Here is a 72,089-nt window from a genome sequence, read left to right as displayed (position 1 = left end):
TCTTCATCAGCCTCCTGTTGCCTATTAGGGGTTGACATCGTATCTATACAAACACAAAAAAGACAAAACAATATTAAATTAACAATAAATACGTGTAAGCTAGAGAAAAAGAGAATTGAGTAGATACATCATTACTCATCATCGTAATCTAATTCAAATTATTCATCAACACTTGAACTGTTATTGAGAGATAATTATTCTTTATCATCATCGTTTATGAAGTCATGATCGCCATGTACAATAATTGGTCTTTCCACAACTATAGGATCAATGTCAACTCTGCATAAAGTAACCTCCTCAATGGTTTCATCCACTCGGACGCCACCAACAATTTCTAGTAAATATAGTTGTGTGTTTTCAACATCATCCACTTCTGGTACATCCCATATTCGTTTATTTTGGACTACTTGAACAACTTTCCAATTGCTATCATATTTGATGTCATCAATGTAAAAGACTTGTTGTGCTTGGATAACAAAGATGAAAGGCTTATCGACATACCAAAAGTGTGATGTATTGATCGATTTGTATCCTAAATCCACACGTGTCCTATTACTTTTGTTGTTATCTGTGTCAAACCATCTACACTTCAACAAGAAAACGCGTCTTCTGTTCACATATTGGAAATCTAATACTTCGTCTACAACATCGTAGAAATTGTTATCCACACTTGCGTTCTTACTGATCTTCCAAGCCACTAGGACTCCACTTTGGTTTCATATGGTAGATGAACTGCAAAGTGTACCATTATATTGAAAAGGGCAAGTGGGAATATTCTCTCCAATTTACAAAGTATGACTATGATGTCTGCTTGTAGTCTGTTCAAACCACTTACACATATTGTCTTTGCACATAAGTCGTAAAAGAATGTACACAACTCAACAATAGCAGTGGATACGTTCTTCGGTAGGTATGCTCGAATACCAATAGGGAGTAGTCTGTGAAGCAACACATGACAGTCGTGTGTTTTTAGCCCCGATATTTTTCCATCTTTGTCATTCACACATCGTGATATGTTAGATACGAATCCATCAGGGAATTTCACTGATTTCAAATACTTACAAAACGAAATCCGTTCACCATTTGTTAATGTGTATGCTGCCGTGGTTTTACAAATCTGTTATCGACCTGTATCAAGTGTAGGTCCTTTCTTATCTTCAAATCTTGTAAGTCTAATCAAGCGTTCGTTGTATCATTTGTCTTTCCTTCAATATTTAACAATGTACCCACCAAATTGTCACATATATTTTTTTCAATATGCATTACATCCAATTTATGTCGTAAAAATAGTCTAGACCAATATGGAAGTTGGAAAAAAAATACTTTTTTTAGTCCAGTTTAGAATTCTCTTTCTTTTTTTATTTTGCTTCGATAGATGTTTGCTAAGCACAGAAAAGTTTAGCATATTTCTTTGTTGTAATATCTCTTCTCCATTCATTACGACTGGTGGAGGTCTACGTTCAACTTTTCCAGATAACGTCGATGTCCCATAAATGATAATTTTCTCTCTTATCCCGAAGGACGAGTTATCTTCCTTGCATATTAGACATACTTGATAACCTTTTGTACTCCACCCAGATAAGTCACCATACGTAGGGAAGTCATTAATCGTCCATAATAAAGTAGCATATAGTTAAAAAAAAACTCACCAGCAACATAATCATAAGTTCGCACACCAATTGTCCACAACTCTTTTAATTCCTCAATCAACGGTTGCAAGTAAACTTTCCTTTCTAGGAGATTTTGGACCAGGTATGAGCAAAGACATGAAGAAGTTTGTTTCCTTCATGCATTTCCAATGGGGCAAATTATAAGGAATTATCACCACAAGCCACATACTATAAGAAGTACTCATATTTCCAAACGGATTGAAGCCATTTGAAGCTAATCCCAAACGAACATTTCGAGGATCTAAAGCAAAATGAGGGAATTCACGATCAAAATGTTTCCACCCCTCTACATCAACTGGATGTCGCAATACATCCTCCGTTTCAACTTACTTATCTTTATGTCATCTTAAGTCATAGTACCACTGATCCCTCTAATGAACATAAGTCATAGTCCTACTATGACTGAGTCTTCTCTTCCAAAAAGAAGCTATGATCACTATGTTCAAGCCCCGGAATCAGCTCTTAAAGGAGTAATCTCTCTACTTATCCCTACTTCAGAAAAGAAGTGAATTCCATCTTGTGTAACTGAGTTCCCAGCTCTCAGATTAGACAAGTCCCCAAAAAGGTAGGCATGTTGAGTTGGCAATCTGGCCACTCTCACCCATACCTGTCTCTTATACACATCTAGATGTGTATAAGAGACAGATATATATATATATATATATATATTAAATTATATGTTATATCAAATATAACATATAACCTATAGTTTTAATATTGTATCACATACAGTATAATCCAATTCACATAATAATATTTCAATCATATTCAAATATTTATTTCCTCTCACTAAAGCTATAATGTATCAAATACATTATAATAAGTATATCACAAATAATTGAAATAACTTAATTATATCATATATAATTAAATCCCTTTATTATTTTGGACAATTCAAATTAATCCAAAAACTGATTCTCATTTAATTTTATTGAGCTAGCAAAGGGATCTCATGGATCTGTAGCTTGAAACTCCAACCGTACATGAATAATTAATCAAATTCTTTAATTAAATTATTCACCATCCGTTAACTGTAGGGCACTCTACTAAAGACCGATAACTGCACTATTCACACTACAGATATATTTTTGTGTTCATTGGATATAACTAATCAATAGTATTTACCCAAAATTGAGCATCTACAAATCATTCCAAATAGTTGGATTTCGACATCGACAACGGCAAAAACTGAGATGCGCGATGGAAAAGGTGATCGGCGGCGACAGAAACGCGCAATCGGTGGTGCGACCTCATGGACGATGATTCGACTAGGACGAAGCACGGTCGGAGACGAGTTTCAACGGTGCAAGCAGTCAGCCAAGATCACGGCTAAAGACCTGGTGGGCTGCGATTGGAACCCAACGCGAACTGGAGATCCGGCGGGCGAGCAGCGTTGGGTCACGTCTTACAATTGACAAAGACCAACGCGATGGTGTCACTCGAACGAGTCAGACACGACGGTGAAGGGGGCGGCACGCGGATGAGTTCTGATCAGCAGGCAACGAATGACGCTTGGTTGCTGTGGCGGCAAAACGGAAGAAGCTGAAAAAAAGAGGGGGTTGTGCGTGAGGAAGAAGAAGGGGGGGGGGGGGGGGTGTTAACGCATGCTTCCCTAGGGTTCTTTAATCAACCAATAATATATATATATATATTCTATTCTTTTTCCTTTCCTTAATAAATATATCATATCAAACTCAAATCTTTTACCTCTTCTCCAATTAATTAAATAAACCTTAAAATAAATTCACCAACTTTACATCACTTTGTTCCAAAAAATCCTAAATCTCAAAATTACATTCAAACTTTCTAAATTAACGTAAATCCAAATTTACAAATCTTTTTAGATACTTGATTTAATAAATTTCAAATAAACCAATTACCTTCTTCTAATTCTTTAATTAAATTTTGGATCCCAACTCCAAAATTAACGAGGGTAAAATTTTAAAACCACAGTTTCCCCTTTTTTCTTTTAAATTTTAGTTCCTTAAAAAACTCCAAATTCTACAAATATCAAAATTTATTATCCAAATAATTCAATTATCCCTTCCAATTAATTTAAATCTCTATTAAAAAAAAAATCTGCCTTAACCAATAAAACTTCTTCAACTATAACAATTTGATTCTAAATTAAAACTCAATAATTTGCGTTAATTAACTTAAAACTTCCTACAACTCAGGATATTACATGTAGTTAATTAAGTTTGGGCTTCCCCAATTAATTAGTCATACAATAGAAACCTAGGGCTTAATGCAAGTGTAAATCGATTTTATATGACTGCTTAAGATTCAGTATGATTGATTGCATTTAGATTAATTAGAGCTTTGTTTGAAGTTTTAATTATTAATCAGGTTGCTTGCATAGTTTGGTCTTAGCTAGTTATCCGTTGTTGTAGAGACTAGTTAGGTCGAGTCAAGCATATTGTTTTGCAAAGCATGATTGAATATGAGTTTAATCAATATAGTTCAATGATAGGAAATTGTATAGGAACCCAATTTACTCCCAAGATTGAAATTTCTAATCCTTAATTATATTTACCCACTTTATTTTACTTTACGCAATTTTAAATTCATTTCTTATCCACATAAATCCCCCACATGTATCGCTATAACTATAAAATCGACTTAACAAAACAAATATCGCGCCACTATGTGGATCGATCCGAACTTACCACTATTGCTACGTCTTTGTAGTAATAGGTATAGGATCAGTTTAATAAAATTTCTTTGATTAGTGGTCTTCTGGGAATGACACAGAAAGCCCACTATCAGTTGCTAGCGCATGTGCCCTCCACTTGCTACCTTATGCATGCGCCTAATGCCTCATGCCCATCAACGCACATTTGTCACATGCCAACACACGTTAGTGCGCGCATCTACACCTGTCTATCGCCTACCTGTCGTGCCAACATGCCTAACCCTTCATTTACTGCCCATTGAGTGCCAAACACCTAGTTTGGCATCAATTTGAGTTAGTGAATAAAGTTTAAGGCCAATAAGGTATTTTAAGAATATTTTAGCCCTAAATAGAATAATTTTTAGATTCTAAGCTAAATTTGGAATGATTCAGGACATAAGGGAAGTAAGAGGAATTAAGGACTAGAGAGGAGACTGAAGAAGCTTGGAGGTAGAAGAAATCCTTGTGGGGGCACTATGAGTGGTATATTTTCAAATGTTTTGGTTAATATACTATTATATGGTATTATAGTATGGATGGTTTCAAAACCTAGCATGGTCTATTCTATAAGGCTTTATGCTAGTTTGAACTCTAGATTTAGATAAAAATATTTTATCCATGAAAGCATGTTTTTTGTCGGATTTTATTTACTATTTCAACATGTTTTTTTTTTTTGTGGAAAATGATTGGTTGATTTGGAATCGTTGGATTTGCTTGGATTTGAAACTCGTATTTATGGTGGTTTTGATGGAAATGGATTTCAAACCACTGGATTGCCAAAATGTACTTTGTACCTTGGATGGATTAAGGATTCCCTATACTCGAGGATAGAAGGTATATGAGAAATCTAGGATTTTCGATATTCAAGGATGGAAGACGGTATCTAGAAAATCCAGAAGGTCTTTGGGATCCATCTTGACACACACATAGGCTTTGGGTCTTGTGCAAGGGTGCTTAGCCCTTTGGGGGCATGATTGTGTGCATGTAGGTCAAGATATTGACGTTGGTGTAATGGGTTTATTCTACATTAGCTAAGTTTTTTTATGTTTGGTGTATTAAGCTTGCTCTACCTCAACTAAGGTTTTTGGTATAGAGTTTGGTATGGGTTTTGGAACTTGGAAGTGGTTTATGTGGATTTTTTCTTGGACATGTTTAGAAAATTTATGATCATGTCATTTACTGAATTGATATGTTTTATCTGTCGATGCTCATATTTTGGAGTTTATTTAGATATCTTAATACTCTGATGCCGACTTACATTTAAAATAGTTTTATAAATGTTTTCTGCAGGTAGTAGGAAGAGTTTCGGATGCCACACAAAGTCAAGATTTATCACACTACAGGACTGATTCTGGGCTAAGGTTATTTAATGGATTTTAAGGATTGGGTTGCATGTATTTGATTCAAAGTTCGAAAGTATAAGTTGTATGAACTATTAAGTTTTGGTTGCAATAAAATAATTAATTTTGAGTTAAGTTGTTTACTTGGTTTTAGAAGTTGTTGGATAAAACAGGTCAATACAGACTATAAGTGTCACAAAAGGGTGGTATTTGCTATCTTCACGTCTTCTTCTAGGTGAAAGAGATAAATGAGGGGTATGACAATTATACATTGGATGTATTGTTTCTAGTTGAGGTGTAATAAGTTTGATAGTATATTTAGTTCATATATATCATTTTCCAATAAGAGGGGCAGAGGAAATAATGAAGACAAATCAAATGTTCTGTGACCTAAGCAAAAGGTAAATTTTTTATTATTCTAAAAGAACTCATAGGGTAATCTATACAAAAATTTCCTAAATATTTGGGGATTTTTATACGGATGGCCTCATTTGGGAGGCCTAAATGAAAAATGGCTCCTGTAGGGAAAGTAATAGAAAATGGTCTTTTGCTTACGTCATAAGCATGTGATTTTACCGATTCACCCCTAAGATACACTCCTCATGCTTGTCAATACGAATTTACTCGATCCTCGATGGCTCGTCACACATTCCTCAATGCATGGTCACTCGATATCCAGGTTCATGGTCACTCGATATCCAGGTTCATGGTCACTCAATATGGTTATAATCGACACGTGTATACTCAATCATATCAACGTCATACTCGATGCTCGATTACTTTATACTCGATTATTTTGAATTCATAACCCGTTTGAAGGTCACTTGATACCCAGCTTCATGGTCACTCGATAAGGCTGCAATCGATACGTGTATACTCGATCATATCAACGTCATACTTGATGCTCGATTATTTTGTACTCGATTATTTTGAATTTAAAACTCGTTTGAAGGTCACTCGATACCTAACTTCATGGTCATTCGATACGGCTGCAATCGACACGTATATATTCGATCATATCAACGTTATACTCAAGGCTCAATTACTTTATACTCGATTATTTTGAATTCAAAACTCGTTTGAAGGTCACTCGATACGGCTGCAACCGACACGTGTATATACTCGATCATATCAACGTTATACTCGATGTTCGATTACTTTATACTCAATTATTTTGAATTCAAAACCCATTTGAAGGTGTTTTTTTTCCTCGAATATTTATTGTTTTTTAAATTTGCTTAAACAAGGACGATTTTAAGACAAAAATATATGTAATTCGTTATTAATATAATAATATAACATTTAAAGAAGAGCATAGAATTAAAAGTTATGAAGATCAGTATTGTATACTCGATCCTCGATTACGATTATTTTGCCCTAGCCGTGACTATTTTTCCTTTCCCTCTCATTTCTCTCGCACGTCTCCTTCTCTGAGCATTGGCCTGGGCGGAGTTTGTAGCTAGCTATGGTGGAAGTCGAAGATGAGCTACTTCAAACTCTTCCTCTCTCAATCACGGCGGAACCTTAACCTCATTCACGGTGCTGCAACATTGATCGTGCTCCATCTCCATCCCGTCCGGTACAATTTCACCTCTCCTCAACTTTCAGATACTGATTAAACTCATTAACGGGGAATTCTTTCAATCAAAATGGTTTCCAAGACTGTAGCCTCCGCCATTTTCCCCTCTCTTTCGCCAGCTCCTTCGAAAGGCAAGCTCTCATCTCTGTTTACGCACCCACAAAGGGTTGCATCTTCAAATCCCCAAAATCCATTTCCTATTCCTGCCAAATCCCCGCCTGTCCTCTCTAAACTGTTCAAATCGACTGTATCACCGGAAATTTCGCCGGAAAAGTCAACTTCAGAGATCTCGTTTCAAGAACGGCTTCGGACGTTCCTTCACAATTGCAAGACAGGTAATTTTACCGCATCAGAAGGACTACAATTCTTTGACCTAATGATGAGTGCAAATCCTACCCCTGCCATGGCTTCATTCAATCTTTTACTTGGTGGACTTGCTAAGATTAAGCACTACTCTGAGGTTTTTCAGGTGTATTACAGAATGAGCTTAGCCGGACTTTTGCCTAATTACATCACGTTTAATATCTTGCTTAATTGCCTTTGCAATGTGAATCGGGTTAGTGAAGGTCTAGCAGCCATGGCAGGGATTATAAGGAGAGGTTATACTCCCAATATAGTGACATATACGTCTTTGATTAAGGGCTTGTGTATGGAGCATAGGATTAGTGAAGCTACACGGTTGTTTATGAGAATGCAAAAGTTGGGTTGTAGGCCAAATGTGATAACTTATGGGACTTTAATCAAGGGTCTTTGTCAAACAGGTAATACTAACATTGCTCTTAAGTTGCATGAAGAAATGCTCAACGGGACTGGTCATTATGGCATTAATTGCAAGCCTAATGTTATTTGTTATAGTACCATTATTGATGGGCTCTGTAAAGATGGACAGGAAGACAAGGCGAGGAAACTTTTTGAGGAAATGAAAGCTCAGAGAATGCTTCCAGATGTGGTTTCTTACAGCTCTTTGATTCATGGATTTTGCCATAGTGGAAGGTGGGAGGAGGCTAAATGTCTGCTCAATGAGATGGTGGATCAAGGTATTCAACCAAATGCAGTTACATTTAATGTGTTGATGGGTATGCTTTGCAAGGTAGGGCAGGTTATCGAGGCTAAGAAGTTGCTAGAGGTGATGATTCAAAGAGGTAATATTCCTGATTTGTTTACGTATAATACATTGATGGATGGGTTCTGTTTGGTTGGTGATCTACATAGTGCTAGAGAACTATTTGATAGTATACCAAGTAAGGGGTGTGAACCTAATGTGATTAGTTACAATGTGCTAATCAATGGGTATTGCAAAAATTGGAAGGTGGAAGAAGCAATGAAGATTTACAATGAAATGCTTCAAATGGGCATTAAGCCATCTGTGATAACATATAATGCCTTGCTAATGGGTCTTTTTCAGGCAAGGAAGGTTAATGATGCAAAGAAAATATTTGGGGTCATTCAAGCTCGTGGTCTAGTGCCGAGTTCATGTACGTTTAGTATCTTTTTAGATGGGTTGTGTAAGAATGATTGTTTGTTAGAAGCAATGGAATTCTATAATGAGCTGTCGTACAACTTGAAATTAAACATCGATATCTTTAATTGTCTTATCAATGGCCTATGTAAAGCAAGAAAACTTGAAACTGCTTGGGAGCTTTTCGACAAATTTTCCCATGAAGGGCTTCTACCAAATGTTGTGACTTATTCCATTTTGATCCATGGGTGTTGTAAAGAAGGACAACTAGAAAAGGCAAATGATTTATTTCGAAAGATGGAAGAAAATGGTTGTACTCCTAATGTAATTACCTACAATACACTTCTATGTGGTTTCTACGGAAGTAATAAACGAGAGGAAGTGATTGAGCTTCTTCATAGGATGGTTCAAAAAAATGTGTTGCCAGATGCTTCCACCTGCACCATAGTAGTAAACATGCTTTCTGAAGATGAAAAGTTTCGGGGATATCTGAACTTGCTTCCAACATTTCCTATTCAAGAGTGTCGAGGTCAATGGCAATTCAAAGATCTATATACTAATAAGGGACTATGCCTTGAAAATTGACTTTGAAGCTCATGATGAAAATTTTGAGTTCTCATGATGAAATTTGCTTTGACTACTGCCTCACTTTTATATGGTTGTCAGCAAGATTCATTATTCTTTTAGATGAGATAGTAGACTGAAGGCATGGTGACCTTGAGGTTTTTGATCATCACATAATGAAGATGTCCAATATCTCATAAGTTTGTTAGACTGCTAAATTTGTAAGGTCAAGTGGTAATGTTGATGTCAGGCTCATTGCACGTGGAGAAGGTGGAGGACTTCTAATAGTTTTTCTCTTATAAATGAACTTTGGGCGAGGTAGCAAGTTGGTGACACTGTTAAAGTAAGATTAGCCATGGCTCTCAATATGATACATATCAGGGTTCAAGCTACTTCTCGAGGATACCTCGATGGTGCTCAAATTAGTAGCAACTGCTTTGGAGCTTGCTCGAAGAAGAAGCAGGCTGCTCTACAACTTTAGTTCTCAAAGGGAACTTGGAGTTAGGGGCACCCAGTTAAAAAAGGTTTCAATTATTCAACAATCACACAAGAAAAGGATACAAGGCAAAGCTTCAAAACACTGAGACTGAGCCAGCTCGTTACCTCGGTGATAAGGGTGACGAGTTCTCATTAATCTTGCTGATGCTTGTGATATAAGCAAATTAATGTGATGTCACTGGTGGTTGCAGACATGTTGCCGGGCTTATAGCAGGGGCAGGAGAAGATGTCTAAAAGTGATCCATCATCCTCTATATTTATGGAAGACGATGAGGTAAGGCATTATATAGGGGAAATTAAGAATACCATGTGAGGAGGAAATTGGGGTGATGGTGCAGTATGGTTAGCGTTCAGGTCGCATAGTTTTATAATTAAGAATTCCATGTGAGGAGGGGAATTAAATTGCATCTATTATTTTCATGTTTGTGTTTAGTTTTAGGTTGTCTTGACTGAAGTGTTCGATTCTCGGGCTAGCTTGTGAATCTGTTGTCTAACTCGTTCATCTGGCTATATTAGGCGGAAGGGAATTTAAAGATAAAGAAAGCATTTTGTCTTGGTTCATGGAGTTCACTGTGGAATGAAATGCAGATCATGGTGGAAATAAGTAAGTTTCCTAGGAGATTTAGGGTCCATTGATAACATTTGATAACTTTTCCATTTCTCGTTTCTTTGGAAATAATTAATTTTCCTAGGAGATTTAGTTGCTCACTTTAATAGTTATAATAGAATCAATTGTAATTAACGTGATTGAAATCTTTATTTTTGGGGCAATAATTAAGTCATGATGAAGTTATATTTGAAATTCGATGGGTTCTACTTTAGTTAATCTGTGTATTTCAATTCAATGTATATCTATATCATCAAGTTAGTATATATATATTCAAAGTCATGTCATCAATTTGTTATATAGTTGAGAGCAAATAACAATGATAGTATTGAATGATTAAAAACATGTTTCAAAATAATTTTGATCATGACACGTTTATAACCATTTTAAAGTCACCTCCAAATATATCCTTAAAGTGAGCTTGAGATAACTTTTAAAATAGCTTGAAAATAGTTTCAAAAAGTACTTTAAAAATTTTTATTTTGTTAGAGTGGATATTCAAAAGTACTATTTTAAACTATTTATTGAACTAGCCTACTAAAAAATAACCAAAAATTCACTTTTAACTTTAAGTACTTCTAAGATTGAGGGTATAAAAGGTGCTTCATTGAGGATAGGGATGACAAAATTCCTCACGGGGTTGGATTCCCGCGGGTCTCCGACCTGATCAGGGCAGGGAATCCTCAATTTGATTGGATATGGGGTCAAACCAGAGATTCAAATCAGGTCCCTGATCAAGGATGGGGAGGAGATCCCCGCCCATCCCTGACCCAAACCCGATTCTCATTTTTTTTAATTATTAATATATATATATAATAATAATAATTAAAATTAGAAAAAAAATTGGAATGGTAGTTATAAAAACTACTTTTAATTATGATTTTTTTCTAATTTTAATTGTTATAATTATATATATATTTATAATTATTAAAACAGTAATGAAGCTACTGTTAGTTTTTTTTTTTTTTTTTTTTTTTTTTTAATTTTCATTGAATAATAAATTTTATAATAAAAAAGCATTAAAATATTTTTTAATTATTAATTTAAACAAATATATGTAACAATAATACTAATTTATTACATAAAATTTACCATTTCAATATAAATACTAATTTTAGTTAATTTTAAATCATAAAAATAAGAAAATAAAAAGCGGAGATTTTTTTCCGTGGGAATCCGAATCCTCAACCCGACCCCCCAAAACGGGGAATGGGGTGGGAACGCGGATGTGGAGTGCGTCCCTGTCCCATTTTGATCCTGTTGCCATCCCTAATTGAGGAGTACTATATTATTAAAACATGTTTGAAACTACATTTAACCAATGTGAAAGTTTACTGGCTATTCCATATCTTAATTTAATTTAAAGCACTTTACAATACTGCCAGAAAGCACTCCAAAGTGCTCTTCAAATTTTAAAGAACATTTTATCAAATTCACACATTCCTTGGTGTGATATATATATACTCAAAGTCAAATCATCAAACGGTCTACGGAAAATAATATTGAATGAAATAATATTGAATGATTAAAGACATGGAGGTGGTAGTTATTGTTTGAATTTTGAAGACATTTTAGAAATAGAAGTAGGCAATGGAGGTGATTGTTGATTTGAATATGAAGTTTTTCTTTTCCTATTTTATTTGTTGATTTCTAATTTTTCTTTTGGTTGATTTGGGTTAGTGATTTGGACGTTGGAGAATCTCTGCAAATATTGTGAAGCCTAATCTCTAAAATATAGTGACAAATACGATGTACTTGTTATTCTTTTAGACAGTGATGCAACAAATACTTGTGTGTATTTGTGTTCTGAACATATAAACTAATAAGGGACTATGACTTGAAAATTTTTAATCAATACAATCCTTAAAGCTATTACATTTTTGGGAATTTGAACCTCTGTTGGTTGCAATAGTGTGTGTGCCGAAAGTTCTAGTTGAGCAATTTTTAGTTCTCATGACGAAATTTGCTTTGATTTCTGCCTCATGCATATGTAACTAACCCCAATCAACAATTATAGGCTATTAGCAAGGTTCATTATTCTTTTAGTCTCTCATTCATGAGATAATGGTACGAAGGCATAGCAACCTTGAGGTTTTATCATAACAAATTTCACGAGTCAAATCTCATTCATGTTTATTCTTTATTGTGTTAGAAATATAGTTGCGAAGACTTGTTGATAGAACTGTCTTATTGTGGGATTCAAATGTTTTGAGAATACCTTATGAAGATGTCAAACATCTCATAAGTTTGTTAGACTGTTAAATTTATAAGGTTAAGAGGTGATGAGAGAGTAGGTCTAGTATTTTTTTATTTTTTTTTTCTCAAATAAATGTTTTAACTTGAGCTGTAGTATCAAGTTGGTGAAGCTGTGGAATTAAGACTAATTGTGGCTCTCGGTATGATATTGATAGAACCCAGATATATTGAAATATAAAAAAAAATATCGAAAATGCAAGATAAACCAAGTGTTCGAGGTACTTGGACCCTCCCAATCTTGAGATAACCCTCAAGCGCTAATTCATATGCCAAATATTGCTTGCCTCCTCCATTCCCCTCTCCCTCTATTTATAACCAACAATTATAACTAACTCCCTATCTAATTCCTATTATGCCCCTTAATACCCTAATAATCTCCTAATACCGATTATATCAGATACGTATTAGGGTTCAAGCTATTGTTCAAGAGCACCTCGATGGAGTTCTTGTGGCTCTCGGTATGGTACTTATTAGGGTTCAAGCTACTGTTCAAGAGCGCCTTGATGGAGTTCAAATTAGAAGCAATTACTTTGGTGCTTGGTCAAAGAAGCAGACTACTCTACAACTTTCGTTCTCAAAGAGGTTTACCCTAGAGCTAAGGGCACCAATTTAAAAGATAAGTTTCAGTGATTCAACAGTCACACAAGAAAAGGATACAAGCCTAAGGTGCAAAACACCAAGACTGAGCAGCTTGTTCTGCTAGGCAACAGGGGTCACAGGAGACCTATTTCCATATTCCTTTGGCAAATTTGACATGATAAAGATTTGTGTACATATTGCTCATTGGGTAAATTTTGTGGCCATGGTTTGGTGCGTTTCATTGAGATGGTTTGTAAATATTTTGGTTTAGCATTTGTAATACTACTTCACTTGAACATGGATCTTTTGTTGAGATCCCTTTGAATTATGGAAGAGTATGCGAGATAGGAGTTCGAACCTCTGAACTTTTGATCAAAAGTACATAATTATTTATGTTTATTGAGTTATGCTCATGTTAGCTTGTCTCTTCTTTTGCAACTGTCCTCATCTCCTCCATTGTTTTCTTGTTTTCTTGGTATGGAACCAACTTTAATTAATGTGATTGAAATCTTTATTTCTGGAGCAATAATTAGATTGTATTTAGGCCATGTTTACCAATCCGTAATAAAAATTGGTGAAATCAAAATTGGATTTCGTTGATAAATCAATTGTAATAGGTCAGAATACAAACATAATTGGATTGCTTTGGATCACATTTACTTAGATTTATGAATTTGTCACATTTATTGTTACCATTACCATTATTGTTTGACCCTAAGCGGTAACGATAACAGTAATAGTAAATATAATAAATTTCATATCGTAACAATACACTAACGATAACGATAATAATAACGTAATTTTCAATCGCAAACGGATTGATCACCCTTGTATTTTTATTATAGATTGGGTAGTGGATCCCACATAGTAGTACAAGTACGGAATGCGAAGTAAACAACGACAAAAGCAATTCATTGGGGTCAACTTTTCATAATACTATTCATTTATTACTTTTTCCCTAGTGCAAACATGGTTTTAAGTCATATACGTACTATTTTAGCTAGGCTATGTAGTTTCAATTCAATACATACTGGCTCATCCTCAGAATCTGAAAAGAAAAGAGAGAGAACTTCTTGTTTCAAGTTATATATATATTCAAAATCATGACATCATGGTAATATTGAATGATTACATTCATGTTTCGAAATAATTTTGAACATGATAAATATTTATAACCATTTCAAAATCACTTCTAAATATGTCTTTAAAATAAGCTCGAAATAACTTTTTAAAACGGCTTGAAAATAATTTCAAAAACTTTTTTTTTTTTGCTAGACTGATTAAAAAGTGCTTCTTTTGAAGGTAAAAAAGTTGCTTCAGTAAGGAGTACTATATTAGAACATGTTTTGAAACTACATTAAGGTGAAAGTTAAATGTAAATTGTGCTTCCCTCTCTCTCTCTCTCTAAAAAGTCATGTCATCAATTTGTTATATGGTTGATAAGAAATAACAATAAATTTCATATTGAAAGATTAAAGACACGTGTTGAAATGATTTTGAACATGACAAAATTTATTTTAACCATTTCAAAATCACTCTCATTCATTCTTTAAAGAATCCACAATCACTCCATTTTTTTTCCACATCATATTTCTTATCATGGATTTTTCGCTCTTACAAATTGGGGGAATAACCAAAGCAAATCCTCTTTCAGAGCCATCATCCTTTCTTAAAATGAAAATCGACTTATGTGTATCGTTCTAAAATAGTAATTCCCATAGGACATTTGCATCATTGAAATTCGATCAACCCAAACGAAAAAGAATATTGTTGAATAAGTTGGGATGTGTTTGGTCTAAGGAGTTGGAGTAAGAGGAATAGCGTTGATAACTCCACTTCTTGTTTGGCCAAAGGAGTTTGTGGGCTCACAACTAAAAAAAACAATTCATGTTGTATTGACTTCTCATATTATAGACCCCTCAACTAAACAACTCTCCAAACTTCACAACTTCACTCCTTAATCCAATTATCCCCTTAGTTGTAATAGAATACAACAATAATCCTCTATATCTAATAGTTAATATGGTTCTCATTGTTGGAGTTAGCATGCAATTAACGGAAGCAAAAATCATTAAGCACTATAGTTCATCAATTTTAGCAACTAAGAAAGCATGTTCATACAATAGAAAAGAGGGTTTATGATATACCTTTGTAGAATTCCTTTAATCCACGACACCTTCAATCTCCTCAGCAATAAGGTGTGGACCACCACTTGATTTTCCCTACTATTCTCTAAGACCATAGATTGAATTGTGGGATTCAAAATGAGTAGGAATTTAGGAAACTATTAGAGAGGAGAAGCCAGATTTTTTGGGTTTGTTGAAGAACTCTTCTTCTTCAAAAACCAGCCAGCATTCAGTAATGCATGAGTCTCATCTCAACTCATTCATGCTCAGTTTTGTGCAAGTTATTCATGCAACTTGTTTGCATAGAAACATGACAACACCTACTTGCAAGATTAAGTGGATTTTGAGTTTTCATGTTTGGAAAACCCCACTATTGAGTTTTTTCTAAATTAAAAAAAAAAAAAAACAAAAAAAGAAAGAAAGAAAGAAAAAAAATCCATTGAAATTTCAATTTTTCTTTTCATTTTTGAAAACTAATTTTCAAAATTAATTTCAATATTAATTCAATAATTAATATGAAATTTTATTAGTTTTAAAATTAATTCAATAATTAATTTTTAATAATTAATTATATTAATTTAATATCAACATTTTAAATTAATTGAACATCAATTCCTCAATCACGAATCTTTATACATGTAATATTTAAATCAGATTTAAATATTATCCAATTCTCCAATTTCGTGTATAACTATATCGCATATAATTACTTATTCCCTCAATTAGAATTTGAAGGTTTCAAATTCTCTCATCACGTTATTCTAAGGTTTAATCTGTTGTGAGCTAGTAAGGGGACCTAATGGACCTACAGATCATGGGCTCCAATAATCCGAGATTAACTAGTTAAACTCTTTAACCTAATTAGTCAACATTTATTAACGATCAAGTCACTCTACTAAAGCCCAATAGTTACACTCCCTCATTGTAGATATAATTGTGTCCATTCGATATAACCATAATTAGTAAGTCAATTCTTCATAGGTTGATCGTAATAATGGTTAGGTCAGAAGTTGTTTGACTCCCGAGATTACATATTGTTTCTTAAGTCCCACTAATCCTCTAATGAACAATTGGTTTGTGATCCAATCACTAAACCGAATCCCTCTCGAGCAATGAGAAGGTGGAGTCCCTTGTTCAAGACCCAGAGTCAGCACTTAAGGAAACAACCTATTTACTATCCTTAAAAATGGGTAGGAGCTAATTTCATCTTACACCCTATGTTTCCAGCTGTCTACCCGATCTTAGCCCTGAAATAGGAGACTCTTTGAGTCGGTGCTGTTGAGCCTCACCCATGCAAATCTAAGAATAATCCCAAATAAATAGGAATTCATAGTTAGCTCAGGATTAAGGTCAAGTTACCTTGGTCATCGCTTTGAAATAGTCAGTTTTAAACAGTAAACAACGTTATAAAGTAAGAATGACTAATTTCTTAGTTCGATCTTACACAAACTCTTTATATAGGACGCCTCCACTCGCATGTCTTCACATGAGTGAATTAGGATCACTTCGTTTGAAGCACTTTACAACAATTGTAATATCTACAAAGTGGGTCACATCCGATAGTGTCCCCATAATAAGATACCCAACCTTATTCGTATACTATAGACCATTTTGGCTATTTACTCGAACTTGATCCACTTTTATGTCTCTACATAAAGTTCAAGTACTCATGTAATAGCCATGGATCTTAGTTTATTGGATTTAGGGTTATTTCTAAAATGAAACGAGCAATTCATGCATTCAATAAAAACTTTATTGAACCAAACTTCAGTAACATCTATAATGATTAACATAATAAATTTATTGTTTACAAACCACGAGTTTTAGGACATAAAACTTAGAGATTTATTTGTTGGGTTCAGTCGGTTCAGGTCAAGGAGGTCTGGTTCAACCTCATTTTGGCCGGTTCAACCTATTTTGGAGCTTTAGAGATTCGGTTTGGGCAGTTTGGGTCGGTTCGTGAAGACCAAAAGCCTTTTGAAGCTATTTTTAATTATTATTATAATAATTTAGGTGTTTTGCTTGCTTGAAATGCCAAAACTGGTCCGTATCAGTGTATGTTTAATTATTTATGCATTGTGAATGTATGTTATAATTAAATAAATCTTGTATATGCATGTAGTATGCCATGTAGATTTAAAATCCCACCATAGGAAGCATGAAGCATGCATTGAAAGTATGTCATAAAGAGTTATAATATATAGTATGCATGTTTAGGGTTTCAAGTATTTAATACAAAGTGTTATATTAAATCTCGAAATGCTTAATATGGATGATCAACATGTCTATTGTTTTATAATTGTTATAAAAACCGAATTAGACATTTAAAATCCATAACAAAGATAAGATGCCTGCTCACCTAGGGTTAACAAATAACAACTTGTTTTAATAGTTAAAATAGGTCGTTATCTTGTAAAATTTGGTTACAAACTCAACCGGTCTATAATCTTGTGTAAGGCATGAGGTATTTAAGTTGATAGTTTACAGAACACCTCCTTACTGGGGTTTATAACCGAATAATTGAGCGTTGTTAACCCGGTTTTGTGAGCATGCATGAGCGATGTGAGATTTTAAAACTGGTTATCACCTACACATCGTAGGTTAAATCCAAATATAAACTTTATACTTGGATAATCACCTAAACTTTGGTTATTTTATTAGCCGAAATAAACCTAAGTAAAATATTACTAAAAAAAATAGAACACTTCAGTGGGAGATTAATAACATGTGCGGTATGTTGTTCTTAGCTCTCGTGTCTCTAAGAGTTCACACCATGAGATTCATGCTCGGCTTCGTGTCAACCTAGAAGTGACCTCCATTCGAAAAGTGTTTGTATGAGTCAATAGCAAGGCAAATAGGGGAAATAGTTCATAGTAAGTGGGTGAAGGATATGTGTCAACGTGTCTTACAGTCTCTTTCATTAGTTTGGATCGTGAGATTCCTATGTTACACTTGCTTGTCGTTTTTATGCAACATAAGCTAGTTATTTTACGACGGTTATCCCCTTGGAGGGTTGTAACATGAGATTTGGAACAAATCAAATTCCATAAATGGATAGGATTTCTTAGGTCGATTCCCAACCTTGACTCTCTAATTCGATAGCATTGTTGGGGTCAACTTCTGAGATCTGAAAATGGAGGGTTACACTTACGAGAATTACTAAGTGTTAATAAGTTCTTGACCAAAAAACGGTAACTAAATGACTATAGGAATATGAATTATTCTAGAATTAATATTTAGTCAAGAATGTCTTGATTTAGTGAAGGAGTATTTGACTGCCCCTCGGTAGCATATATTATGACTCACTAAAGTATAGTAACAAATAATATAATGAAATTAGGGTACATTATTACTTTGTTAAAACATGATTGGATTTAAAAGCAATTTGCTAATAGAATTTATTTATACTTTCAGAATGACTAGCTCATTAATATAGTTACTAGCTTCTGAGAAACTTAATGGGGACAATTACGCTACATGAAAATCAATCCTAAATATAATACTGGTAATAGATGATCTGAGGTTCGTTTTAACTGAGGAATGTCCTCCTAACATCGGCTCAAACGCAAACCGAATTGTTCGGAAAGTATATGACAAGTGCACAATGACAAATGAAAAAACCCGAGCCTATATTCTTGCCAACATATATGATGTTTTGGTAAAGAAACACGATCACATGCATACCACAAAAGAGATTATGGAATCTTTGCGGTTTGGACAGTCGTCTTTCTTCCTTAGACATAATGTCATCAAGTACGTTTAACTGTCAAGAAAGGGCTTTTGTTAGAGAACATGTCTTGGACATAATGGTCCATTTCAATGTGGTAGAAGTAAACGAAGTTGTCATAGACGAGAAAAGTCAGGTCAGTTTTATTCTAGAGTCTCTTCCGAAGAGCTTCTTACAGTTCCGCACAAATGCGATGATGAATAAGATAGAATATAACTTAACCATTTTTCTCAATGAGCTACAGATTTATCAGTTCTTCTTGAAAACTAAGGGACAGGAAGTAGAGGTAAATGTTGCCACTGCAGATAAAAGAGGATCATCCTCTAAGATAAAGTCTAATTCTTCTTCTTCTAAGAACAAAAGTGTTTAGATGAAAAAGAGTAAGGGGAAGACGAAGGCTCCTACTGACCGCAAAGGCAAGGCTAAAGTTGCAAACAAAGGAAAATGTTTCTACTGCAACGAAGACGGGCACTGGAAGAGAAACTGTCTGAAATACCTTGCAAAAAAGAAAGCGAAAAAATCAAAACAAGGAAATTAGTTTTTGAAGAATGCTTGCAGATTAAGAGATAACTCTGAAGGTTGTGAACAAGGGAGGCTATCTTAGAAAAATCAGTGGGAGTTTCTGAAGTTGTTTTAGAAAAGATAGATCCTTTATATTAGATCATGTACTTTTTCTTAATGTAATGAAAAATCTTATATCTATCTTTTGTAAGAACATTTGTATAAAAGTATCTTTTAAGATAAATGAAGTGTTCATCAGCAAAAGATGTTTTTTTTGTTTGTTCTATTATAAAACAACTATGTTAAAACCAACCAAAATATAGGCCATTTAAAATATTCATATATTTAAAACGGCTGAAAAATAAAAGGTAAAAGGTTTTTTCAAGTACTTATCTTTGGCAATTAAATTTGGTCACATAAGTCTTAATAGGATTAAGAATGGTTAAAAGTGGTCATCTAAATCAATTAGAAGACAACCTTTTAACATTATGTGAGTCTTGTCTTGAAGATAAGATAACCAAAAGATATTTTATAAGAAAAGGTCTTAAGAGCCAAAGAACCCTTAGAGCTTACACATTCAGACTTCTATGGTCCAATGAATGTCAAGGCAAGAGGAGGGTATGTATATTTCATCCATTTAATTGATGATTATTCAAAGTACGATTATATTTACCTAACTTGGGATATCAGACTTGATCATGAGTCTAAAAAATTTGAAAAGTTCAAGGTGTTTAAAATCTTGTTAAGTAAAACAAAGACACTTTAATCAGATCGAGGTGTAGAGTACATAAAATCTGAGATTTCCATAACTATTTGATAGAATATGGAATCCAGTCACAATTCTCTGGAGAAGAAAAACAGACCCCTGTTAGACATGGTTCGATTGAAAGATGAGCTATGCTAAGTTGCCTTAATTGTGGAAGTATACAGTAGTGATTGTTATATACTTTTTGAACATCATTCCATCAAAAGGTTTTCTGAAACTTCATATGAGATATGGAGAGATCATAAAAGTTGTTTATGACAAGTAAAGGATGTTTACATATTTCAAAATTTGGGAAAGACCAGCACATGTGTTGGTGCCAAACCCTAACAAATTAGAACATCATTCAAAATAATATACCTATCTGTAGACTACCCAAAAGTAGTATACTTCTTCAACCTAGAAGAAAATCATGTAGTTGTATCGATAAATATTACTTTATTTGTAGAAGTATACATGAGAGATCATTAATTACTGTATCAAGTTTCCATAGTAGTTATAGAAAATCAATAAGAGTTATTGATTAAGCTGACCCTGAAACAAAAGTTGTTATGACTGGTCAGATGCATCTTTCTCAAAGAGCTGAGAGTGCCTCGATGTAGTGGGAGGGTTGTGTTGGGATTGGTGTCCTAATTCTCCTGGTAGTCTCCTAGTTTGTAAACACTATGTATACATATTGTTATTTATAAAATAAGTGCTATTTTATACGCATTTACTCAATCCAATACAATAAGATTCATGGCTATTTCATGTAACTTAAGCATGTATGTGGAGACATATAAGTGTATCATGCCTTAAGTAATAACCTAAACGGTCTGTAGTATAAGGATAAAGGAGGGATACCTTATCCTGATGATACTATGGATACGACCCACTTTGTAGATGTTACAAGTGTTGTAAAGTGCTACAAATGGTCTGATCCTGACCATTCATGTGGAGACATGTGAGCGGGGGTATCTTATACAAAGAGTTTTTATAAGACCGAACTATGAAATGATTAGTCTCTTTATATAAGGTCGTTGATAATTGAGACTTACATTTTACTAGGATGACCATAGGTGACATGACCTTAATCCTAAGTGAGTTGGGAACTCCTGCTCACGAGGGCAGTCCTTTGATTTGTATGGGTAAGAGTGGCCAGATTGCCAACTCAAAAAGCCTACCATTTTGGGGATTCATCTGATTGGCGAGGTGGGAACTCAGCTACACAAGACGGAATTCACTTCTTCCCCAAAGTAGGAATAAGTAGATAAATTGCTCCCTTAAGGGTCGATTTCGGGTCTTGAACATAGTGGCCACACTCTTTCTTGGCCCGAGAGGACTTAGTCATAGTAGGACTATGACTTATTGTTCATTAAAGGAATCAGTGGTACTTAAGAAGTTATATGTAACTACACGGGGCATAACGGTGAATTGGCCTAGTTTTATTTACGAGCAATTTGTGAAGGACCATCGCACTGTTGATTGGTCATATGGACACAGAAATATATCTGTAGTGCGAATAATGCAGTTGTCGGTATTTAGTGGAATGACCAACAGTTAACGGATTGTGAATCTCGTGATTAAAGAGTTTAATCAGTTATTCACATACCGTTGGAGCTTTAAGTTGAAGAAACTCTTATACAAGAGTACCTTTGAGCAGAAGCTGGTTTTTCCAAAGACATTATGACAGAATTACCACATTTACATTCAAACAGACAGATATACATCATACTATAAAATTACCAGCATGTTAAGAACAATAAAGAACTAAGAGAAGAGATACGTACTAGTTGAAGAAATTTTCTTCAACAGAAATCTCGCTCTCTTCAAGGGACGGCTCCTCTTGCTCTCGCTGGAACTTCCAAGCTATCGCCTACCAATACCACTGGTCGTCTTCCAAGCTCTCGCCTCGCTAGACGGCTCCTCTCACTCTCGCTAGAAATTCAACAAAAGTGTTCAATTTAATTGACGTTCCAGCGAGAGCGAGAGGAGCCGTTCGCTTGGAGAGAACGAGATTTGCTGAAGAAGAGTTCTTCAACTGGTATGTATTCTTGTTCTCTTATTCTTTATTGTTCTAAGCATGCCGGTAATTTTGTAGTATGATACATATCTGTTTGTTTGAATGTAAATGTGGCCATTCTATCACAATGTCTTTGGAAAGATCCGCTTCCGTTCAGGGGTACTCTTGTATAAGAGTTCCTTCAATTGGTATCGAGCCAGGTTGTTGATATTCCAAACTCATTGATGCAAAGAATTTCATTTACATTCTCGGTGGGTAAAAGCATGTCTACTCTCTGTTTAAGCGTTAAATCGTTTGTGGATGTGTGGGATTAATGGAGTTTATGGGATGAAGCCTCTGGATTGTTTAAATTCCTTTACATTTCGAGTTAATTGTAAGGGCCCCTATGTTTTTGGGCATATTAACTTCTATCGAGTCTATAATTTCAAAAAGTTTGAGTCTGTGAGTCGTTCGTGAAGAAGCTTCATAGCAAGGGTTGTTATTCTTCGAGGATGAAGACGACCAAGAGTTGGTCGAGTCATGTAAATGATGGGGTAGACGATCATTGAGTATCGGATACTCGGGAGCTATTTTACGTGTTTGCACTAGATGGTCATGTAGCTCAGTGAGCTTCATCGCTTTGTTACTAACTACACGATTGTGGAGTAAATCATTTACCTTATCGCGTGTTAAGTAATCGTCTAGACGATCGGGCTTCGCAGCTTCGTTGTCGTTTAAACAATCGTTTAGTAATCATATGTTTTAATCTTGTGCGCTACATGATCATTTACCTAGCCACGTTTACTAAACGATGGGAGCTTCGCTCGGCGGTTCAAGACCTTGTTCTTCTGTGAATCGGTTTGCTCGATGGAAAAATGTAATAGATAGAGGCTTTCTTTCTAGTATTGAGGTGGTTCATCTAGGTCCATTAATCTGTGTTAATATACATAGGATGTATGTGTTATTTATATGTCATATGGTATGACATATAGAAAAATCCCATCTTAGGTTGTGCATTGGTCATGCATCTGTTGGGATTGGTGTCCTAATTCTCCCGGAGTCTCGTTGTTTATATTGTTACACATTGTTTGATGAATAAAATAATTGTTATTTAATTCTGGCATTTACTCATATCCAATAAATAAAGCTCCTTGGTTATCTTATGTGAACTTAAGCATGTATATGTGATATACAAGTGGATCATGCCTTAAGTGATAACCTAAATAGGTCTGTAATATAAGGATTAAGGTGGGATACCTGATCCTGGTGACACTACGGATACGATCTGCTTTGTAGAGGCTTGCAAGTGTTGTAAACTACTACAGATGGTAGATCCTTGTCACACCCCGCCCCAAACCACCCTCTTAGCCTAGGAAAGGGCATGACTGCAGTAGTTATCAACCCTGTGGCTGACACTTACTGCCTACTAACTGTTGCGGAATAACTCTGATACCAATATATAACTCATATACAGCGGAATATCTTTAGGCCAACATTTATTAAGTTAGAAGCGTAACATATTTAGAGTCATTAAAACACTAGATTCACAAGTCACAAAACCCACAAACCCTAGTCCCTATATGAACAACAGTAATGTGTACTATGTTAACAGTACCACCTAACAGACGGGTTACAAATCTCGTTATCTTTTAGTGGCAGAGCAGATGCAGAGCTATCTTCAGAGGATTTGATCGGTACCTGTGGGGGGGAAAAAGAAAAAATTTGAAAACGGGGTGAGCTTGCGCCCAGTGAGTGACTTAAGAAAGATAATTGATTCTCATGCAAAATCGCAATAAAGAGTTTAACTGAAATATAAGCTTCTACATTATTTGTAGTGCAGTATAAACATTTTCCAAGCATAAAACATATAAAGTTGTTTTAATCATAAAACAGTAAAACTATTTCTCAGTTGAGAATAACCCTTACTGTAGATAAAACAATCCCAACACCAACTGCTAGTCAAGAGAGAACCCTTTTGCTCAATCTCTGACTCTAACTACCTACGTGCACGTGGCCATACTAAGTACCGTCATACCTTAGCTACTTCTGTTCAGATACCTTCTCAAACGTCCTTCGGTACCAATAGATACCTTCTCAAATGTCCTTCAGTATCTAGTTGGGCGAATACCTTCTCAAAATGTCCTTCGGTATGCGTTTTAAGTAAAACTAGTCATAAATGACTTTCTCTCTTTAAAGCATGTAAAGTATAACACATATAAAAACATGTCTTTAAAGGTACTAACACATGATGAGTATATTTAACACATATAAATCGCTTTTCAACAATTTCTCACACATGTATGCGTTTAAAACATAACTCATGGTTTGCTTGGAAATCACTTGTAAAACTAGTTGGCATGAGAATAATTTTCTTTAAAACATGTTGTCTATAACACATTGTAATCAAACATTTTAAGCAAATGTTTTAGTCAAAACATTTTAGCCACTCACCATGATTGCTTAAGAGCTTTTCACTCTAGTAGCTCCCTTTTCTACCTCGGGCTCCCTTTTTACCCCTAGAATCCAGATCTAATTTTCAGCTTAGATTACTTATAGTTCTAAATCTTATTTTGAGATACTTCCTTCTATAAACATGTTCTAAACTGTCTCATAAAGCTTACCCTAAAATTTGAGCTCAGAACCCCTCGTTATTTGGCCGGAATCACAGAATCTCAAGACTGGCCCAAACTGATCTGACAGCCTGACCCTTCTGTCTTCTTTTCAGTTTCCAGCCCGATCCCTTGGAGCTTTTCTTCTGGCAGCCCTACCCTAAAAACTAGACTTTCAGAGCTTTCAGGTGGCTTTAGAATCACTCCAAACGCATGAGTAAATTGGGAGAAATCCTCGTCCCAAATTGATGCATCCTCTTCAGACTTCACTGTTCAATGCATCCTCTATGACTAACGCATGGATTTGGCTCCAATGCAAGGTTTGCTCCACTCTCCCACTCTTTTTACGGTATTTCTGAGCTGTGAACTAAAAATGAAGTCTCTTGGCTCTATTTATAAGGCGTCCAAACCTTCTCCGGAGTTGACACCACCTACTTGGCTGCATGGTCAAGTGTCTCCTTCTCACCCCATCAACGCAATGTTGTGATCATCACAAGCTAAGTGTCTTCTTCCCACCTTGCCAACGCATGGGCCTCCAATCTGATGCCACCACCTCAAATTCTTAAGGTTTAAGGTTTTCCTCCCAAGAAGACACATGGTTTTGATGATGTCATCCTGATGGTTTCATCCTTGTATGCGACCAACTCTTGGTTGCTCAATGCCTAGTCCATAAGCAACGCATAGCAAGCCAATTCACTATCATGACAATTCAACTTAGCCATCGCAAGGAGCTAACCATCACTAATGTATAGAGTGACCATCCATCCTCGATGCATGGCTCACTAGGTAGCATTGTACGGCTTGCTTAGCATAGGCGCATGGTGCTGGCCACCAATGCATAGGCACGCTGCATAGGCTAGTCGCTCGATGCATGGGCATGTTGGCCACTCGACGCATGGACGTGCTTGGCCGCATGGGCTGCACACGGTGCCTTGATGCTTGGTCGGGTGCTTAGGCGCATGGGTGTGCTGCTTCAACGCATGGGCGTGCAGTGTGTGCTGGCCATCGCTCGTTCGCTCGCTGTCTTTCCATGCATGCCTCACCCACCCGTGTGCCTTCCAACGCATCATTTCCTTTTTCCTTCTTCAGCCGCATGCCTTCATCAACAACTCTTCCAACGCATCAACACCACTCTAGCACACAAAATTCTATACTTAGCTAAATTTTCCAAATTTTCTCTCAAAAGTAAACCTTCCAAATTTCCTCTTTTCTCTACCATTCTACACTAATTTTCACATCAATCTACTCATCACACTAGTCTTAGTGGGGAACATACTCAAGTAGAGAAATTAGGATTCGGGGTTCACAATCCTGACCATTCATATGGAGACATGCGAGTAGGGGTGTCCTATACAAAAAGTTTGTATAAGATCCGGACCACGAAATGACTAGACTCTGTATATAACGCTGTTGATACTAGAGCTTACATCTCACCTAAACGACCATAGGTGGCACGATCTCAATCCTGAGTGTTTTGGGAACTTCTACCTTTGAGAGCGGTCCTTTGATTAGTATGGGTGAGAGTGGCCAGATTGCCAACTCAACATGCCTACCTTTTTGGGGACTTGTCTGATCTGGGAGCTGGAAACTTAATCCACAAGATGAAATTCACTTCTTTCCCAAAGCAAGGATAAGTAGAGAGATTGCTCCCTTAAAGGCTAATTTTGGAGGTTGAACATAGTGACCACAACTTCTTTTTGGAAGAGAGGACTCGGGACTATGACTTATGTTCATTAGAGGGATTAGTAGTATTTAAGGAGTTAGATGTAACTACAGGGGCATAACGATTATTGGCCCAGTTGTACTTACGAGCGATCTGTGAAGAGTTGTTGTACTGTTGATTGGTTAAGATGGACACATAATATATATGTAGTAAGAAGAGTTCAGTTGTCGGTCTTTAGTGGAGTGCCTGATAGTTAACGGATGGTGGATCCCGTGACTAAAGAGTTTAGTTAGTTATTCACGTACCGTTGGAGCTTCGAGCAACAGGTCCATGAGGACCCCTTGGTAGCTCAATGGATTTAGTTAAGGATCAGTTCTTGGTGTTGATTTGAAATGTTCAAATTGACAAAAGATAATTTGATTATATATGATATAATCAGTTTGGTATATGAGATACATCTAGTGGAGGATTAATGTAAATGATATTTACATTAAGTACCATGAAATAGAAAAAGAACTATGGTTTATGTGTTTTATGAGATGAAATATTAAAACTATAGTTTATAAATATAGTATGATAAGTTGTTAAAAATATAGTATGATAAGTTGGTTATCATTTATATTTATAATAATATTAATTATTGGATAATTAAATCTTTTTCTCTAATAACCAATTGAGGGAGATGTTATTGGTGGTTCATGGTAACCGTGAGATAAAAAGAAAATTGTTTTCCTAATTTTAGTATGTTTTGCAAATGTTGATTTTGTGAATTTGCTCTGGAAAAGAAGTTGTCAAGTAAACATAGATTTACTATGCGACAGCTTGACAAAGGTAAATGATCGTGTAGTTTTTTGTAAGAAACAGACAAGGAACTAAGCGATGAGCTAAATGATCGCTTAGCTTTTGTTAGACGATCGCTTAGCTTTTGTTAAACAATTGGGCATCGACCTATACGATAGGTTTCAGCCATCTCTCACTTGCTCAATCGTGTACACAATTATTGAATCCTCCTTCGTCTACCTCATACCAAGTCCACACAAAGCCCACCCTCTAGATTCTCACACCGAAAATACCAAGGTAGCCTTCTTGGTTGTGTCATACTCAATCGACACCGTTGAGGTTCTATGAAGGCCGTTTGTACTGTTGGGGTGTTCGTGACCGAGGCGATCGCTGAGAATGAGTGCACTTTGTTCGTGCTGTGTAGCGATCGTATTGTTCGAGCATTCGAGGTTGCTGTGTTCGAGCTTTCGTGAGAAAGGAGCGTGGAGACGAGTCGACAAATGTTCGTGGCATTTCTCCTTGTTCATTTGTACTTTTCATGCTGTAATTTCTGTAATGAATGCATAACCATTTGTTTCTGTGTACGACTGCAATTTGTAATATTCATACATGATTGTAATTTGGAATGATCTATTTCGCTGCTCATGGAAATCCTCGTGATCGATTTCTTTCAGCATCATCTCTTTATTATAAGTGTAATGATTTAGAGAAGCATGATTTAAATTATGTAAGAGCATGCTCATGCATCATATAATATAAGAGTTCTATTTATGCGTGCATAAAGCATTGACATGCATCATCTTTATAATATAAGTGTTAAAGTATAAGGGTGTATGGAAAGCATGTGTGCTTAGCTCGTTACTAGTATATAAAAGTTATGTATAGTAATGACCAGACATTGCATGAAGCATGACACATATGTTAAATTTATAAGAGTTATAAATACCTCGTTGTATGGCATTGTATAGTTAAAGTTGTTTCTTTTATAAAAGTTATAAGGAAATTAGAACTAAAATCTATAAGAAAGACATGCATGCCAACTTAGGCTTAAATCATGGTTTTAAAAATGTTTTAAAACTTGGATGAGATAGACTTAAGATCACAGTTCGAATATGATTAACAACCTTAGGCTTTAATCTTTTAATCAGTTTAATAAGATTAAATTGACTAATAAAAGGTTAAAGTGTAGCAAATCTATCTATAAGGGACTTTTTGTCTAAGGCAAGTTCTGTCTAGGCTGGTTTTTTTAAGGTGACAGAAACGGAACACCCCTACCTGGGAACCTACCTGGAAAGATGAATTAGATAGATTTGATGCATGCATGCAAAGTTAAGGACAGTTCATTAAAGAGTTTAATGTGACTACTTGAACTTGTTTTTATATCAAAGACAAAAGTTGTTTTTTAGCGGACTAAAAATGACTTAGACTAAAATCAGTAGTCGAATTGTCTAGGTTAATGAACCCCAAGGTAGAACATTCAATGAGAGGTACTTCGGGCATCTGATGCTTCATTTAAACCTCTTGCATTTCTCCCTTATTGTCCACACCGTGAGATCTATCATCGGCCTCGTGGCACCCTGGGAGTGTCCCACCTGTCTCTTATACACATCTAGATGTGTATAAGAGACAGGTCTGCCAAGTCTGCACAAAATAAATGTCTCATCCTAGTTAAGGGGCATCTGATCACCCCATCGGTGACGTTTGTCCTGTCTCGCTAGGGCATCATTGCAAAACAGAAGTTTTATCACTTAGGGTACTTGGTAACTATTTTGCTAAAACTAATTGGTGTTAAAATGCGGTTTAAGAAAAGACTTATAAAAGTTTGTTCGTTTTTCAGCAACGGCTTTAAAAATGGCTACAACCACAATTGCTTTACTAAGCGCTGAAAAATTAACTGGCGACAATTATTCTAATTGGAAACATATGCTCATAACAATACTGCTCATCGAGGATCTTACGTTCATTCTTATGGAGAAGTGTCCTCTTATTCCTGCTCCAAACGTCGCTCGAAATGTTCGGGGGGCGTACAAACGATGGACACGGACGAAAGAAAAGGCTCGAGCCTATATCTTGGCCAGTCTTAGTGACGTGTTGGCCAAGAAGCATGAACCCATGGTGTCAGCGCGTGAGATCATGGAGTCCCTGCGGGGGATGTTCGGACAGTCGTCTGTACAGCTCAAGCACGAGGCTCTTAAATACATCTTCAACTCCAAAATGGAGGAAGGCACCTCTGTTTGTGAACATGTGCTTAATATGATGGTTCACTTTAATGTGGCGGAGATGAATGGGTCGAGAATCGATGAAGACAGTCAGGTTAGCATTATCCTGCATTCTTTGCCGGAAAGCTTCCTCCACTTTGTTAGCAATGTGATTCTTAACAAAGTGGAGTATACCTTTACAACTCTCCCCAACGAGTTGCAGACCTATCAATCCTTACTGAAAAGTAAGGAGAAAAGGGGAGGTAAGGCAAATGTTTCTTAATCTTCAAAGACATTCCATCGAGGTTCGACCTCAGGGACAAAGTCTGCACATTCTACTTCTAACTCTGGAAAGGGGAAGAAGAATAAGGGTAATAAGAGGAAAGGGAAGGCACCTGCTAACCCGCTACCTATCGCTCAGAGGAATAGGCATCCGATGCCGGTTGATAAAGGAAAATATTTCCACTACAACCAAGACGGACACTAGAAGAGGAATTGTCCTCGCTATCTGAAGGAAAGGAAGACGGCCAAGGCAAAGACCAAGGCGAACAAAGGTAAATGTGATTTGCTGGTGTTAGAAACTTGTTTAGTGGAGAATTATGATTCTGCCTAGATAATTGATTCAGGCACCACTGATCATGTTTGTTCTTCTTTCAAGAGATCTTGGTAACAGTTAAAGGTTGTTGAGATGACGATAAGAGTAGGCACCGAGCACGTTGTCTCAACTGTGGCAGTGGGAGGAATCCAGTTATATTTACAGAATAGATTTCTTGTTTTAAAAGATGTATTTGTAGTTCCTGAATTAAGAAGGAACTTAATTTCTGTAAAGTGTTTGTTATAATGTAAATATACTCTTAATTTCAATGTGGATAAAGTGTTTCTTCATAAGGATGAAGTTGAGATTTGTACAGCTAAACTGGAAAATAACTTGTATGTGCTAAGACCGTTAGCCTTAAGTTTCCTCCATAATATAGAGATGTTTAAAACTGTCATAACTTAATTAAATCGCCAACGTGTTTCTCCAAAAGAAAATGCCTACCTTTGGAACCTTCGATTAGGGTACATCAATCTCAATAGGATTGAGAGGTTGATGAAGAATGGCCTTCTAAGTGAGTTAGAAGAAAATTATTTACCGATGTGCGAATCTTTCCTTGAACGTAAGATGACTAAAAGACCTTTTACTGGAAAAGGTTATCGAGCCAAAGAAACTCTAGAGTTGGTACATTCTAACCTTTGTGGTTCTATGAATGTGCGAGCCAGGGAACGCTATGAGTATTTTATCAGTTTTACCGATGATTACTCAAGGTATGGGTACGTTTATCTGATACAACAGAAGTTTGAATCCTTTGAAAAGTTCAAAGAGTTCAAGGCTGAAGTTGAAAATGCATTGGATAGACTGATTAAGACACTTCGATCGGATCGAGGTGGAGAGTTTTCAGATTCGGGGTTCTAGGACTATTTGATAGTGTTGGAGTGATGCCCTAAAGTCTCGTGTCCTGTAGTTTGTAAACAGTTTGTACGAACGTTTGTGTTGTATAATATATGATATTTTACTTCACATCTTGTATTTTTGCTCAGTTGCATGTTTTATTTGCTTTACCACAAACCAATAAACATAAAATCCCTGGTTATCTGCATGTAACTAGAGCATGTATGTGGTGAAATACAAGTAGATCATGTCTTGAGTGATAACCAAAATGGTCTGTAGTATATGGATATAGGAGGGAAATCTTATCTTGGTTATGCTATAGATGCAACACGCTTTGTGGAATGGTCACAAGTGTCGTGACTTGTCACAGATGGTCTGATCCTAATCATTCATGTTGGGGACATGCAAGCAGGGGCATCCTATACGAAGAGTTTGTATAAGACCTGACCACGAAGTGTTAACGTCTCGTTATATAACACCGTTCATGACAGAGACTTCACTTCACCAGGATGACCATAGGTAACATGACCTCAATCCTGAGTGAGTTAGGAACTCCTGCCATTGAGGGTGGTCCTTTGATTTGTATGGGTGTGAGTGGCCAGGTCGCCAATTTAAACCTACCATTTTGGGGATTCGTCTGATTTAAGAGCTGGGAACTCAGCTAGACAAGATGGAATTCACTCCTTCCCCGAGACAGGGGTAAGTACATAGATAGCTCCCTTAAGGGCTGATTCCAGGGCTTGAACAATGTGGCGCCACACACCTTCACTTTTCCCGAGAGGTGTTCACACATAGTTGAACTATGTTGTATTGTTCGTTAGAGGAATCAGTGGTACTTAAGAAGTGAGATATAACTACAGGGGGAAAACGATAATTTGGCCAGCTGTACTTACGAGCATCTGTGAAGGATCATGTGCTCAATATTGGTTATATCCGATAGACATAGAAATATATCTATGGTAAGAAGAGTTCAGCTATTGGTCTTTAGTGGAATGCCTAACAATTAATGGATGGTGGATCTCGTGGCTAAAGAGTTTAGTCATCTATTCACGGACCGTCGAAGCTTCGAGTCACAGGTTCATTAGGTCCCCTAGGTAGCTTGGATAAAGTCGAGAATCAATATTTGGGTTAATTTGAAATGTTCAAATTGACAAGAGGAAGTTCGATTATATATGATATAATTGGGTTGGTTAATTATATATGATATAATTGACTAAAAGTATGAGATACATTATTTTGGAGGAAATTAGATATAAATATGATTTATATCAAGTAGAGGAGAAATGACTATAGTAGATATGTTAATTATATGATAATTGGCTTAAAATTTCTCTCGAACGTGCGTTAGTGGGAGCAGCCACGTCGGTTATTGTAACCGAAGAATAAAATGAAATTTTGTTTCATTTTGCATAAGTTCGAAAAAGTTTGGAAAATTTGGCGTTGGTGTGGAAACGTAAATGTCACATAAGTCGAGAGCCTATACAATAGTCGCTCAGCGCCTAAACGATCGCACGCTAGTTCCTAAACGATCGGATAGCTTTCCTAAACGATCGTATAGTGTGTCGTGTTTGCTAAACGATCGTCTACTTTTTCCTAAACGATCGTTCAGTAAAACCTACACGATCGTGTAGCTTCTTCTAAATGATAAGCATTTAGCTACACGATAGCTTCCTTTTTTCTCCCACTTGCTTATCGTCTACACGATTAGTTTTTCCTCCTACCTCTACTAAACTCACCAAAGACCACACTTTGGATTCTCACTCTGAGAATACCAAGGGCTCCATTTTGGTGGTGTCGTCCCCACCACATTCATTTGTTCGTGGTTGATCGTGTTGCTACAGCCGATGCATTTGTTGGGCATTTGTAGATCGGGTAGAGGTCTTCCGCTGCGTTTGAGTTCCAAAGTTTGAAAAGTGTCTTCAACTGGTATGAGAACTCTTTCCCTTACATTTTGGTGTTCAAAGCATGCCATTAATTATTGTATATTTGCATAACTGTATGTTTGAATGTATATGGTGTATTTCGGTGACGGTGAAATTGGAAAGATCCGAATGCGCTCATAGAAGCTCTTCATTAAGAGATCCTTCAATTGGTATCAGAGCCAGGTTCTGATATTCCAATTTCATTGTTGCAACAAATTACATATACGTTCTTGGTGGGTGCATTTCTACTCTGTTTAATCGTTAAATTACTGTGGATGTGCGGATTAATGGATTTTTTCGTGGATGTTAGCCTCGGTTTGATTTAATTCTTATACATTTTCGGTTTTTTGTAAAGTCCCCTGCGTTTTTGGGCATTAATAATCGTTATCGAGTCTGTAATTCAAAGTTTGTTTGAGTTTTGAGTCATTCATAAAGAAGATCAGAGCAAACATTGCAGTTTTTCGAGGAAGGAGACGATCAAGGGTTGATCGCATCGTGCAGACAATGGGATACGCGATCGCTGATGATCGCATTGTGTAGACGATTGGATACTCGATCAAGGGTTGATCGTATTGTGTCGACGATTGGATACACGATCGTTGAGTACCAGTCGTGTAAACGATGGGATGCTCGCGTATCGTTTAACGTATACGTGCACTAGACGATTGTTTATATCAGCAAGCTTCATCGCTTAGTAACTGACTAAACGATCGCTTAGTAACACAAGGTAAATCGTTTACCTGTCATCGCGTTAAGCGATCGTATAGACGATCAGGCTTCGCAGCCTCGTTGTCGTCTACGCGATCGTTTAATTTTGCTTCTATCGTCTAGTGCAAATTGGACGATCGTTTACCTACGGCGTTTACTACACGATGGAGTCCTCCTGGCAATTCAAGACCCGGTTCGCCTGTGAATCGGTTTGCTCGATGAAAAATGTAATAGATAGGGTTATTTCATTCCAATTTTTTGTAAAGGCTTATCCCGGTCCATTAATCCTTTATTTATTACATGCGATGTATTTTTTTTATATGTCATATGGTATGCACATATAGTAAATCCCACCTTAGGTTATGCATTGGTCATGCATCATCTCTTTATTGTAATTGTTATAATTTAGAGAAGCATGATTTAATTATGTAAGAGCATGCTCATGCATCATATAATATAAGAGTTATATTTATGCATGCATAAAAAGCATTGACATGCATTATCTTTATATTATAATTGTTATAGTATAAGGGTGAATGATAGCATGTTTGCTTGGTTATTATGCTTTATATAAAAATTATGTATAGTAATAACCGAATATTGCATGAAGCATGACACATAGGTTACTTTATAATTGTTATAAACACCTCATTGTGCGCAATAGTTTTTTAGTTGTTTCTTTTTAAAAGTTAAAGAGAAATTAGAACTGAAAGAAATAAGAAAGACATGCATGCTCACTTAGGTATAATTCATGGTTTTAAAGTGTTTAAAACTTGAATCACATAGACCTAAGATCACAGTTCTAATATGATTAGCAACCCTAAGGCTTTAATCTTTTATCAGTTTAATAGGATTAAATTGGCTAATAAAAGGTTAAAGTGTAGCAAATCTATCTATAAGGGACCTTTTGTCTAAGGCGGGTTCTGTCTAGGCTGGGGTATTTAAGTTGACGGAAACGTAACACCCCTACCTGGGAACTTACCTAGAAAGGTGAATTAGATAGATTTGATGCATGCATGCAAGTTAAGGACAGTCCATTAAAGTGTTTAAATGTGACTACTTGAACTTGTTCATATTTCATAGACAAACGTTGTTTATGAGCAGAGTTTAAAAAAATGAATTAGACTAAAATCAGTAGCTGGATTGTCTAGGTTAATAAACCTTAGGTAGAACATTCAGTGGGAGGTACTTAGGGCATAAGATGCTTCACTTAAACTTTTCACATTTCTCCTAGATAGTTTACACCGTGAGATCTACCCTCGGCCTCGCGGCACCTTTGGCGTGTCCTCCTAACGGATGGTGTTTGGGTAAATCAATATCAAGGTGGATGGATAGAGTGTTCATAGTAAGTGGGAGCGGGAAGTGTGACAACATATCCCTCAGTCTCCCTCGTTAGGTTGAATAAAGTTACTGCGCATCACCTCAAGGCACCTTGGGAGTGTCCCCCTAAAGGATGACAGTTTTGCATGTTTCTTTATTTGATCTCCTGTAAGAGGATAAGGTAACTTAGTCTCTTGTTCTAATTTGCTTCTTCCCTAGGGTGGGTTCATTAGGGCGGGACTCTGGCACCGAAAGCGAGGGGTCACACTTACGTGGAATAGTTAAAGGTTAACAATTCTAGACTGAAAAATGGTGGTTGTTAGGTTCAGTTCCAAGAGTTGGTTCTGCCTAATGGTTGAGAATGTCTCATCCCAGCGAAGGGGCAACTAATCACCCCATCGGTGACGTTTGTCCTGCCTCACTGGGGCATCATTGCAAAAATAGAAATCTATAACTTAAGGTACTTGAAACTATTTTGCAAAACTGATTGGTTTTAAAAGTGGTTTAGTAAAATCTAATAAAGGTTTGTTTGTATTTTCAGCAGCATCTCTTTTTCAAAATGGCAACAGCCACGTTGGCTTTGTTAAACACCGAAAAATTAACTGGCAATAATTTCGCAACATGGAAACATATGATCACGACGATCCTAATCATCGAGGATATCATGTTCGCTCTCACGGAGGGTTGTCCTCCTATTCCAGCTCCAAATGCCGCTCAAAATGTTCGGGAGGCATACGAGTGATGGACAAGGGCGAATGAGAAATCCTGAGCCTACATCTTGGCAAGTTTTTCTAAAGTATTGGCCAAGAAACATGAGTCTATGGTCTCAGCGTGTGAGATCATGGAGTCCCTGTGGGGGATGTTTGGACAATCGTCTGAACAGCTTATGTATGAGGCTCTTAAATATATATTCAACTCCAAAATAGAAGAAGGCACCTCTGTTCGTGAACATGTGCTTAACATGATGGTCTACTTTAATGTGGCAGAGTTGAATGGGTCTACCATCGATGAAGGAAGCCAGGTTAGCATAATCCTGCATTCATTGCCAGAGAGCTTCTTGCACTTTGTTAGCAATGTGATTCATCACCCATTTTGTTAGCAATGTGATTCTTAACATGGAATCGTTTCCCAACTCTTAACACCGAGTACACCTCAGCAGAATGGTGTAACGGAGAGGAGAAATATAACCTTGTTGGACATGGTTCGTTCGATGATGAGTTACGCTTCCTTACCGGACTCGTATTGGCAAAGGGTTATACCCAGGTAGAGGGAGTCGACTATGAGGTGACTTTCTCGCCTATTGCCATGTTGAAGTCGATCTGCATCCTCCTGTCTATTGCTGCTTATTATGGTTATGAGATTTGGCAAATAGACATCAAGAAGGCCTCTTTGAATAGCAATTTTGAGGAGACCATTTACATGATGCAGCCCAAGGGATTCATTGCCCAAGGTCAAGAGCAAAAAATTTACAAACTGAATTGGTCCATTTATGGGCTGAAACAGGTGTCTCGATCTTGGAATATTTGATTTGATACTGTGATAACGGGCAGAAATGCATGTTATCATAGTGCTAAGTTCTTAAATAATGTTGGATTGCGTTGATGAAATATGTTACTTTGCATCCATTAAGCATCAATTTCGTAATATTGCGGTCGCATGCGTTCAGCGCATTAGAACTATTGATTTTTATATTTTTGTGCAGAATCTGCGTTAACGCAATGCGAATATTGCGATCATAGGAATTCATTGGTCAAGCGCAACTTTACCGCAAGGCTTTGTGTTGATCGTGCTCGTAAACATTCGCTTAAGAAGGATCACTGCAACTTGGTCAGCGCAACATGGTGGGCAGAGCGATGGGACAGAAAGCTGATGACAGTCGAATCTAAATTAAGATGACAGCCAATAACGGTCACAAAGTACATTCACTTTATCGGTGATAATTATTTGGCGCGTCAATCAGGAATTAAAGCTGTCCCATCTGTACAACCGGGAGAGAGAAGCCACCTTTCACCATTGATACTCTATAAATACCAAGTGCATTCTTCAGAAAAGGGGTTCACCGTCTTTAAAATAAGTTGTTCAGTTCGCACGTTTTGTTCTTAGTTTTCTTTCATTTTAAGGCGAACGCAAGGGAGAAAGTTATGCCAGTAGATCGTTTCAGTAAGCTTGGGAGAGCACCGAAAGCTCCAAAGACAGAGAGAGGGCCAACGCCTGCAGAAGCGGGAACATCTTTAGATCAGAAAGAGATTTCAGTGTAAAAAGCCTCGGTCTGCAAGGAATTGCTACCAGGCTCTCATACTTTAACTTCCATTGGCATTTTGTACTCAACTCATTTATAAGAATGGAATTTCTTTCTCTATATCTGTTCACTCTCTGTGATTCACGCATGAGTAGCTAAATCAGTTGAATGGGTTGAGAAGCATTTAGCTAGCACAACTAGGGAATCTTTATTCTTTGCGATTATCTTGTTTATGTATGCTTCATTCGTCCATTAGATATATTCAGAAGGGTAGTCTACGGACAGGATCTAGGCTTAGGAAGGTCAGGTCAGAATCTAGGCTCGGGAGAGTCAGATTAGAACGCATAATACAAGAGATAGGTGCTTAGGAATGATTACTATTTGTTATCAATGCATCACATGCATCCTAAAGATAGGATATGATTATATGCGGTCACCTTGCTTTCATGCATTTTGCATCATCACATAGGACAAGAGTAGAGACATAGGACAAGAGTAGAGACTTAGGGATGAGCTTTATGGACATTTTGCATTCAACACACGCGTCCTAGATTTAGGAACATCACATTTACATTGGAAAATGACTTGTTGTGCATGGTAGTAACATGATCGCATAGTCTGACGCATTACCGAGTAACACTAGCTAAAGATCTTCTCAACCCGTTCATCGCATACTCATTGCATCTATCAACGCAACTGTCTTTTCTCAAATCCGCCGCATTTTGTTTATTTCTTTTTCATCAACGCAAACAACAAACCAAACACTTTATTTATTTACTATTACAGCAAAATTTTCATCAAAATTACAAACGTAATCTATTTTCACAAGTCCCTGTGTTCGACCCTGGACTTACCAGGAAACTCAGAGGAATTTACACTTGAATTCCGCTGGGGAAACTTGAGTGCACAACGCAATTCCATCAACGCATATCATCCATATTTCCACTTGATAAATACCAGCATCATACTGCAATCAAATCGTATGACTTTGACCAAAACGTTCATGAGCTTTGTGTCTACAAGAAGATCATCAACGGTTTAGTAGTTTTCTTAGTGTTGTATGTAGCGATATTCTGCTCATTGGGAATGATGTAGGTCTACTGACTTCAATTAAGAACTGGCTAGCGACCCAATTCCAAATGAAATATTTGGGAGAGACTCAATTTATTTTGGGTATACAGATCTTTCGGGATCGTAAGAACAAAGTGCTAGCACTGTCTCAGGCATCGTATATTGACAAGATGTTGCTCAAGTACTCGATGCATGACTCCAAAAAAGGCCTACTGCCGTTCAGGCATGGAGTCACACTGTCTAAGGAAATGTGTCTTAAGACGCCCAAGAGGTTGAGGAGATGAGTCGGGTCTCATATGCATCTACCATTGGCAGTTTGATGTATGCGATGCTCTATACTAGGCCAGACATCTGTTTTGCTGTGAGAATAGTCAGTAGGTATCAGTCTAACCCAGGCCAGAGTCACTGGACTGCAGTTAAGAACATCCTCAAGTATCTTTGGAGAATGAGGGACTACATGCTCGTGTATGGATCTAAGGATTTGATCCTTACTGGATACACAGATTCTGACTTTCAGACTGATAGAACTCTTGGAAGTCCACTTCAGGGTCAATTTTTACTCTTAATAGAGGAGTAGTAGTGTGGTAAAGCACTAAGCAGGGGTGCATCACTGACTCTACGATGGAGGCCAAGTACGTAGAAGCTTATGAAGCTGCTAAGGAGACCATTTGGCTCAGGAAGTTCCTGACAGAGCTGAAAGTTGTTCCAAATATGTCTAGGCCTATCACCTATTTGTGACAATAGTGGTGTTGTGGCGAACTCCAAGGAGCCCAGGAGTCACAGGCACGACAGACACATAGAGCGAAAGTATCATCTGATCCACGAGATAGTGCATCGAGAGGACATGATAGTCACAAAGATTGCTTCGGAGCACAACGTTGTTGACCTATTTACGAAGGCTCTCACGGCTACAGTGTTTGAAGGCCACCTTCAGAGCATGGGTCTATGGGACCGCCTGCGGCTGGACTAGGACAAATGGGAGATTTTTATGTACTGGGCCTTAGTGCCCAAGTTTATTGTTTTGTACTAGTTTTTGTACACTCCACTCGCTGTAGGACAAGTGGGAGATTGTTGGGGATGATGCCCTAAACTCTCGTGCCCTGTAGTTTGTAAACACAGTTTCATACGAACGTTTGTGATGTATAATATATAATATTTTCTTTACTACTTGTCTTTGAACATTGGATGTTTTATTTGCTTTACCACAACCCAATAAACTAAAATCTCTGATTGTCATTATGTAACTTAAGCATATATGTGGTGACATACAAGTGGATCATGTCTTAAATGATAACCAAAATGGTCTGTAGAATATGAATATAGGAGGGAAACTTATCTTGGTAACTCTACGGATGCGGCTCGCTTTGTAGAATAGTTACAAGTGTTGTGACTTGCTACAGATAGTCTGATCCTGATGATCGTGTGGGGACATGCGAGCGGGGGCGTCTTATACAAAGAGATTGTATAAGACCTGACCACGAAGTGTTAACGTCTCATTATATAACGTCGTTTAAGATAGAGACTTCACTTCACTAGGATGATCATAGGTAACATGACATCAATCCTGAGTGAGTTAGGAACTCCTGCCATTGAGAGCAGTCCCTTGATTTGCATGGGTGCGAGTGGCCAGGTCGTCGACTCAAACCTACCACTTTGGAAATTTGCCTGATTTGGGAGCTGGGAACTCAGTTACACAAGATGGAATTCACTACTTCCCCGAAGCAGGGGTAAGTAGATAGATTGCTCCCCTTCGGATGGTTTTTGCGGTTGGTCAATATCAAGGCGAACTCCAGAAATGGATAGGGTCGCTTTAGTTTTTGCCCCAATTGGTTTTTCCCTTCGGTTGGCTGCTTAAGGCAGAACTCTAGGATCTAAAATGAAGGGTTACACTTACAAGAAATTGTTAAGCAAGTTAATGATTTCTTGACCAAATTAATGATGGCTAATCGTTATAGGAATTAAGAATTATTCTGGTATAATGGTTAGTTGAGAGTGTCTCAATTCAGATGAGGGATCAATTGACTACCCTTCAGTGGCTTTTGTTCTAAACCACTGAAGCGTCATTGCAAAACTAGATGTAATACATGGTTCATTTAGATTTTGTTAAACCTGATTGGATTTGTTGTTTAAAGAGTAAATGCTAAAATCTAACGTAGATCAATATAATTGTTTTTTCAACAAGATGTCAATGTTTGAATTTTCGTTAGTTGCCTTTTCTAATTTGACCGATTACATACGTTGGAAAGAGTCTATTAAAACATATTTCGTGGTAAACGATCTCGATCTTGTCATGTTTGAGGAATATCTTCAAGTCCCAACCCCTGATGCACCGCAAAATGTTCAAAATGCATATGAGGTGTAGATGAAGGCTAATTTGAAGGCCCGACTTCACATTTTGGCAAGCATATCTGATGCATTGGCCAAAAGGGTTGAGAACATGGTCATTGCACGTGAGATCATGGACTCGTTGCAAGAATTGTTTGAACGTAAGTTCTCACTTTTTAAACAAAATGGGATTGATGACAAAGAAACCAGTGGTGTTAGTTTCCAAAATAATCTTCAGTCCTTATTGAATGTCAAGGGACTAAAAGAGAAAGCAATTGTTGTCGACTCTGATGAAGTTCATCGACGAGAATTGTTCTCTGAAATGAAACTTGGAGTTTATATAGGTTCTGATACTTATCCCACTACTCTCTAGAAAAGGAAGAACTCATAAGACGATAAATGTGATTTGTTTGTCTTGGAGATATGCTTGCTAGAGAATGATGATTCTGTCTGGAAACTTGATTTAGGTGCTACAACCACATGTGTTCTTCCCATCAAGGATTTAGTTCCTGGAAAAAGTTGAAAGCTGGAGAGTTAACTCTTAGAGTCAGTACTGGTGAGGCCATTTCAGATGTTGTTGTAGACAGGCTTAAGTTACTTTTGGACAAGAAACGATGTCTGTTATTGGATAATGTTTATGTAGTTCCTCATATCAAGAGGAACTTAATTTCAGTTTCTTATCTGATTGAACAGAATTATTCCATCTCATTTTCTGAGAATAAAGTGTTTATTTTTAAGAATGGTATGGAGATTGGTTTTGGTTCAATGGAAAATAACTTGTATGTACTAAGGTCGTTAGTCATAAAAGTCTTGCTTAATACTGAAATGTTCAAAACAACAATTGTTAAAAAACTAAGAGTTTCTCCTAGAGAAAATGCTCATCTTTGGCATCTAAGGTTAGGTTACATCAATCTCAATAGAATTGAGAAGTTGGTGAAATGTGGACTTCTAAATGGTTTAGAAGAAACTCTTTACCAGTATGTGAATCTTGCCTTGAAGGCAAAATGACCAAACGACCTTTTACTGGAAAAGGTTATAGAGCCAAGGAAACCTTGGAGCTTATACATTCAAACCTCTGTGGTTCGATGAGTGTAGGAACACGGGGTGGGTATGAATATTTCATCTCTTTTATAGAATATTATTCTAGATATGGGTATCTATACCTAATGCAACATAAGTCTGATGCTCTTGAAAAGTTCAAGGAGTATAAGACTAAAGTTGAAAACTTCTTGGGTAAAAATATAAAAATATTACGATCTGATCGTGGTGGAGAGTATATGGACTTAGAATTCCAAAACTATATGATAAAATATGGAATCACGTTTCAACTCTCAGCCACAGGTACACCTCAACAAAATGGTGTATCAGAAAGGAGAAACAGAACCCTGTTGGATATGGTTCTGTCTATGATGAGTTATGCTCATCTTCCATACTCGTTTTGGGGATATGCAATAGAAACTGCAGTTTACATTTTGAACAATGTCCCTTCAAAGAGTGTTTCTGAAACACCTTTTAAGTTATGGAGATACTGTAAAGGTAGTTTACGCCACTTCAAGATTTGGAGATGTCCAACCCACGTACTTGTGGCTAACCCTAAAAAGTTGGAACCTCATTCGATAATATGCTTATTTGTAGGTTACCCCCAAAGAAACGAGGGGTGGATACTTCTATGATTCAATGAAAATAAAGTGTTTGTATCGACAAACGCTATCTTCTTGGAAGAAGACCACATAAGGGATCATAAGCCATGAAGTAAGCTTGAATTAAATGAGATTTCTAAGGAGACTATTGAGACTTCAACAAGAGTTGTAGAACATGTTGATAGATCAACAAGAGTTGTTGATGTCAGTTCATCTAGTCAACCATCTCAAGAATTGGGATTGCTTCGACATAGTTGGAGGGTTATGAACCCACCTGTATGCTACATGGGTTTAACAGAAGCCCAAAACATCATATTTGATGATGGAGTTGAGGATTCGTTGTCTTAAAAGCAAGCAATGGAAGATGTTGACAAAGATGAATGGATTAAAGCCATGAATCAAGAAATGGAATCTATGTACTTCAATTCTGTTTGGAAGCTTGTAGATCAACCTGAAACCTATAGTTGTAAATGGATCTATAAGAGGAAAAGAGGTGTAGATGGAAAGCCTTTAAGGCTAGACTTGTGGCAAAGGGTTAAACCCAGGATGAGGGAGTAGACTATGAAGAAACTTTCTCACTTGTTGTCATGTTAAAGTCTATCAGGATTCTCCTATCCATAACCACATTTTATGACTATGAGATATGGCAAATGAATGTCAAGACTGTTTTTTTTAATGGTAATCTTGAACAGACCATCTACATGAATCAACCAGAAGGATTCATTGAACAAGATCAAGAGCAAAAGGTTTGCAAATTTAATCGATCCGTTTATGGACTAAAACAAGCATCTAGATCTTGGAATATAAGATTTGATGTTGCGATCAAATCTTATTTCTTTGATCAAAATGTCGATGAGCCTTATGTTTACAAGAAAATCATCAACAACTCAGTAGCTTTCCTTGTGATGTATGTGGATGATATCATACTCATTGGGAATGATGTAGGTTTTCTGACTGACGTTAAGAAATGGCTAGCCGCCCAATTCCAAATGAAAAATTTGGGAGAGGCGCAATTTGTTCTATGGATCTAGATCATAAGGGATCGTAAGAACAAAAGGTTGGCCTTGTCTCAGGCATCCTACATTGACAAGATATTGATCAAGTACTAGATGTAGAATTCCATGAAGGGTGTGTTACTTTTCAGGCATAGAATTGTTTTGTCTAAGGAACAATGTTCTAGGACACCTCAAGAAGTTGAGAAAACGAGACGGGTTCCCTATGCATCGGCTGTTAGTAGCCTTATATATGCAATGTTATGTACTAGACCTGACATTTACTATACAATAGGGATTGTCAGTCGATATCAGTCTAATCCAAGATTAGATCACTGGATGACGGTCAAAATGATCCTCAAGTATTTTCGGAGAACAAGGGACTATATGCTCGTGTATGGAGATGGGGATTTGATCCTTATAAGATACACAGACTCTGACTTTCAGACTGATAGAGATTCTCGGAAATTGACATCAGGGTTAGTGTTCACTCTAAATGGATGAGCTATAGTATGGCAAAGCATCAAGCAAGGATGCATTGCGGACTCCACTATGGAATCCGAATACATGGCTACTTATAAAGCTACTAAAGAAGCTGTTTGGCTTTGGAAGTTCCTTACTGATTTGGAAGTTGTTCCAAATATGTCTTTGTCGATCACACTTTATTGTGATAATAACGAGGCTGTGGAAAATTCTAAGGAACCTCGGAGTCATCAAAGAGGCAAGCATATAGAACGGAAGTATCATTTGATCCAGGAGATTGTGCATCGTTCTGATGTGATTGTCACAAAGATTGTGTCGGAGCACAACGTTGTTGATTCGTTTACAAAGGCTCTCATGGCTAAATTGTTCGAGGGTCGTCTAGAGAGTCTGAGTCTACAGGATATGCGGCACCTTGTCTAGGATAAGTGAAAGATGTTACTGGGGTATAGTGTATGCTCTAGTTTATTGTATTTTGTATTGTACATTAGTCTCCCGAGGCCTTAGGAAAAGTGGGAGATTGTTGGGAATGGTGTCCTAAATATCCTGGTAGTCTCGTAGTTTGTAAACTCTGTAAACATATTGTTACTAATAAAATAAGTGTTATTTTATAAACATTTACTCGATCCAATAAACTAAGATTCAAGGTTATTTTATGTAAATTTAAACAAGTATGTAGAGACATACTGGTGGATCTTGTTTAAATTAATAACCTAAATGGTCTGTAGTAGATGGATAAGGAGGGATACCTTATCTTAGTGACACTACGGATACGACCCGCTTTGTAGATGTTACAAGTATTATAAAGTGCTACAAATGATTTGATTCTGATCATTCATGTGGAGACATGCGAATGGAGGTATCCTATACAAAGAGTTTGTATAAGACCGGACCACGAAATGATTAGTCTCTTTATATAACGTCATTGATAATAGAGACTTACATTTCACTAGGATGATCATAGGTGACATGACCTGAATCCTGAGTGAGTTGGGAACTCTTGCCCATGAGGGCGGTCCTTTGATTTGTATGGGTGAGAGTGGTCAGATTGCCAACTCAACAAGCCCACCATTTTGGGGATTTGTCTGATTGGGAAGTTGGGAACTCAGCTACACAAGACGAAATTCTCTCCTTCCCTGATGCAGAGGTAAGTAGATAAATTGTTCCCTTAAGGGCTGATTCTGAGTCTTGAACATGGTGGCCACACCCTATCTTGGGAAGAGAGGACTCAGTCATAGTGGGACTATGACTTATTTATGACTTATTGTTCATTAGAGGAATCAGTGGTACTTAAGAAGTTAGATGTAACTACAGGAGCAAAATGGTAAATTGGCCCAGTTGTATTTACGAGCAATTTGTAAAGGTCATCGCATTGTTGATTGGTTATATCCAATGGACATAGAAATATATTTGTAGTGTGAAGAATGCAACTGTCGGGTACTCCATTAAAGATCGACAATTAATGGATTGTAGATATCGTGATTAAAGAGTTTAGTCGGTTATTCACGTATCGTTGGAGCTTCAAGCTACAGGTCCATAAGCTCTCCTTAGTAGCTCAATGGGTTCAAGTTGGGAATCAGATTTTGGATTAGTTTGAAGTGTTCAAATTAACAAGAGGAAAATTGATTATATATGATATAATAAGATTGATTCAATTATATGTGATATAATTGATATAATGTATTTGATACATTATTTGATTGGAGGAATTAATATAAATTAATTTATATTAAATACCATAAAATAGAAAAAGAACTATGGTTTATATATTGCATATGATGTAATATTAAAACTGTAGGTTATAAATATAATATGATAAGTTAGTTATTACATTTATTTATAATTTATTAATTATATGATAATTAATAATTCTTTTTCTCAATAACCGACTTGAGTTGGAGGTTATTTGTGGTTTATGGTAACTATGAGATAAAAAGAAAAATAGTTTTCACAATCATCCATTCGAATCGTTCTCACAAAAACACTATCGAGGAAAAAGGTTTTACTACACGATAGTATAATAGACGCTAAACGATCAAGCGTCGAGTTACTATACGATATACTCGTTACTATACAATCGAATAGCAAGTTTATTCGATAGGCTTCTTCTTCTACACGATCGTTTGATCTCATACTAGATCGTTTACTCGATCGTTTACCTCCTCCTTCCCTCTATCCAAAGTCACACAGAGCCTACAACTCTTGGATTCTCACATCGAGAATACCAAGGTAACCTTTGTGGTGGTGTCTTATTCTGTTCGAGGGTTGAGGATCGAGTTGTACTTGATTATGATCGAGGTTTTCCGGTTTGTGTTATTTGCTGAATTGCTCGTTGCGTTCGTGCTATTGGATGCGTTGCTCAACGATCAAGGGATACGTGAAGAAAGGGTTCTTCAAAGGTATTGTTTACTTGATCCCTTGTTTGTTCTTTAAGAAACATGTTGTAATTTAGTCTTTGTGCATAATCGTTTCTGTTAGACTGTAAATGTATGTGTTCTTTCTCAATGGAGTTTGGAATGATTTGCTTCCGTTCACTGGTTCTTAATGGAGTTTGGATCTTCTTCAGAGTCTCGATGTCAAGTGGCTTTCGCCTCTCTTCATTCCTCAGCAAAAGAAGACTGGTACTTCTTTTATTTTATTTTAAATCAAATCATATTAGTGTAATTATAGCATGAGATATAAAAAGTTAAGATGTGATTTTTTTATTTAAAAAAAAAACTCATTTTAACATGTCAAAAAATAGGGATTTTTTAAATTTACATGTAATAGATTTTTTTAAATTAACATGTAATGGCAAAAAAAAGAGTATATCTTTTTTTAATTTAATGTGGAAGTGGAAAGAAAAAAAAAACATAGGTAAACCATTTTATTTAAAATTTGATTTTTTTTTCCTTTATTTAATGTGAATTTGAGATTTTAGAGATAAAATGTGATTTTTAAATATTTTTTAATTAACGCGAAAAAAAAAAAGGTGAAAGTTTTTTTAATTTAACGTGCAAAGTGCAGAAAACATAGGGCAAACACTTTTATTTAAGATTTGATTTTTTTTTTCTTTTATTTAATGTGAATTTGATATTTTAGAGATAAAATGTGAATTTTTTTTTTATAATTTTTCCCTTGTTTTGGAATAAAGGTTTTTGTCCCCTAAATGCTTGTTTTAACGTGAATTTCATTAAAAAAAAAAAAAAAAAAAAAAAAAAAAAAGAGAAAGAGAAAGAAAGGTCATCAATTGAAAGGGACAAAAGGGGAAACTAAATGTTTCTCTTTGTACTTTTAGATAATATAGATTTTAGAGATAAAACATGATTTTTTTTAATATTTTTTAATTAACATAAAAAAAAGTAAAACTTTATTGAACATTGATGTGTAGGAAATATAGAACAAACAATCTTATTTGAGATTTGATTTTTTTTTCCTTTTATTTAATGTGAATTTGAGATTTTAGAGATGAAATGTGATTTTTAAAAATTATTTATTTGTTTAGGAATAAAGTTTGATTTTTTTTTCAAATTTGAGATTTTAGAGATAAAGTGTGATTTTTAAAATTTCTTCCCTTGTTTAGAAATAAAGTTTGATTTTTTTTTCTAAATGCTTGTTTTAACGTGAATTTCATTAAAAAAAAATTAATTTAATAATTTTAATGTGACTTTACCTTATATAACCCTATGATCATCGACTAAAATGGACAAAAAAGGAAATTGAATGTTTCTTCATTATAGCTCCTCTTAGATAGTATAGATTTCATAGCCCTTTTTAGATTTTAGAATTTTAGATTTAGATAGTAAATAGATTTTTTTATTATTGTTTTTTTTTAAGTTATATGATTTTTTTTCCCTTCAACATGACTTAGAATTTTATTGTGCCATTTTAATTTTTTTTTTCCCATTTTCGCTTTAGCTTTTAAATTTAGTATATAGATTTGGTTTTTTTTTTTTTTTATGTTTATATCTTTAACATGATTTTTGTGATGTTTTTTTTTTCTTTTAAACCTGATTTAAAGGTTTCACAATTTTTTTTTCCGATTTAGAGTTTTATCTTGTTTTTTTCGTACCCCTTTTACATTTTAGATTTAAATAGTATGTAAATCATTTATTATTTATATTTATTTTCTAGATTTATAAGAGATATCTAAACATAACCATCAAATTTTTCTTAAAGAAGAAGGGAAAAAAATGATGCAACCATTAACAATATATATATACCATACTTAAATGCTACAACAAAGTTTCAAAAAAAAAATGGAAGCAAAAAAAAATTGGGGAGACGGGTTAACAAAATTCTTGAAAAAAATTGATTTCATTATTTTATTTTAAATCAAATTATATTAATGTGATATATACCTGAGATATTGAAAGATAAGATGTGATTTTTTTTTTTTAAAAAAAAGAAAGTCTACTATTATTTAACATGTCAAAAAATAGGGAAAATATTTTTTTAATTAACATGTAATGGCAAAAAAAAAAGTAAACTTTCTTTTAATTTAATGTGGAAGTCCAAAAAAAAAAAAAAAAACACAGGGTAAACAATTTTATTTAAGATTTGATTTTTTTTTCTTTTGCTTAAATGTGAATTTGAGATTTTAGAGATAAAATATGATTTTTTAAAACTTTTTTAATTAACATGAACAAAAAGGTGAAACTTTTTTTTAATTTAAGGTGGACGTGCCAAAAAAAAACAGGCAAACAATTTTATTTAAGATTTATTATTTTCTTTTATTTTATTCAATGTGAATTTGAGATTCTAGAGATAAGTTGTGATTTTTTTAAAAAATCCTTATTTAGGAATAAAGTTTATTTTTTTCTAAATGCTCGTTTTAACATGAATTTCAATAAAACAAAATGGGGGAAATTTTTTATATTTAATAATTTTAATGTTGAATTACATTACATAACCTTATGACCATGAACTAAAAGGGAGAAAAGGAAAAATCAAATGTTTCTCCCCATAGTCCGTTTTGAATAGTTAGATGTCAATAAAATTGAGAAATTTTAATTTTTGTTAATTAATTAACGGTCAAAAGAGTCGCGAAACTATTTAGAACTATTTTTCAAACCTCTAAGACTAAAGTGCATTTTTGCCCCCACAAAAATAAAATGTTATAATGAAAAGGGATATGATGTAAGGTTAAAATTGACATAAAAAGTTTGTCTACTTAAAAATTCAATGACATGGTTCACTTATGTTTAAGTATTAAAAAAAAAATGTAAATTAAAATGAAGTGCGTTTATTCCGTTGAAAATTAAATTAAATTTATAAGTGACAACATTAAAGTAAAATAAAAAATAGTTAATAAAACTAAACAAACTAAACAAATAAAGTAAAACTCTCCCAAATCAGCTCAAATTCAGTCCTTAAAAAAATAATAAATAAATAGAGAAGGGGTCTATTTTAATTTAAAAAAATATTTAAAAATATTTACACTTTATAAATTCCAAAGTTATAAGTCCTGTCAAAACTTTTTGTTATAAAGTCTAAATATTCTTTAGATTTTTCTATTCATAATAATCTCTCTTTAGTGGAACCAAAATCGCAAATTTTGAAGATAATTGCAATAGAAAAAAATCGAAAAACAAAAAGAGAGAGATAGGGCTCAGGAATATGCGGAAGACTTTAAATTTATACACTAACGGAATGATGATTTATTTTAATTTATATTTAAATCTTATTTTGGTCCTTGAACTTTAAATATTGTCGTATTTTGGTCTCTAAACTTTAAAAAATATATGTTTTAGTTCTTCAACTTTTAAAAATGCTTACTTTGGTCCTTACACTTAAAATTTTGTTAACTTCTTAACAAAATGGCCAGAATGTTTGAATTTTTAGACTATTAAGCTATCAAATAAGTTAATCATGCTAAAAAAAAAAATCTACAGTTTCAATATTGAATAAGGTGATAAAGTGATTTTGTATGGGATAACTTGAAAGTCATTTTTCATTTTAAGATTTTAGTTGTTTACTATTTTGAGTCGTTGGTGTAGACATTTTACTTTATATTTGTCTTACTCAACACATCTAGAGTCCAAAAATACATGGCATCTCACATTTTCAGTTAAGATTTAACAAAAATTTAATTGCAGGATTAAAATATACTATTTAAATTTTAGGGACTAAAACCAATATTTTTAAAAATCTAGGGACCAAGATAAAATAAAATTCAAAGTTCAATTACCAAAATAGTATTTACACCTTTAATTTATTTTTATTAATTCAATTTTGTGTGAAACGTCTAAAAATGAATAAAGTGGATTAATGGGTTTTTATTTTATTTTGTTTATTATTATTATGAATTAGAAACACATTGAGAGATTTAATTTTTAAAGACGGATTGAATCGATAGAGACGGAAGAGATTTGGAGAATTAGATTTACGTTGGTTGAGTTGTTTTTCTTTAAATTAATTAAAAATGGAGGATAAATGATATTAATAAAGCAATAATAATAATAATAATAATAATAAAAGATATTTTTTTAAGGACCAAAGAATGAATTTATTCTAAAACCAAAAATCTTCCACGTATTCTTAACTGAAGTAATTAATTATGGTAGTTAGAAAAAAAGAACATTTGATACGTAACCTTTTAATTAACATAATTATTATTTAAATTAAACATATAATTTGTTGCAAAAATGCTAAAACACTTAGAGACTATTTGGGATCGAGTTGAGATAGGATGTCTGGAGTTCATATATTTGTGAAGTTTATATATATCTATGAAGTCTGTGTTTGGATACAAAATTATTTGGTTTGAGTTCATAGGTTTGGGATATCTTGTGCAACTTTTTGAACTCTAAGGTCTCATTTGGTAGACATTTGATTTTTAGAATTAAGTCTATGACACTACTTCTACCTCTAAATTTTTTTATTGGTTATCTATTTTTTTAACCAATGATTTAAAAATTCAAGCCGAAATTTGAAAACTAAAAAAGTAGTTTTTAAAAACTTGTTTTTGTTTTTGGAATTTAGTTAAAATTCAACTATTATATTTAGGAAAGATGCAAATCCTTATAAGAAATTGGGAGAAAATAGAGATGGTTTTCAAAAATAAAAAATAAAAAATAAAATAGTTACCAAATATGGCCTAAATATCTACTTTTATGATTACTATTTTTATTTTGAAATTTTTTATTCAATAACTTTACTTGTCTTTGTTTGAATAAAACATGGATTACAATTTTTTCTTTTAATTTTTAAAACTTTTTTTTTTTTTTTTTTTTTTTTTTTTTTTGTAATGAACAACAATTAACCTATTGCATTTCTTGCAAAAATATGGTTAAATAAAATGAGATATCAAAGAGAAATCAAAACTTTTTATTCCTAATTTTCCTCCATGAATTTCATTATCGTCTCCTTCTTTTTCTTCTTCTTCCGGTTGTTGCTCCGAATTTTTACTCTATCATGATTTTTTTTAACTGAATCTCATTCATCATCTTAGTAGTCAATAGAATGTCACCACATTTCTTCAACAATTTCACTTTCAAATCGTCCATGATCATCAGATAAATCTCAATTTTTTACTAATTTTTGCTATAAAATATTATAGGAAAAAGATCTTTCGTTTTATGCTTTTTTGTTATATGTTACACACTTTTCAACTATATAAATACTTTTAAAATTCTACGTATAAATATTACACTTAATGTAGACAAAATACGATTATTTATATAATCAGCAACCCTATAACATACTTTAACCGTCACCAGTTTTATAATAGTCAGAAGTGGTTGTCAGAGTTGATTATGGAAGTTACTAGTCTTATAATCGTCAGAAGTGGTTGTCGAAGTTGATTATTGAAGATGATTTTCGTTGGAGTTTGTAATAAGAGGTGGTTGTAGGAGTTTGAAGTTGGTTGCGTGATGGTGGTATTTGAGTTGGTCATTGGAGTTTATTGTTAGAGGTGGTTTTTGGATCTTAGAGTTGGTTGTGCGAAGGTGGTCGTTGAAGTTGATCATCGAAGATGATCTTCGCGGGAGTTTGTAGTCGGAGGTGGTTGTCAGAGGTCGAAATTGGTTGTCAGGGTTGGTCGCACGAAGGTTGTCGGAGCTCGGAGTTAGTCGTCAGAATTGTCATCGGAGGTAGCTGTTGGATCTCGGAGTTGTCATCGGAGGTGGTTATTGGAGCCCAAAGTTAGTTCCTGAAACATGATAGTGATAGTCGCCGACATTGGACAATGGGTGGAGCCATTGAAAATATTGGAAGAAGAGAATACCAACTCAACTTCACCAACATTTAGGTTGGTAGGTCAAACATTGAGTTGGTGTACTATACCAACTCAACTCGACTCAGGTTGGTGTGCCAAATAATGAGTTTTTGCTTAAAAAAAACTTCTGAGATTTTAAGATTCTTTACAACTTTTTATAATTAAATTAAATATGATGAGTAATCCTGTAGCTAAATATTAAATAACATTAAATTAAAACATTTTATTTTCGAATGACGAAATTGCGACCAAATTAATAGTGAGAATACTTTATAATGGAAGGGTAAAATCGATTTAAAAAGTTTCTCCACCTTTTATATAGGTAGTATAGGTATAGATAATAGTGCTAGAACATATTGTAACTAAAAATATCCTTAAAATTAGGGGTAAAAAGGAAAAAAAAACAAATAAAAATCATAAAAACTCCTAAATTATAACATTTATGTAAAAGATATACTGGTTACACTCCATTGAAGTTGTTGTTGTTGTCAAAGAAGTTGTATCCACGTTGACGAAATGCATCCTCGTCGTCCAAATCTCCATCGTCGTTGTTGTCCAAGTGTTCATCATGATTCCGTTGCTGTATTCAAAATCTTCGTCGTAGCTGCTGTCCAAATTTATTTGAGTGTTCTACCATTTTCGTCCGTTATGGAAGTTGGAAAATTGATGATGGATGAGGGGTGCTACTAAAGTTGTGCGCAACAAGAAGGTTTCACAATTGAATGTTTTAGGACTTGTTTGGTAGACAATCTGAAAACAAGGGATTCAGTGAAACTAGAGTTGTATTTCAGGTTTTCATATATGTGTTTGGTAGCAGATTCAGAATTTAAATTATTTTTGAAAATGTATTTGATAATATATTTATAAACCATAAGACTAATTAAAATTACTTACTAAATATTAGGTTAAATAAAAACTATTATGTTAAAAAATTAGTATAATATTTATTTTGTAATATCATATAATATATAATATATTATATATTTTAATTTAATAAAAATAGTTAGATTATTAATTTGAAATATATATTTATTAATTTTTGTTATTTTTTATAAATTCTACCTTTTAAAATATCAAATTCAAAATGTGGATATACTGAAAATATAAAAAAATTGTTTTCAAGATTTCAATGGTTTGTTTGTTTTTTTTTTTTTGTTTTTTTAATTTTTTTTTTTTTTTATATAGTAAATGGCAATTTGACATTTGATATGCCCATTTGTTCCAAACTCTTTATTTTGAAAAAGCTCCAAAAAAATCTTTAATCCCTCAAATTTGTCCTATTTTTGGGCAATTTCCCAACATTTTACCGTTTTCAATTTCATTCTTCTTCAGACTTCACTCGTGCAGCCGAAATAATCGCCCCTCTCTCCCATCCATCAGATCGCCTGCCCGCTGCAGTTTGCACCGTCGTCGTTCGTTCTTCACCACGTCGCTGTCGTTCGTCCTCCGTCGGCAGCTGCTCATCTTTTCCCGCATCTCTGTTCCTCTCGTGAGTCACTTCCTCCTCACTTTCTTCTTTCTTCTTTCTTTCGTCCATCGCCCACTTCCTCCTCTGTAGTTTATTGTTTCATTACTCTGTAATCTAATTTTCTATTATTTACTTCGAATTAATTCGCTTAAGTCGTAAGGCCCGCCAAGCCTCCATTGGTATATATATATTTTTTAATCTCTGCTGCAACCGTGCCGGCACACCACTCCCATGTAATGTAGTAGCCGCGTGAACTGTCCGCCGCATTCTTCTGCAACTGATTGTTGCCGAGGTCCCGAACCCCTCCATCACTCAGGCGCGTTGGCGAGTTCTAATTTTTTTTTTTCCTTTTGTCTTCTTGGATTCAACCAATCGCTAAATACGGTAAAATTAAAACGAGTTCAATTTAATTTAAAGTCATTAGAAATTCAATATTTTTACTAATTATGCACCTGGATTGAAACTCTCCGCTATGTTCTGTTCTGCATCGACCTTCCTCATCTAGTAGAAAAAATTATGTTGAATATCAAATGACAGAGAATGCAACAAAATGGCCCAACCAAGAGTGCAACTTTCTCGAAAGTCGATCAAGAGTGTCCACTCTTCCATGGATAACTGGCCAAAAAAATTACTTAATGGGTTGACCTAGTAGTAAATGAAGGACATGATTTAGTAAAGGGCTTATTAAGGAATGTGTTCGATGATCACCTATTAATATCTTTTGAGTTTTCTTGTTATCCAAATGCTGCAAGGTTAGGTGGATTAGCCCATGAGATTAGTCAAGGTGTGCGGAAGCTGGCTTGGACACTCATGGTGGTTGTAAAAAAAGAAAAAGAACTTCACATTCTTTGGATTTTGACCTTCCGTAGAGTATAAGAGACAAACTCTCTAAAAGGATCTAGAAGAGACTTTTTGTGTGCTTTGTTTGTTTGTAATGACCAAGAACTTTTCATTTGAGTGCTTCTTGTGCTTAGAAAACACTGCCAGTTATCCACACAATCTGTGAACTTTTATGCATTCCCAGCTTCAATTTTACATTTTACCCTTTAGACGACGTGTATTTGTGAACTTTTAGTTGTGATTTTTTACCTACTAAAAAGGAATAAGAAGTATCCATAACGTCCAATCCAAAAGTTTCCTGTTGGTGCAGACAAACTCGACGCTTCACTTATGGACCCTTTTGATGAAATATTTTCTGATCCTGGCGTCACATGTAAGCTTTACATACATCAGTTTGTGCATTTGTATTTTCTTGATAATGAGTAATTGATATTGGTTTTTTGCAGCTCGAGCTGGGGGTAGATTTCAACCAAAGATCAAGCCACGTCCTAAAAAACAAACTTTGCCCCCAAAGTCCACGCTATCTCTAGATAAGAAGGTAAGACCTATGCAGTATCTTTTGCTGGCTCGAGTGATGGGCAATTGACTAAGCTGGGATATTTCGTGGAGAATGTTTTCATGAATCTACTTTATTTGCAGGGAACAATATCGGATACTAAATCTTGTCGTGATGGTAGCGGAAACTCAAAATCAATCACATCGTCATCCCAACTTCCTGTGGAGGAGAAAAGGGAGTCTGAAGATGATTTGCTCTTGGCTACCGCAAGATCTGATTTCATTGGTTCACATCCCACCTCTGTGGAAAGTGCTAAAATGGTACAATTTACTTATTATTGTTTAGCCACGTTTGGTGCCAGAAAATCAGAAAGTTGGTCATATAGATTTCTCTATAATACAACCATATATTATTTCACTTTTAAGTTTGATTTGGTAAGGAAATTTGATGTTTCCAGGTAGACTCGGCACAGTTTGATTTGGATTCTTATGGTGGTATTCTTCCTTCAGGTTCTACTATCGAAGGTAAGTACTAGTTTAAAATATTTGTTGAAGTTATGATGATGTGGTACATTGGAAAATACAGTTATTAAATACTTTAAGATTAAATTATAAAATTGATCCTTAAGTTTGGGCAAAGTTTCAATATAGTTTCTATAGTTTCTGCTTAGTTTTAATTTGATCCCTATAGATTGAATTTAGTCTCAATGATGAAAAATTTTCAACTTGGTCCCTTTGGTTTAGGCAAACTTCACAAATTCTCCTATGTGTTATGATAGTAGGGACAATTTTTGATATTTAACCAAACCATAAAGTAAATTAAAACTAAGACCAAATTGAAGGTAAGCACAAACCATGTTAATTAAATTTTGAAGCTTCAAAAATCATGAGGATCAAATAGAAATTTGTTCAAACCATGGGGAACAATTTGTAAATTGTAATTTATCTATTGTTTTGTAATATGAAATGTTCTTTCCAAATATCCAAGTACTTGCAAATTACAATGTAATTTTACTTGTGAATTGAATGATATGAGTTTCAATTTGACATCAAATATAACCCAAAAAATATAATTGTTGCAGCATCTTTGATCTCAAGAGAAATTCCCAATTTTCCCATTAGTTTCAATTGTTTGGTAGGGTCTTAATTAATAGCAAGGAGTAATATAAGAATCAGCTAGGTAATCAGTTGCAATTTTGTTAGAGATCATTTGTTTGAGGGCTGGGCTTTGAGGGAGGTAAGTAGTATTGCTGTGGTTTAGTGTTGAGTGAGCTCAAGATGCGAAGGCCCTAGTACCATGAATTACTTGGGGTTTCTTACTGTATTTTCTTATTTATTTATCTTTCTATATAATTTTCAAGTCTTATTATTTGGTTTCAAACATTGTCATTGACACAAATAATCGGTATTCCATTGATGTTCAAGATGGAGTGACTGATGCAATTGATCTCACTACTTCCTCCTTGGGTCCTGTTGGAGTAAAAAATCTGATTGATGATACAAAAAATTTGGAACTATTGAATTATTCCCATCCAAGTGCCTCTTCAGCTCACGAAGCTACGGTTCTGGATCAAGTTGGACTAGGATCAATCCAATCTGAGCACGAGCATTTCAATGATGGTAAAATAGCAGGACAGGTATGTGCTAATTTTCTATGTATTTATTAGAGGAATTATTGCTCTAGGTACATCTTTTTTTCTCCGTTCTTTACTAATAGTCGTTTTATTTTCAGAATATAGATCTATTTTACGAATTGGAATGTCTAGATGATTTTCATAACCAACCAAAGAATGAAGCAGGTAACTAATTGACATTTTTCTCATATCTCATTTCCTCTATAGTGGTTGTTCTAATGTTTGTTCTCCTACATGTAAAGATCCTTCAAGCCTTAAGCATGCAACAATCTCCAACGAGGATGGAGATTTGGACAAACAAAGGTTGGAAATAGAGGTGAAAGTCTTGTTTTGTTAACAATTGGAGTTATTTCTTTCAAAAATATCTTCGTTCACTCGTCCACATGTAGTTGATGTTTCAGGAATGTGGGGCAGGGGCTAATATCACCATGGATACAATAAGTTCTGTGACCACTACTCCCTCTGGTAAGACAAATCCAACCAACCTTTCTGTTTTATAGTTATATCGTTTTTGAAATATGTTGCTTATTACATTCATCTTGTTTTTAGAACAACCTGCTTGCAAGTATATACCAAAGCCCAAAATAAGAACTGCAGGAGATGCTTGCACACAAATCTCTCAGCCAGAAATCTCTAATATGCTTCCACTGTCTCCACAAGTTATGTCTTGTGATACTAGCGGCATGCATGAAGCCTCAATTGGGACACATCCAGATGGTGGTCTTAATGATTCTTCGATTGACTTTGATGGTTATGCTCCTGTCAACCAGCACACTGAAACACCTGTTAATGTAGAATCATTAGCATATGACTCTTATGGTGACATACTGATGGATGATTTTAATTCAGATGATCGGGATGAGATGTTAAGAGAAGAGGTAATGTAAATTACTGTTGAAATGTGATTAAATACGAATTAGTTTTTAGTTTGTGCAATTATGTTTGGTTGTTATTAACTTGTTCTTTTTATAATTGAGGTTTTTAGGGTGGTAAGAATGGCGAAGAAGAACCTTCAACAGAATCAAATATTTCTCAGCAACAAAAGATGTTCCCCCCAGTTGGTGAAGAAATTGAGCACAGCAAAACTTCAAGGAAGTTGAGAAAGAAGGTTTCTCATCAACTTGATGAGCCAGAAGATGGTGTTGATGAGAATAGAAACTTCCCTAATGAACCGTCTAGTAATTCTGATATGCATGGAGATGGCTATAACAAAAACGAAGCCCCAAAAGGAGGTCGAGGAAAAAAAACATCAACAAAGTCTTCAAAACCTTCGACTGATAATGAAAAACCAACTCGGAAGCGCAAGGAGGCGAATAAAGCTGTTCCAGATTTGCAGGCCGAAAAACGCCCTAAGAAGTTTTCCCATTCAACTCGTCGAAATAGAAGGCAAGGTAACTGTCTCTCTAGCTGCCAACGTGTAAATTCTCTTGCAATTACTATGTATAGTTAATGTAGAAATGTGCTTTTTGTCAGATTATTAATAATTTTCTGCTTTCACAGTAAACAAGGTTTTGCTTGAAACTCCAGAGGATGAAATTGACTTTCAAAAAATAAGTTTCCGGGATCTCATTATTTATCACGAGCACAAGGAGAAGTTAGAGGTGCTTTTTCTTTTCAGTATCTCTTAAGCTGCACAGAACTGATGATTTTATTTTCTATGGTGGTTTTTGTTTTTGCTAGTTTTCTGCCTCTCGTATACTAATGAGATTCCTTGGGGCCTGTTGTTTTAATGTAGAAGAAAGTTGCAAGCACAAGAAAATCAGCAACCAATCAAAGGTCCAAAACTTCAAAGTCATCTTTACTTCATAGCTATAAATTGTTTATAATGAAAAGAATTGTGATGATTTATTTTCATTTTTTTAATGAAAAATAGGTGATGAGACACCACTGGACTCTTAATTGTGCCTGATTTGCCAAAGTGAGCTTGACTCAGTGGTATTTTATGTCTAATGGAATCTTAGACTTTTAATTTTGTGTCCAATAGATCTGGGAACTTTAAAAAATTCAAAAGCTCCAGGACTAAATTTTTAATTTTGAAAGTTCAAGGATCAACTAGATATTTTTTGCTTCTTTTTGGTCTAGCAATCCTAATTTTTTTTGTAATTATAACCTCTCTCAAATTTAAGTTGAGCCCATCTTCTTCTTTATCTCATTGTTGATTTATTTCTTCCTTTCTTTGATAAATATTTCCCCCCCTTTCTGTTGGCTTTCTTCTTTCTTTCTTTTTTACTCCTTGTTCTTTTAATGTTCAGAACCGATACTTTCGGTGAGGAGATGTACAATGATGGAGAGGAAAACCTTGCTTCTGAACAAGGTAGAGGTACTGATGATGATGAAACGCCTGATGTAGTTGACATGACTTCTGCTTACTTTAATTACCAGTCATTCATGGACAAAACACCACGTACAAAGTGGTCAAAGCAGGACACAGAGCGTTTTTATGAGGTAATTATACCTCTTTTTTATCCCCAAAAATATTTGTGATATTATTTGATTGGCTTGGCTTGAGACACTTTACATATGATACTGATGGCGTTGTCTTTTGTGGAGGAAGGTACTGTCTTCTAGTTGGGAAATGGTAGGAATCTAAATTGTTGGAGAACTTGTGGCATGATAGATGATTAATCTCCCATGTGAATAGGTTGTATTTTAGATTGTCCATAACAACAGGAAAAAGATTAAAAGATGCTTTGGAAAATCATTTTAACGTCTCTAGTTTGCTTAATCCGTTCACGGCAGACAAGATATCAATCAAACTTGAATAGGTAGTTCCTCAAAGGTTTTAAATCTCACAAAAAAATGGAAGCTCTATGATGTAGCGTAAAAGATAAAAGGAGAGAAATCTCCAATAATAAAATCAAAGTCGTTATTATGAATCAAAAGTTGTCCATACAAAAAGATCTCTCTATTTATAGAGAATTGGAAAGCAAACTAATCCTAATTCTAAAAAACCAAGGGAACTTATCATAATCCTAATCAATCAAGAAAATAAATAAACTAATCCTAATCCTACTAAACCAATGGAACTAATCATAATCCTAATCAATCAAGAAAAATAATCCTAATCTTAACCAATTAAGGATTTAACCAAGATATCCTAATTTACTCTAATCCTACCACATCATTCTATCCCTCCTAAAAAAACTCGTCCTCGAGTTTTAAAACAAAAATGAAGGTAAAAATAAAAAAGTAAGCCACTCGAACGGACACATCTTTGAATATCGGGTATCAATAACAACCAATTTTCACGAGTCACGCCAATATATTGGATATTTGATTCTTGAAAGGGAAAACTATTTCCATCAATACTATAATCAATGATCCCAAGAATTAAGTTGTTCAAAAAATTCTCTGTTGCTAAAATTATATGTAGACTCCTCAAAGAATGGAGGAAAAAGATTTTCAATTCTCTTTGAATTAGGTTGCCCATGAATATTTTTTCTTCCACACTTGAAGAATTCACATACTCCCAATATTTCCTCAAACATAACCTTGATCTTGGTTGTTCTAACGGTTCTTGGTGAATCTTGAATATTTCTTGCATACCATTGGTGTTGTTGATTCTCTTGTTGTCTTTCTTGGTGGCCAAGGTTAATTTCTGTTCTATTCTCTTGCGGTGGAAGGAGTTGTGGTTGGTTGTGTGCCTTAGTTAATTGATCTAACCAAATGGACACATTCTTTGTAGTGGCTTCATTTTCTTCAACACCTTCATCTTTGATTCCATTGATTAATTGTTCCTCATCATTTGGTTCAAATTGAGCAACCTCCGTGTTAGTTCCATCGATTTTTTCTTCTTCCAACACAAGCTCCTCTTTGATCTTTCTACCTGTCTTGTTAGACTTGTCTTTAATTGATTTTTTATTTTCTTATAATCCGTTCTTTTTTTGTGCAATTTCACAGCCCATTTAGATGAGTTCTTGTTCTTTTTGATTGATTAAATGTAATTCTTGAAAAATCTCGAAGATTATAATTTTGCCTTGAATTTTTTTTTCCAAAAGACCCCAAATTTCATCCATTGCCTTTCAAAAGTTTTCACGATAGATGCTCTTATTTGAATATTTATGTTTTCTTGAAAATGTTTCGACCTCTATATTGTTGTTGGAATGATTCATCGACGTTTTTTGATGTTGGTCATAATAATTTCTTTCACACTCTGAATCATTTTTTGAATTGTCTAACTCCCAATTCTTACGTCGATTTCTTGAGAAACCAGTTTGATTGGATCGTCTGGCTCCTTGTTGATAATGTCGCCTTGTTATTCTGTTCCAAATAGCATTAGAATCTTCTTTGAAATCACTAGAATAACTATAATCTAATTTCAAATGTGGATAATGATATGTTATTTGAGAATATCGAGCACAAGCCAAGTTATTATATTGAAAATTTTATTCTGAATCACTTGAGTCAGAATTCCAGCACTATTTTTTAGAGTAAATTTGGCTTTCTTACCTATACCAGCTGCTATATTTTTTCTTCAACATCTTCCTTGATTGGTAATAATCCATTCTTGTAAAATCTTGAAAAAAAATTTGGTATCTTCTTTCTTTACTAGAATTTATAGGGTTCTCCCTATATAAATGTGGACTGTTCAACAACGAGTACAACTCACGAAGCTCTCTCATGTAGTCGGTGTCGTTAAGAGTTTCCCGGCCTTCCACCGACCACAGTCAACGTTGGTCCAGGCTGCTGCTCTGTTATCAAATTGATGTAGCCTAGGAAATAAAAGGAGAAAAATCTCCAATAAATCAAAGTCTTTATTACGAATCAATAGTTGCCCATACAAAAAGATAATCTCTCTATTTATAAAGAATTGGAAAGCAAACTAATCCTAATCCTAATTAATCAAATAAACTAATTCTAATCCTAAAAAACCAAGGGAACTAATCGTAATCCTAATCAATCAAGAAAATAAATAAACTAATCCTAATCCTAATAAATCAAGTGAACTAATCATAATCCTAAACAGTCAAGGAAAATAATCTTAATCCTAACCAATTAAGGATTTAACCAAGATATCTTAATTTACTCTAATCCTACCACATCACTCTATGTTGATTTTCATTCGCTTATGAGGAGTGGTCTAGTGATAAGCAGTAAGCACACTTCTTCCGAATTCATTGGATGGTAGAGTGTGATTGATGAGCCTCCGTCTTTAACTTTTTTATGGTTTCTGTTGAGGTGTCTTCTGATTTCATTGTGTGTTTGTCTGTGTGAGTCTATATATATTGGTTTTTTATGGATCAGAGTGACGAAGGGTTGAATCTGTTGGGTACCAAACTCTGCAACAAGATAAAAATTACCTAACAAAGAAGATATTCCCAGAAAAAACAGAGCAAGTACTGCTATATATTATTTATGTAACAAGAGGGAAAAGATTACAGATATAATCCTCATGAACTAATAAGGAAACAAGAAATCTCTAAAGGAAAAAGATAGGAACCAGCCTATTCGAGAGGGCTGTTTTCTCTCCTTCAGCTGAAGCTCTCTAATAGCCCAAATTCTTCTCTGCCTTTCACCCTTGCTATACCTTGCTATTTAAAGAACAGAAAGTGGTCCCTTCCCTTATCCATACGGTTATATTTCCTTTTCTTGGTCATGCTCCACCCCCAACCAAATATTCTTTTTCAACTTCCACTATTCTAGGCAATTTTCCTTTTCTACCCCTTCTCTTGTACGTATTGATGATTGGGGGTCTAACCCGTGTCTGTAGTCCATGCAAAATCTCCAACCCCCGTCTTTTTTCTTTACCAATAGCATGGGACTGGAATACAGACTCCTACTTGGTCTGATGATGCTGGCTTGCAGCATTTCCTCCACCAACCTTTCTACTTCTTCCTTCTGATGGTGGCTGTATTTGTATGGCCTGACATTCACAGGAGGTTGCCTTGCTAATAAGTTTATTTGATGATCTATGGCCCTCTTGGGAGGCAGTCCGGTAGGTAGTTTGTAAATGTTTGCAATCTCCTGTAACACAGCTTCAATCATCACAGGAAGGGGGTCTTTTATGTTACTGCTGACAGCTTTGATTTCGCCTTCACCAGCACACTCCACATTTTGGAACTCAACCAAGAATCCTTGGTCATCTTCTTCCCATTCTTTAGCCATTACCTTTAAGGATACTTCTGAACGAGTTAAAGATGGGTCCCCTTGGAGAAGGACTGTGTTCTTCTCGTCCTTGAAGCACGTCAGAAGTGAGGACCAACTAACACCCATGAAACCGATTGTCACTAACACTGCATACCTAGGATCACGTCTATTTTACCCAACTCCATTTGGAGGAAATCAGCCTCGATCGTCAACCACTGTAACAAAAGCTTTACAGACTTATAGATTCCCCTCCCGTGCACCGCATCTCCATTTCCGACTACTACCTCGTAACCCGTAGTTAACGTGACTGGCAGTTCACCAAGACTTCGCAATCGAGAATCGTACCTTTCAGCTTCATCGCTCCCTTCTTGGGAAATCCCATCATCGATCGCAGGGATACTTCCACGTCTTCAACGACTTCGACCCTTTGTAGCTTCGGTGTCTCTTCCATCACCCTTGTTTTTGGGTCCTCACCATTGTCTCCTTCATTCGAGATAAACAACATTAGTTCTCGGTTTTCACGTACCTTACACCGATGTCCTTGGGAGTACTTGTCATTACACCGGAAACAAAGCCCCTTTTCCAGGCGCTCACTGTATTCGCTGTCGGATAATCGTCTCATCGGTGCCTCCTTCACCGGATTTGTTTTGACTGGAATGAGACTTGCCTGACTGCGCCAACTTCGGATCCCTTTGGGCTGTACTTCACTTCTGATGTCGATGCTTTATTTCCCGTTGCATTTTGGGCTTTAGTACTGATAGGCCCAACAAGGCCTAATTCGCTTAGGGCCAATTTAAGAGCAATATTACGGTTATTAACTAGTTTAGCCTCCTTCATACACTCATCCAGCCCTTTGGGATGCCTACTAATGACTTCTGCTTGCAGGGATGGCTCCAACCCATTTAGAAAGGCGTCCGTCAGCACATCCTTGACCATCTCCGACAATGGTGCGGAGTAGGTGACAAATTTCTTCACATAGTCAGTGTAGCTTCCATCTTGCTTGATCTGTAGTAGTCGTGCCCATATACTCCCTTCGCTGGTTGGCCTATATCGATCAAACAGTCGTTTCTTCAGTTCCTCTCATGTGTTGATCAGTTGTCGGTTATGGCTCCAACGGAACCAGTTGACTTCATCTAGTGCGAAGCTCACAACAGCCACCTTCACTTTCTCGCAGTCACTGAGGTCGTGTATGTCGAAATAGTGCTCAGCCCGATATACTCAGGATTCTGGGTTTTCTCTTGAAAATATTGGTATCTCCAATTGTTTGTACTTGCTTTTGTCCACTCCGCTTGACCCTTTTTCCGATCCCAGTCCTGAATCTGATTCACCGATTTTCTCCTTCATTTTAAGTTTTGAGCCCTCACACGTACTCGATTCAGTTGCCTTCCGCAACGAGGTCATCTCCTTCACCTCCTCGGTTAGTTTCTCAATGTTCTTGCATAGTATCAGCAGCATATCCTTCATACTTGATATTTCTTTCTCATTGGCTTCCACCCTCTCTTCCATTTGTTTTTGTGCCATTTGCCTTGTTCGCCCCATGATGTTTTATGTCTCTGATCCATACCAAACTCTGCAACAAGATAAAAATTACCTAACAAAGAAGATATTCCCAGAAAAACAGAGCAAGTACTGCTATATATTATTTATGTAACAAGAGGGAAAACATTACAGATATAAACCTCATGAACTAATAACGAAAACAAGAAAACTCTAAAGGAAAAAGATAGGAACCAGCCTATTCGAGAGGGCTGTTTTCTCTCTTTCAGCTGAAGCTCTCCAGCTAATAGCCCAAATTCATCTCTGCCTTTCACCCTTGCTATGCCCTGCTATTTAAAGAACAGAAAGTGGTCCCTTCCCTTATTCATACGGAAATATTTCCTTTTCTTGGTCATGCTCCACCCCCAACCAAATATTCTTTTTCAACTTCTACTATTCTAGGAAATTTTCCTTTTCTACCCCTCCTCTTGTACGTATTGATGATTGGGGGTCTAACAGAATCTTAGTGTATCATGGTAGAGCATGCCTTTCGTTTCCATTATATTACAGCGAAAAATAGTAAATTGGTTATTTATAATAATTCTCCTTGCGAGCCATTTGCTACTGTTAATGAGCCTTTTATTGATACTTCATAACATCCTTCGACCTTCAATCCTCTTTCTCCCTCACATTGTGGTGAAGCGAATTAGCAGTAGCATGGAATCATTAGTGCAACCTATGGATATTAACTTTGAAGATATGTGTGAAGAATCCTTCTCTCAAAGCCTTCAGGAAAAGGAAAAAGATGAGGAGAGTCTTCCTCCCTCAATGCCTTCGAAATTTGCATCTCTTAATGAAGCTGGTGGTCTTGAGATGTGTGAAATCTCTCCGTAAACAGATAGTTCAACTAACAGATCATTATGGTCCTGAGAAGTTTCTGATGTTTGTTGCAACAGACTACCTTGTACTTGGTTTTGGCCGTTATTTTGTGGGTTGGTGCTTCGTTCTTAATTTCTTTTGAAGGTTAGAAATGTTGCTATCAGTATCAGTTTTCAGTTTTTGTTGGGTTTTTAGTGTTTGGTGGAGGCCTTTCTATTAGCTTCAGCTTTTGTTTGCAAAAGTTACAAGTCATTCAGGCATCAATCTTAGAAAAGTTCTTCGTTCTTCAAACGTTTCTTTATCTTGATGTGATGACTACTCCCTGGAGAGTTTGTATCCCTTGAACATTTATTCCTTTTCAATATATCAATGAGATGTGGTTTCTTTTTAAGAAAAAAAATCAATGACAGAAAGTCCCATCTACAAGAATCTATTACGGGTCAAACTGTTAGAGTTTGTTTGGCTCAACAAAGAGAAGAAAGTCAATTCTTATATAGTTATATTAATAATTTATTGATAAGTTGATTAGATTTGGGTGGTTTTGGATAGAATGAAGGAGAGTTGGAGAGTCGGGGTTTGTTTGGCTCAGTAATTTTTAATTTGTTTGCACTTCCCACTTTGTTGTTGCCTTTTTTAAGAACTTTTTGTATGACTCTTTTTGTACTTTCATTCATTTTATATAATCATTATTGCAGATATTGATGATTTTATCATAACCAAAAAAAAAAAAATCTTGGAACTTCGTCGACTAGTCTTCAGATGTTCCGACTTTTTTCAAAAAGTTGGCCAAGGTCTTTTGAGCCCTGGGCTCCAGTAAGAATTGAGGGGGGATCCCACTGAAGATTTTGGACCACAAACCTTTTGTTGTCATCTCTCTAGTAAAAGATTTGTAGAAAATTTTTACCACGACCTTCAGTTTCAGATTGTCTTGTATCGTGTCATCAGTCAGAGATATCTAGTTTTTTCTTGTCCTCAAGGACATCCCAAGTGTGGAAAAGATTGGTGTTCCCTTCCCCCTCTTTGAACTGAGCAGCCATGAATCTTTGAGCCATATCCTTTGCCAATAGTATATGCAACCATGGTCCTTTCTAGCCCCATAAATACCGTAATTTTTTACCAGCTGGCAAGCAAGGAAGATGAATCTTCTAAGCCGGATCTCTCTCTCTCTCTCTCTCTTAAGAAAAACTTTTTTGTAATCCTTTTGGCCTCAAGCTTTGTTGCCATAGCTTTTTTTTATTTTGGTTAATAAAAACTTTAGGACTTGATATTTTCATTGAAACAATTAAATTGTTGGTATTTGGAATGTCATCTTTTGGAATAAATTGGAAGGTTTTACTACCATTAAACTAATTCTTTGTTCACCTTTTAGGCTGTACGACAATTCGGAACGGATTTTTGTATGATACAACAATTGTTTCCAGGCCGAACACGGCATCAAATTAAACTAAAATTCAAAAGTGAAGAACGTCATCATCCATTTCGCCTATCTGATGCTATAGCTAATCGTGCCAAAGGTAATGTTTTATTTTCCTTTTTTCCTCAACTTTCCATGCTATATGACTAACGATGGTCTTGTCTTATAACTGTCCCCTTTTTCAATTTTTTATTTTTCAAAAACTTTTGGTTCGAGACTATGGTCTTACATCAAGTATTTTGCAGACCATTCCCAATTTTTATTGTTGATCGAGCAGCTGAAAGAAGCCGCTAATAAGGCAAAACATGAATCCAATCAAGATGAGTTGACTGAAAATAGTGGGGATGAAGAGCAGCGAGAGTTGTCTCCTGAAACTAATGTATGGCTTCTCTCTTGTTTCTCCTCTCCTTAGTTTTCTTCTCCACTGTGGCGTAGATGTGTTATATGGTGCACATAGGGGTATAAGCTGGTTAGGTTCGTTAGCTTTTAAAGCCACCATTTCGACTGCAAAACGAAATTTCGAAGCATTTTTTTTCGGGGGGTGGGGGTGTTGTACAGATTGAAACTGGCCTAATCCAATATCTGAACTAAACTGAAACCAAAAAAATCTATCACTACTGAGCTGACCAAATTGACTTAGTTTAGTCAATTTCTGTTGTTTCTCTCTGAATTTTTTCAGTCCCCCTGAACTCTGCCCCACTCCACCCCATCCCAAATGACATTTGTTTAATCCATTTATACGGCTTAAATCAGATGCCAAACTAGAAAATGTCGATCCATTTGGTCCAACCTTGTCGATTTCTTTTCTGGTTTCTACTTGGACCCTAGGGCTACACACCTATTTCCCCCTAGTGCTGATTTGTTTTTTCCCATAATTTATAAAAATGGTTATTGCCTTTGGAAAATGGAAGGGGAATAGAGAGTGATGAGTTGGGTGATTCATGTAATTTAATCTCTTATGGCATTTGATTTGGATGTGGGACCTAATTTTGGAAATATAATGGTTTTTGTGAATAGGAAGAAGAAGTGGCAAAACCCGAAGGAATGGAGGAGACAGGAAAGGAAGAATCTGTTGGTGGTGAGCTTCACAGTCCATTGAAGGCTGATGAAAGCGATGATGATGATGATCCTAATAGATGGGATGAGTATAAATTTGATTATTAATGTATGCCTCCCTCTTTGTTCTCACATTTTTTTGTTATGAATCTTGTCCATAATTAAATCAATGCATGGCTTTTAGATTACGTGTTGGTTAATTGTTGGTGGGGTGACCCTTGGAATATTCAGAACTTTTTATTCGTAATCCTTCAGATAAGAATATTCCTAGTCTGTCTTGTGTAGTGAAGTGTATAAATTTGGTGTCTTCTAATTTTTTTAGAAAGATTCTTTTTTTTTCAATGTAGAAAATTTGTTTGGTAAACCGATAGAAGTTAGATATATATTCACTGTTTAGGTCAAATGATCAAGGAAGCCGAGACTTCCTCCCTCATGCTTTTTGAGCTACAATTGATAACAAGTAAAAAGATAATCAAAATTCTCTTCACCCCTCCCCTAAACAACCCCTCGTAACAACTCAATCTCTCCTTTCGGCCCCACGCAAATTCATCTCTCCCATAACTAACTAATTTTCCCCACTCCATTATTGTACATTTAGTTCTACCTCTCTCTTTTTTTCATATATCTTTTAATAACTGGGGTCCATCACCATCCCAAAGAACCACCTTGTCCTCAAGGTGAAAATCAAGGAATTGCTCAACAATATGTAATTTGTTTTCTCACGTGGCATCCTCAGAAATCATGCCTTCCCATTGAATTAAAACTTCAAAGTTAGTAGGTGAGGTCACAATGGGTCAAACCTTTCGAACACCCAATATCGCGGTGGGTGAATAGTTACATTTGCTAGTAGAGCAAGCCTGTATGCCACATCTTCGACAAGGTCAATAATCTGAAAAGGGCCAATGAAATGAGGAGCAAGCTTTGGGTGTTTATGGATGAACAGAGTGCTCTGTTGGTAAAGTTGGAGTTTAACATATACACAATCCAAGATTGTAAATTCCACTTCCCTTCGTTTTGTATATGTGAATGGCTTCATTCGTTGTTGTGTTCTCTCCAGTGGCCTTTAAATCCTTCAACATATCATCTCTCTCCTTCAAAAAAGAATCGACCTCACCTACCACAACAATTCCCTTTTTATAAGATATAAGCGATGGAACCCATCCATATACCATATCGTACGGAGATTTCTTTAATGATGTGTGATAAGAGGTATTGTAGTTATATTCTACCTATACTAGCCACTTTGACCACTTAGTTGGTGTTTATATAGTAAAACATCTTAAGTAAGCCTCCAGTCCTCGATTGACCACTTTCGTTTGAACATCCGTTTGAGGATGATATGAAGTACTTTGTTTCAGTTGAGTGTCCATCAGCTTGAATAATTATTCCCAAAATAAGCTTGTAAATACCTTATCTTTGTCTGATGTAATACTTCGTGGCACACCGTGTAGTCTTACAATTTCTCGAAGGAACGCTGTTGCCTGGTTATCGTGAATGGATGTTTTAGAGCAATAAAATGGGCATACTTTGATAACCGATCCACCACCTCCAAAATTGCATTGTATCCTTCAAATTTCGGTAGTCCATCAATGAAGTTCATAGTGATGTCATCCCAAATTATTTTCGGTACAACATGTTAAGGGAGGAAGGAGTCTAATTATAATAATCCTGTCGATGCTAATGACAGATACTTTGCCTACTGGCATACAGAGAGTCACCCACAAATAATTATACACTAGATTTCATACATTTTCAGAAGAACTCTTTCACAAGGCACTGATACATTTTGAGTGTTTCATTATGATCTCCCACTGGGTTGCTGTGAAATTCTTGAAGTAAGAGAGGGATTATAGGTGATGTCCAAGGTAGAACCACTATTTGTTTATAGAGCAGCAAATTTTCCTTCACTGAATATCCTTTCGGAGTTAAGTCTCCAGCCTGGATGGCTTGTCGAATTTTCCTCAATTCTTCATCTTGATCAATTTGATCAATGAATATTACTGAATTTAGTCTGTCCACATAGCTCAAAGCACCTAGCTCCATTACTGTTAGTACACGAGAAAGGCCATCAGTAGTCGAGTTTTCCAACCCTTTCTTATATTCAATCACAAAATCATACCCATTCAACTTAGTCACCCATTTTGGGTATTTGCTAGCGATTACACATTGTTCCAATAAAACTTGAGACTTTTCTAATTTGTTTGCATTGTGAATTTTCGCCAAAACAAATACGGTTTCCACTTCTGCACCGCCAAAACTATTTCGATTAAATCTCGCTTGTATATCGCCTTCAAACGGTGAGTTAAGGGTAAATCATGATTGAAAAACACAAGGGGATGGCCTCGCTGCATCAAACAACCCCTACTTCCACTCCCAAGGCATCTGTTTCTACCACGAATGGTTGCTTAAAATCTGGCAGCCCCAAAAGAGGGATTTCTCTCATTGCATTCTTTAATGTCTCGAAGGTTGTCTGAGCCTCAACATTCCATTGGAAAATTTCCTTCTTGAGCTGTTGTGTGAGTGGAAAAGTAATCGAGCCATAATGAGCCACAGATTTGCGATAATAATCCGTCAACCCAAGATAGCCCCGTAGGTGTTTAATGGTGGTTGCTTTAGTTTTCGAAGGGTCAGCTGCTACCCTATCCGTTGATATTAAACGACCAAGGTATTCAATTGTTGATGCTACAAATGTATATTTTTTCTAAATTTGCCACCAGTTTATTTTCTGATAATGCTTGTAATACGAAGGACAAGTGATTTATGTGATCATGAGTAGAGGATCTAACCAATATGTCATTAAAGAAAACCAAAACAAATTTATGCAAATAAGGGCGTAGGATATCATTCATTAACGATTGAAATGTTGACGGAGTATTGCGCAGCTTGAAGGGCATCACCAGAAACTCGTAGTGTCTCTCGTGGGTTCTAAAAGCCGTTTTATGGACATCCTTTACTGTTACCCTGATTTAATGGTACCCGAATTTGAGATCAATATTAGAGAATATGGTTGCTCCCACCAGTTCATCAAGGAGTTCATCAACGACCAGGATAGGAAAGTGATTTGGGAATGTTGCTTGATTGAGAGCCTGATAATCGACACAAAACCTCCAGCTATCGCTTTTTTTTTTTTCTTCTGCTTATAGCATCGAGTTGGAAAATGGGTTGGTGTCTGGTTGTATAATCCCTGCATTTAGCATTTCTTCCACTGGATGTTTAGTGTCATCCTTTTGGAATTGAGGGTAGTGATACAGACACACGTTTACTAGCCCTTTCACGTGTTTTAGCTCAATGGAATGATCGTGACGTTGTGTAGGTGGTAGACCCTTAAGTGACTAAAAAACTTCTTGATATTTCTATAGAACCATTTGTATTTCTGGAATTAAGGTAGTCTGATCATGACTAAGGTGAGCATCATTTATTTGAGACATTATTGCATTCAACTTTAGTAAGATCCCTTGGCTTTCTTCCCCCAAGAACTTCATCATGGATTTCAGGGAGACTTTGGGATTTCATTAAGCTTCTGTCCCCTTTGAGTTGCACCTTCCATTCACCAATTTGGAAGTCCATTTCATATGTGCCCCAATCACATTCCCAATGTCATTAGCCAGTAGACACCTAAAATAACATATGCATTACCCAATGAAAAGGGGAAAAATCATTAATAATAGTCAATTTCAAAAGGTTAAGAACTACACGTTTGCGAATGCCCTTTGTTTGAACAAAATTCCCTGTTTCCAACATAATTTCGTAGCTTGAGGTTGGAGATCGTGTTAGATTGAGTGTATTTACCAGTTCTTCGTCCATAGAGTTGTAAAAGGCTACTATCGATTAATACTACCACGTCTCTATCTCCCACTATGCTTATAAGCTTCACTGTTTTAGGTGAGTCAATCCATGCTAAGGAGTTGAGAGATAATGTTGCAACTTCTGTTGGATCCATGAGCAGGGTATCACACGTTGGAGGGGGAATTTCATCCACTTTCTCAATTTAGAGGTTTCCTTCTGTGGTGAGATGCTCTTCCTCTTCGTACCACCTCCCCTTCACTACGCCTCAAGAGCGGTCAACATTCTATCATACTACCTCTCTTTCACTACACCTCAAGTGCCGTCAACATTCTTTGTTCCATGGTCACCCCCATCGTTCCAAATTGAGCTGTCATGGCATTTTCCGTCAGTTGTCGCACTTTGTCGACCATTGGTCCATCCAAACTTCCTGTAGCAAGGTGAGTTGATCTTCAATCACAGACATTCAAACCTCCATTTTCTTCACCAATTTTCGAGAAGCGACAACTCTATACCAAAATGATAGAACTCGGTTATATATTCACTGTTTAGGCCAAATGACCAAGGAAGCCGAGACTCCTTCCCTCGACATGCTCTCTGAGCTACAATTTATAACAAGCAAAAAGATAATCCAAACTCCCATCACCCCTCCTCTAAATAACCCCTTGTAACAATCCGAATCTTTCCTCTCGACCTCACACAAATTCACCCCTCTCCCATAACAAACTAATTTCTCCCTCCCCATTATCTACACTTAGTTCTCCCCCTCTCTTTCTTTTTCTCATATCTTTTAATAACAAGGGATCTATCATAAACTTATTTAAAAAGTTTTAGAATAATAAAAAGAAGGCTAAATTATACAAAATGTCCCTATACTTTGTATTTCATATAAAAAATACCCTTCAACTTTCAAAAATGTAAAAAAATACCCTTAAACTTACAAGATGAGTTCAAATATACCATTACTATTAGTTTTAGATGGAAACCATTAGTGTTTCGTATAAAAAATACCCAAAATTTCAAAAGTTTCAGAAATACCCTTAAACTTAAGAAAAAGTTC

At 35.8% G+C, this 72,089-nt stretch overlaps 2 protein-coding genes across 7 annotated transcripts; both read left to right on the top strand.

The window, feature by feature from the left end:
- The first annotated feature begins 7,020 nt into the window (after positions 1-7,020).
- On the top strand, positions 7,021-13,647 carry LOC120066980 (pentatricopeptide repeat-containing protein At3g22470, mitochondrial-like). Of its 3 annotated transcripts, none has more exons than XM_039018319.1 (3): positions 7,021-10,058; positions 10,301-10,388; positions 13,045-13,647. In XM_039018319.1, exon 1 carries the CDS (start codon positions 7,334-7,336, stop codon positions 9,305-9,307), a length of 1,974 nt encoding a protein of 657 aa, XP_038874247.1. In that variant the 5' UTR covers positions 7,021-7,333; the 3' UTR covers positions 9,308-10,058; positions 10,301-10,388; positions 13,045-13,647. The 3 variants fall into 3 exon arrangements, with proteins under 3 accessions (XP_038874247.1, XP_038874246.1, XP_038874245.1); XM_039018318.1 differs by lacking the exon at positions 13,045-13,647 and adding an exon at positions 12,072-12,275; XM_039018317.1 differs by lacking the exon at positions 13,045-13,647 and adding an exon at positions 12,072-12,275 and having other exon boundaries at positions 7,021-10,388.
- Positions 13,648-53,191: 39,544 nt separating this feature from the next.
- On the top strand, positions 53,192-67,519 carry LOC120068262. Of its 4 annotated transcripts, none has more exons than XM_039019975.1 (17): positions 53,192-53,386; positions 54,516-54,578; positions 54,652-54,743; positions 54,845-55,021; positions 55,159-55,225; positions 56,126-56,337; positions 56,433-56,499; positions 56,577-56,650; positions 56,724-56,799; positions 56,884-57,212; positions 57,320-57,725; positions 57,835-57,935; positions 58,070-58,110; positions 58,587-58,779; positions 66,146-66,290; positions 66,436-66,569; positions 67,208-67,519. In XM_039019975.1, exons 2-17 carry the CDS (start codon positions 54,536-54,538, stop codon positions 67,352-67,354), a joined length of 2,304 nt encoding a protein of 767 aa, XP_038875903.1. In that variant the 5' UTR covers positions 53,192-53,386; positions 54,516-54,535; the 3' UTR covers positions 67,355-67,519. The 4 variants fall into 4 exon arrangements, with proteins under 4 accessions (XP_038875903.1, XP_038875904.1, XP_038875902.1 ...); XM_039019976.1 differs by having other exon boundaries at positions 54,500-54,578; positions 58,073-58,110; XM_039019974.1 differs by having other exon boundaries at positions 54,500-54,578.
- The last annotated feature ends 4,570 nt before the right edge of the window (positions 67,520-72,089 follow it).

Source organism: Benincasa hispida, chromosome 12 (genome assembly GCF_009727055.1).
Source record: "Benincasa hispida cultivar B227 chromosome 12, ASM972705v1, whole genome shotgun sequence".
Classification (NCBI taxonomy): Eukaryota; Viridiplantae; Streptophyta; class Magnoliopsida; order Cucurbitales; family Cucurbitaceae; genus Benincasa; species Benincasa hispida.
The sequence above is the reverse complement of the archived record's forward strand: the minus strand, read 5'-3'. Positions and strand labels throughout refer to the sequence as shown.

Excerpts from the sequence above, each read along its gene's own strand:
- LOC120066980 (XM_039018319.1), top strand. The coding sequence starts at position 7,334 with ATGGTTTCCAAGACTGTAGCCTCCGCCATTTTCCCCTCTCTTTCGCCA.
- LOC120068262 (XM_039019975.1), top strand. The coding sequence starts at position 54,536 with ATGGACCCTTTTGATGAAATATTTTCTGATCCTGGCGTCACAT. Across the intron at positions 56,500-56,576 it reads CCAACCAAAGAATGAAGCAG|ATCCTTCAAGCCTTAAGCAT; the intron begins GTAACTAATTGA and ends CTACATGTAAAG. Across the intron at positions 57,213-57,319 it reads ATGAGATGTTAAGAGAAGAG|GGTGGTAAGAATGGCGAAGA; the intron begins GTAATGTAAATT and ends TGAGGTTTTTAG.